At 42.0% G+C, this 72,089-nt stretch overlaps 1 protein-coding gene across 1 annotated transcript; it reads right to left on the reverse strand.

Moving 5' to 3' along the window:
• Positions 1-4,685: 4,685 nt before the first annotated feature.
• ELAPOR2 (endosome-lysosome associated apoptosis and autophagy regulator family member 2) lies at positions 4,686-56,357 on the reverse strand. The gene is made up of 21 exons (XM_010205534.2): positions 56,287-56,357; positions 39,713-39,908; positions 38,949-39,096; positions 36,038-36,124; positions 33,563-33,668; positions 32,797-32,949; positions 31,024-31,112; positions 27,509-27,689; positions 26,640-26,768; positions 25,604-25,694; positions 24,159-24,261; positions 22,387-22,524; positions 21,630-21,893; positions 20,557-20,730; positions 18,926-19,115; positions 14,872-14,968; positions 13,578-13,679; positions 11,057-11,183; positions 9,558-9,736; positions 8,137-8,302; positions 4,686-4,745 (listed from the first exon to the last, which is right to left on the reverse strand). Exons 2-21 carry the CDS (start codon positions 39,874-39,876, stop codon positions 4,686-4,688), a joined length of 2,748 nt encoding a protein of 915 aa, XP_010203836.1. The 5' UTR covers positions 39,877-39,908; positions 56,287-56,357.
• Between the last annotated feature and the right edge of the window lie 15,732 nt (positions 56,358-72,089).

Consider the following 72,089-nt stretch of genomic DNA (forward strand, 5'->3'; position numbering starts at 1 on the left):
GGATTTTGTTTGTCTCTCAGAAGCCATTAACTTCAGCCTACCTTAATTCTCTATATAAATCGAGAGTGCAGAAAGGTCTGTGAAAAAGCAATCGCTTTTTATTTATTGGCTGAGGTGTTTCTGGTTTAGGTCTTGAGTGAAAGTCTGAAAGATCTATTGTGGCAAAACAAAAGACTTCATTTGGTTTTCAAGTGTTTGGTTTGTCCTGAATTAATTGACCATAACTGGTTTCAGTGACAGATAAAGAAATTTCAAAAGGAACTGTCTTTTCAAATTACAAAAAAAGTATCAAAACTTATTTTTAAAATATCATGTTCTATCTGAACAAAACAAATTCCAAAAATCAGCAAAAATCGTCAGAAATTTCCTGGCTCCACCCAGAAATCTCAGCACTGGTTAAAGAGGTTTCCACTGCCATCCTTCACCCAATTAGGACACTTAAAAGTAAGGGAGACCAAAACAAACCCTTAACACCAAAAGCTGTCTGATGTTCATGTCACTGCTACTGATTAATGCTTGCAGTCTGCAAGATGAAAGGCAGAAGCTGTTTATCCAGAGCCAGCTCAAAGCATCCCAGAAACGTAGGCAAAACTGAATTATGTCACTGCAAGGAGAGGCCAAGGCCAGGCTGGGCTGGTTTTGCAATAGGAAGGGAATGGATAGGACACAAAGGCTGGTAGGACACTTGGAGTGCCAGTTTTCTTCTCCCTCTAAGGAAATATCAGGGCCAGAAGGGGCTTCAAGCAAACACACATTCACACAACCTCATTCTGGTTTTCAGGTGCCATTAGAGTACCAGCCATACAGTACATGGGACCTTAGAGTTTTCTTCCTGATGAGGTCCATCCAAAGATTTAATCAAAACACAGTGGCAGTTTATGATAACTCAGTTCTCATGTCTCCCTCATTTCTGGTACATACATTCAGCAAGGACACATCCAATCAGGTGACTGGGGATGTCAACATATGTGACACACATCATAAAATTTAAGATGAGCCTGACCTCCTTTTATTTCTTTTCCTATCTGCCAAAGCAACAATGTTCATAGCATTCAAATGCAGCACGAAAAAACACCCAAGGTTATTCTGTGAAAGAAAGTCTAAGAGAGAACACCACCAAAGATAAGCAGAACTTCCCAAGATTCCTCTTGATGTTTTCATTCCCTGTCACATTACCTATAATAGCTATTTAAGGCCTCCATGAATCATGCTACAGATCAACTAGCAGCATGCCTTGTTTAGGAAGAAATGTCATTGCCATTGACATGCCAGCACTAATTGTAGCTGCTTTTACTCTCACAGTGAAGCATTTACGTTGGTGCCATGGTTTTGGCTGGGATATAGTTAATTTTCTCCACTGCTAGAGGTGAGTCAACAACCACTGGCTCCTAAACGGCAACATCTGCTGCTATCTTGTCTGATTATAGTTAAGTATCGCAGTTTCATGGGTACTATTGACTCTGGCAGGACAGACAAGCCAAAAGCTGTGAACTTCCCTCTTTATCAACTGTGAGTTCCCTTTAGTGATGAAGAGCCTTTTTCAAGAGCATATAGTCAAATCCTTTCTTTGAACAAAGATGATGGCTCTTTGAAGCGACCCAGTAACTTCGCATTATAGCTTTAAGACACTCAATTTTCCCCAAACCTAGACTCTTAATCAATTGTGTTATGTACTACAAACATCAACCAACATAATCAGAGCCAAGACAGAATACAATCTTTGCACATTTCTCCCCTAGCAAGCACTGTCAAAGCTGAGGCAATAACATTCTGCTAATTTGCCAATAATTTATACAGAAACACCACTAAAATGTGCTTAATCCTCTAAAAGATCCAGTTGCTTGACTCCAGATTTCAAAGGAAAGCATGCAAATGCAGCAGTAAAATGCATTCTGTTTAATCAACTGAAGACATAACAGACTGATTCCCATTGTTTTATGGCATCAAATAACAGTTTCCGATGTGATTCTATGTGAGAGAAAAGGGGCAAGTTGCTGTAAGTATGTTTTGGCAAAGTACTAGAGGTCATAGACAGCTGATTTCTTAATGAAGTGTTAAAGGCTTCCAAATTTGCCTCTTATGGGAAAATGGAAAATTTTCCTCTCTACTGTATCTTTAACAGAAAGAAGTGAATAGCCAAAGTCAGCTAAAATATGACAGCTTAATTGTTAGAAAATGTAATTTTGTTATTTTAAGGTAAATAAAGTCTACAGTATTGGTTTGTATCCCACTGTTAGCACTGCATTAGATTTGCTATTAGATTGCCTGGAAGAATTTCTAACAATATCATAACATACCACTTGGAAGCAGAGCTGAGAAGAGTCATATAGTAAAGTCTTCAGAGCTGACAAAAAATTTCCACTCTCTTCTTTATTTGGAAAATAAAAGGCAAAGAGAAGGGAACCAAAGTGGTATTAAGTCAAACAAAATACAGTTCAGAAAAATTAAGACATCTTGACATCACAGAGGTATGGGTTCCAGTGATGAAAGAAGAAATGGTGTTCTTGAGAATGAACTGTAATTATGGCTTGTAAAACTTATGGAAAGAGAAGGGAATAAATTGAAGGAGATATACACAGATGTAGTTTGATGACAATGAAAAGCTCTTGCCATCACTGCAGACCTGCAATGTTTAGGAAAGGCTGCAGTTCCACCAAACATCTCAAGTCCAAAGTTTCAAATATATTTTCACTTTATTTTATGAATGCCCATCAGATATATATCTTTGATGCTACAGCACACAAGTTGAATAAAAATCAACAACATAAAAACCCTCCTCATAAAAGATCCAAGTGAAATCCCAAAACCATAACCATTTACTCCATGAGCATATCATCTTTGACAACCATATATAAATGACATCATGACAACAAATACAATGTACAATAATCAGTGTGCAATGGTACAAAATATACAAAAAGGAACGTGTATTTAATATACATTCAACAATACCCCATAAAAATCTTTGTTGGGAAAGTGAAGTGCCTTTTCAAGAACAACAGAAAATGTACATCACTTCAGTTAAGACGCCTGAAGTATCTCCCATCAAAAGAGTAAAGCCTGTGGAGATATAAAATAACTGAGCCGAATTTTCCCTAAAGAACAAAAATTCTAAACTTAATAAAATGTCTGTCCACATCTACAATATAATAAAATATTTAGAGTGCAGAAAATTCAGTTTAATTTAAATTTTACTTAAAAGTGGGCTCTCTTTTATCAATACATCTAGCTCAGTCATATAAAATAAAAAAAAATGTATATTCCTCACAGTAAAAAGACCATTCCAGTCAATGTGTCTTTTCTGGTTTTGATGCATTCCACAATTCACTTAATTTTGTTATAATGGAAATATGAATCTGTCCAGAAGTTAATAAGAGAATTGTTCCTCATTTTCTCCTGGCTCTATACAAGTCTTGCATAATTTTACACAAACGTTTTGTTGTCTAAGTTTCAGATTCCTTTGAGCTCGTCCTTAATGGGAATTTCAGGAAATTATTACAGTAGATTTTATGAAGATCACACGCTTAGAATGTGGCTGATTTCATGAAACAGTTCACCTAGCCTCCAGTTTTTAAGGCACCATTTTGTGCCCTTCCTCCAAAGCAGGTACGTGCGTTGACAGCAGAAAGCATTTAGATGCTGAGCTGTGCAAGTACATAACCCATGCTCAGCTCTGCTGGATACCTGTCTTTGCTCCTTGTGTGACTCCAGGAATAAAGATGGCTGAGTATTTCTGATTACCTTCCCATCTGACAAAGTTGATCCCTGATTTCCAAAACCAGAGATTTTTGCTTTACCTCCAGAGTGGATATTTTGTTGGTTTGCAACTCAAGGAATGGAGACATATTTAGCAGCCCAAGGGTACTGAAATTGTCAACAATGTCTCTTGAAAGCAGAGACTTCCACAGAGAGAGACAACTGCAACTTGCACTGTAGGTATTACTTTCCTTCTCTTTATAGAGTTTGAGCCTGCTACTGCCTATAAGCTCACAGGCCCAGACCTACAATTCATGTAGGTTAACAGCAGTTAACACATTTGAATTTAGTAGCACCAGGTTTTACTCCCATCCTGATGATCAGAACTTAGGCATCAGAATGGGTTCAACTTGCAGGTGCAACACCATGTCTCATGCATGAGAGTCAATATAGACCACACAGCCCTTCAAAGCTCTAAAATCAAAAGTGTTTTCCAAAGTTTAAAACTCACCTGGAGCTCATTCCAAGTACCATTAAAGATTTTGATTTTAAGAGAGACTCGTAGTTATGCTACTAAAGGACAATACACAACCTTTGTAGGAGGTTTCAGGCCTCTCTGAAAAACATTTCTTCTGCATATGCACAGAAGGTGTGATAGGAAATGAAAGGTACCTATAAATCATATGGCATGCCCAAGTGATGCCCAGCTGAATGCAAAAAATTCATGTTATTTGCAGTATGTGTATCTCTTCCTGAGTTGAATTTCATTCCCAGTATGGAATCCAAGTGTCTGCATTCTTTTTTGGCAAGGTACTCAATCACATGGTAAGGCAATCCAATTTTCTGGTTTGCTTCCTGTCTTTTCTCCTTCTAAATGGCCAAGCATTTCTCACCAAGATCACCAGTACAATGTGTGCCAGAATATGTTTAAAATATGGTCCTGTAAAAATAGAAATTAGGTTTATTTCTTTGAAGGCAGCATTAATTCTTCATATATTCTGGGACCTTGAAGACTTCAGCTGAACAGATTCAAAATTATCTTCTTTCTCCTGAAATGGAAAAGACAGGTTCCCATCAACTGGGATTCTTCAAACTCATTCCAACATTTACTACAGTCACTTTTTCTCTTAGCATCAGCCAGAACAGCCTTTGCCAAAGACTGTTCTTTATTTCTAACATATTCATTAAGTGCATAGTTTGACCCTTTATTATTTAATAATACTACTAATTCTGTAAAAATTTGCAAAATCAATAAAGTAATGCCATATACATCGTTCATGGTACTTTAGAGGGTACAGGGAAAGTTTGCATTACATGCTTATACTATAGGACAGCTACTCAGAGCTGGGGAATTGCAAGGTAATCACATATGTGGTTATTATAATTCATGACTGTGTTTCTACCATAAATAAAACGTTTGGAGCAAAGTCTGTAAATGCAAACACCATTGTCTCATTCCTCCATCCCAACCCCTCCTCTGGGAGACCCACAGGACAAAAAGAGTTTAGAAATCCTCAGTCATCTTAAAAATCAGGGCTGAAGGGTTGAGTTTTCTTTCTGTTTTTATTTGCTGAGTGACAGCCTCGATCATCTTGCCTGCAGGTATCAGTGAGAAGTGTGGACATGCGCGTTACTGCGAGTGTGAACAACTCAACAGTCCATGAGGAAGCAATGAACAAAGGAGTCCTAATAAAGTACTCCCTAGAAAATGTTCATTCTTGCTTTGTGTATCTACCTTTTATACCTGCTGATGTACATAAACAGTTTAGAAACTGTTAAACTAACCTTGTGATCTTTAATGCCATCTCACTCAGATCAGGACAGCCTCGATATGAGAAAGAGCAGGGGAGAAAATTGTCCTAAGCTATCTTACTGCAGAGTATATATTTCTTCTTCTGAAGGACCTGTTATTGTTATGCTGTAGACAACAGATGTAACTAGAACAGCTTGCACTCTGAAGCAGTTTCATAATTCTTTAACTTCTACAGTCTTACTAAAAATCACAATCATTTCCTTCTATATTACGGGCCTAGCCCTGAATTCCTTGGGTACTCAAAACCAGTAACAGCTTCATGAGATGTTTTGCTTCATAGAAATGCCATTGCCTGAAGCTTGAACATATAGTTAGGATACTTCAGAGTTTTCTTTATGCCTCAGATTACATTTCTCCTCTTTTTCTCCCGTTTTCCTCCACTTATTTTTTCTGTATTTCACATGCATATGCATCAGGAGATGAATTTTCTCATCTTTTGCATAAATGAAACCTGATGCCTATAACATTTGTTTTGGAGAAACATATATTAATTCCAGTTATCTGCAGGGATACAGGGCACAGATTTCAGTCAGCTAATGAGGTACTGGAAGCTGAGTTTGCCAGCTATGATTATCTAGCAGAAAAAAAAAAATAAAGAACCAGCTTAGAAAAAGCTGAAAAGACTGTTTAAAAAGAAGAGAAAACACAGGGAGCCTGCTACAATGAATACAGGAACTTTAAAACACTATTTTTGAGTCCAAAAAGGCATTCAAGCAGTTTGAATACTAAGGTACTAAAGATTAATTTAAAGAGAAAAAAACCCCACAAAACTTCTCCCACACTCTCATCTCTATACCTCTAATCAGGAAGGAACCAGTGGTTGGTGCTGCGAATGGAGTCAGCAAAGCTTTTACACATATCAGGAATACAGCAAAACATGATCCTCACCAGCAACACTGGTTATTATGCTCAGCCACAGCCAGATGAGCCATTTTACAGACAAAAAATATCATCAGTATTTCAACGTCAGGTGCTATAGGATTCAAAACAGAATCAACTTCTATTTCTGCAACACCACTGCAAAATCTGATCTGACTTGATTTTATTTACATTTTCAATATTCTCAATATTGAATTAAGAATTAATATTGAATTTCTGTCCTTTTCCACAAGGAGTAATATTGATTTTACTAGATAAACAGCCAGGCTGGGGTCAAGGGGAAGTTCCGCATATTAACTGTGTAATGGTAACTTCTAGGAAGGAGATCTGGGGAGCAGGTAGTATGGAAAGAGGACAGTGGCTCAATATAAAAAAGAAAAGAAAAATAAGGGAAAAGAAAGGAGGCATATGGGTTTTAACTACTTTGCACTCAATCACAGAAAGGATAACAAAAGAACACAAGAAAAAAATCTCAAAATTCAACATTCTGAAATATTATTTGGATAAGAAGTAAGAGAGTGATCTTTTAAGAAATTGTACTATTTGGAAACAAATTTCAGCAAAACTGAAAGGAAAAATGTGATCCACCTTTATCCCAATCACAACAGATGCCCCAGCTGGACAATAAAACCCTTCTCATAGACTTCAAGGAAGGGCCACCAAGATGATCAGGGGACTGAAGCATCTTTCTCATGAGGAAAGGCTGCAGGAACTGGGGCTATTCAGCCTGGAGAAGAGGAGACCGAGGGGGCAATACTTACAAGTACTTAAAAGGTGTTTGTCAAGAGGAGGGAGTGGCACTTTTTTTCTGTAGTGCCCAGTGAAAAGACAAGGACAAATGGACAAAAGCTGGAACACAAAAGGTTCCACTTAAGGAAAAACTTCTTTACTGTAAGGGTGAGGGAGCCCTGGCACAGGGTGCCCAGGGAGGGTGTCCAGGCTCCTTCTCTGGAGGTTTTCAAAACCTGACTGGATGTGTTCCTGTGTGACCTGATCTAGGCAGACCTGCTTGAGCAGTGAGGTTGGATTGGATGATCTTTTAAGTCTCTTGCAATCCCTGCCATTGTATGATTCTATGATTTAGAACAAAGACTAAAGTACTTGAAGACTCTACCATGACAGTCTTCTGTTACTCCTCTCATAAATGTTCAAAGGACACTAAAGACCTTTGTACTATCAATTTTGATTTGCAACAACCTACATCGCATGTGCTGCAGAAAAACAATGGGTTTTCTCTTGCTTCCCACTGTAACAGAGGAGGTTGCTGTACTGGGTAACAGGCTGTGGCTGCTATCTCCTCTTCAGCTGAGTCCTATTATACTCAAAATTGTGGTTCTCAAGTCAGCCATGAGTCCAAGCCCAGGTGAGTTGCGAGCAGCTTGCTGGAGGCTATGTTCCCAATGTTCATTTTCTCTATCTACAATAGCTATGTTTGCCTTATAATGAGGTGTCTAGCATGAACATGGGCAGGGAGGATCTCCCCCACCACACTTTTTAGGTATCACCCATACAATAAAGACTGCTAACTGAAATATCTCTGCAGAAAAGAGAGCATTTACTCGATACCCTGCAACATTTCCTATTATTATCCATGCAGTGGATTTCAGAAGATTGACTATGGACTGGTTGAAGTGTGTGTGGGAGGCTGTACAAAGCATCATGCAAATTGGCATCACAGCCTCATCACATCCAGTAATAAATACAGGTAATAATTATTTTTAGTATTAATAGTAGTAATTACTACTCACCTTTGTTGCCAAAGACTTGAGCTTCCCCAGCAGCGACTGCTTATTTGAATATACTATTTCTTCTTCATTATCTTCTCCTTCCATTATAGCACAGCTGTCAGCAGCTGGCAGCTCACACTCTTTTGAGTTAGCTGTCATCACTAATTTGGAATATTTATACTCCAGCCTGAAGATATAAAGCCAGACAGGTGTAGATATTTTTACAAATGTCTCATATTCAAGGTTTTTTGTAATTTAAATTATCTGCAGTCCTTCCACATAGTTGCTTCTGAGGTATTGATTGGAAATAAGATACTTTTCAATCATTAAAAACATGCAATCAAAACAGTATTAACAATACTGGAGCTCCTGCTCTCCAGAATGGTTCTCTATGCTTATATGAGCCACGTTTTCCCAGCCTGTATCAGAATCTGCATCAAACATCTGTCCAAGGAGGCTATGAGGGAGAGGAGAGATATAACAGTATGTGGAAGGAAACAGTAAGAGTTGACCATGATACTGTAGTCTGTATTTGGTGAAGCTGGATGTGTTATGGGTCAATGAAATCCCATGGAGGTGGAATCATGTCTTGAAAGTTTATGGTATGAGAGAAGGAGGCTGAGGGGAAACATTATCACTCTCTGTAAATATCTGAAAGGAGTTTGCGCTGACGTGGAGGTCAGTCTGTTCTCCCAAGTGATAGGGCAAGAGGAAATGGCCTCAAGTTATGTCAAGGGTGATTTAGATATTAGGAAAAAAAAATGCCAAAGGGGTTTTCAAGCATTGGCACAGGCTGCCCAGGGAAGTGGTTGAGTCATCATCCCTAGAGATGTGGTGATTAGGGGCATGGTTTCATGGTGAACATGGCAGTACTGGATTAACCATTGGACACGATGACCTTAAGGGTCCTTTTGAACCTAAATTACTCTAGGATTCTGTAACTCTAGGATCTGGCAAGCAGAGGATGATGGGGATGAGGAACAGTCAGTATGTTCACTCTGAGAAGCAAGGATGTTTTGTATATGTACCAGACACACCCTGCCAAAATAAACCTATGCAATATACCATTAAGAACCTTATTTTAACCCATCTGGATTGGGTTAAAATTAGACTGAAGAGATATCCTTTTGGTCTTCAGACTCCAAGAAAGCCATGTTTCTTCAGAATCTAAGGTCAAATTCAAACTCTCAGGGGTTAAAAGGATAGTTCCTGTTGGGAAATCATGCTGTAACAAATTACTATGGATTTTCTATACTTTCCTTACTAGTATTTTTGATAGCCACTGTTGGCAGAAGAAACTTCAACTTGATGGATTAATGGATGAATACAACACTATATTTTTCATCATTTTTGTTGTAAGATCAGATCCATGAAATGTCTTTCTGTTCACTACATCAAGCTTTTAGCTTACTTTTATATGGAACACAATTTGCAGTACTTACTTCTGGTTCTTCTTCCAAAAATAGCAGGTCAAGGCTATGAGCAGAACAGCTGTGAAAGCACCGACACCAGCTCCAACTTTTAGCCAAAAATCCACTGTTTCACAAGTGTTGGTCTTTTTCTCTGGCAAGGGAACTCCTTTAATGCAATGCTTTGGCTCATTCCATACATACAAGGTTTCCTTTCAAGCAGAAAACAGAAAACATTAAATCATGAACTGCTTGTAGGAAAAGAGAGAACTATTTAGAATGGAAGAAAACAAGCTCTTTAAAGTAGAAAGGTCAGGCATCTTTTCAATGAAAGCAGGCTAAGCCATGGAATTTTCAGACTCCAGGTGAAGTCATACTGTCTACTCAACTGCCCCCTTGATTGTTCCCAGGTTCAGATATGGTAAAAGGATTTCACAGAATCACAGAATCTTAAGGGTTGGAAGGGACCTCGAAAGCTCATCCAACCCCCATGCCAGAGCAGGACCACCTAGAGTAGGTCACACAGGAACTTGTCCAGTTGGGTTTGAATGTCTCCAGAGAAGGCGACTCCACAACCCATTTGGGTAGCCCCTTCCAGTGCTCTGCCACCCTCACAGTGTTTTTCCTTAGGTTTCTTTGGAACCTCTTATGTTCCAGCTTGTACCTGTTGCCCCTTGTGCTATCATTGGACATCACTGAGAACAACCTGGCTCCATCATCCTGACACCCACCCTTTACCTATTTGTAAACATTAATGTGATTTCATAGAATCATAGAATGGTAGGGGTTGGAAGGGACCTTTAGAGATCATCTAGTTCAACTGCCCTGCAGAAGCAGATCAACCTAGGTCAGGCCACATGGGAACATGTCCAGGAGGGTCTTGAAGACCTTCAAGGAAGGAGACTCCACACCCTCCCTGGGCAGCCTGGGCCAGGGCTCCCTCATTCTCACAGTAAAATATTTTTTTCTTATATTTAAATGGAACTTTCTGTGTTCCAGCTTCATCCCATTTCCTCTTCCTCTTTCCTCTTCACCTGGCACAAAATTGGTTGGACAGTGATTGTGTAAGTGATGTGCCTGCACTGGAGCTGTTGATCAACAGGACAGTTCTGAACCTGTGAAAGGACTTGCTGATATTTGACTAGAGAAGGCAAAGCAAAAAAAATTCAAGCAAGGAAGAATGACTTTCTGAACTGAAATTCTGAATCTTTTCCTGGTTTGTCCCTGATGTTTATGGCTATTAAAGAACTGAAGTCCTTTGGGAACTACGTCCTTCACAAATAACTTGCCTGCCCACATAGCTGGTTAGCACAAACCAGCTATCCTCCAGCAACCACACTGCCATTTGCACAGATATTTCTGTGTCTCAACACAGTACCTCAGCAATAATACCTGCATCCAGCCAGATCAGAGCCTGGACTGAGATTCATGATCTCCACCTGCACTTACATACCGATTTGCAGACCAAATTTCAACTGAGTCCAACTTATATCCAAATAAATCCATCTGACTTGGAGACGTTGGTCCTGTACCTGAAATCCTTTTTTGCAGGCTCCCTCAATCTCATGGTAGTCTTGCTCTGTGCAGAGAGGGCAAGCTTCTGCACTTTCCCATACAAAGTAGAAAGTGCATCCATCGCAGGTGCCTGCAGGGCATAAGCTAGGAGGAGAGCAAAGCTTAATTATCACTTATGAAACACTCTGGGGTTTGCATCCTCACTCCACATTCTGCTGCTGAAGATTGGTAATGGTAAGTCCAATGAGTGGGTGAATATCCATCAAGTCAGTAGATATAAAAATCTATGGGAAGAATTTTTCCCAGTTTGTAAAATGGTTTCTCAAGTGAAAGCAGATATTGGGCTGCCAAAGGTCTAAAATAAAAGTGAGTGCTACTCACACATCTATGAGAGGAGAGGGAGAGGGGAGAAGGGAGGGGAGGAGGGGGGGAAGGGAAGGGAAGGGAAGGGAAGGGAAGGGAAGGGAAGGGAAGGGAAGGGAAGGGAAGGGAAGGGAAGGGAAGGGAAGGGAAGGGAAGGGAAGGGAAGGGAAGGGAAGGGAAGGGAAGGGAAGGGAAGGGAAGGGAAGGGAAGGGAAGGGAAGGGAAGGGAAGGGAAGGGAAGGGAAGGGAAGGGAAGAGCTTTGGAGACCAGCAGAACTGCTCTAGCACTTCATCAGCATGGGCTAGCCCAGCTTACACCACTATCACAGTTCTCCATTGCTGGGTTACTGTTCCACATGAATGCTGCTGTTCTAATGATGTGTGGGTGATTTTGTCCACATGGAATGGACTTGTCCTGTCATGGTTAATTACCAGAAGGATGTTCACAAGGTAATGAAGAGATAACAGCTTCTCTTAGTCTAAAACAGACTAATGACTGTATTTTGTATTGAACACGCAGAAGAAAGCTGTACTGACAATGGCAGGACATTCACATAGCTTTTGTTACTGACAATTACAACAGGTCTAACAGCAGCAGTGGCCAAAAGTTCATGCAAGAAGATGGGTCATATAAATGTGAAATATATCCATACAGAAAATTTGATTTAAAGTGTTTTTTTCCATATTGTCTGGAAATCTGTTATCCTGATCTGAAGGATTAAAAAATCCACATTCCTAAAAGCCCATTCTGGTTTATCTAGATTTTAGTAACTGACAACTGTCACTTTTTCAATGTACATGGCAAGAATATTGACAGACCTTTCTCCTCAACCTCTTTCATCTTATACTGTAACTTCACGTGACACTAAACACCATGTTTGGAGGATCAAGGAGTTACATGGCGTATTATTTGACAGACATCAGATACCTCATTGGTTGAAAATACCTGTCTCATTGCTGAGCTAACCAAAGAGAGCTAAGAAAGAGAGAAGTCAACAAGAGCTCAGATAAGGTACTTCATGTCAGCTATGTGCCATTTCTGCCCATGATCACACTTTTAAAAGTAAGGCAGGTTACTCCTTCCTCATTAGTGATGAGTTACCATAGCTCGCATTGTGTTTAACCTGGAGGATTTTCATACTGCAGCTAATGGCTTGTTGCCCAGCATAATTTGTACTGTGTTAGGTCCCTACAAAACTGGGATAAGCACATCCAAAGCTGTTCAAGCATCAGTCACTCATCCATCACCTCTGAAGCTGCTGTCTCTTTGCCCTCATTTAAGTGAACAAAGTTCACTCATCCCCAGGGGTACAGGGATTCCACACTTCTCATACTGTTAGATTTTGGGAAGAGGACTTAACTTTTTGGAAGGAGGATGAGTGAGAGGTCTATCAGCAGATTTACAGTAATACACAAACAAAGATGGGCCTTGACAGCCAAGGACAAGGGCTATCAGAGTTGACAGGAATTTCTGAAGAATCACAGGCTGTTGCTCAACAATACAGGAATTATTGTACTGTTTTTTTCTCTGCAATTTTTCAATTGCAAACATAAACAGGACTTTAGAAGAAAGATGCTATTTGGAGTCACTTGAATCAGCATGAAGTGAAAAGAAGGTCAGGCAAACGAAACACAACTGGTACTAGGGGTCCAAGATACAAACTGACATCATGAGACACATAAATAAACACATATGGAACTTTAGGCAGAGTCAGAGCTCTTATAATCATTTCAGTAGCAGATTTCATGGCTCCTTAGGACAGGTTGCTCTTTTTCAAAGAAATCACATTGTCCACAGCCACTGCTGTAGATCAAAGAAGAAAATCTCAAAGTCCCAACTAGGCAGTTTTAATCAGAAGGTGAAAGATCAAAATAAGGAATTAAAATAAAGGAGAAGTGGAGACAGGAGAACATCAGTACTTTTTTTTTTTGGCTTTAAGCTTGGAATAACCTGCCTGAGCTCTCACCTTACTCACCACACAGCATAAATACAGAGCAGTTTATATGCTGGGAGGTGATAGACACACACGTCCTTCACCTAGGACAAATGAGTGAGACTTCTTGAGTAGCTGATGAGGGAGACAGCATTCATTATTGCTGTTAAGTATAAAATTACTAATGAGTTTTGAGGAGAAGAGGCTTCTTGGCACTACAAGGATACAAATACTTAAATACCTGGGCACAGAAAGCTCTCCTTGGTCTGGTTTGTTGGGGTTGCATCTCATGGTCACAACAGTTGCACGGCCATTTTCACAGGAGGTTGTCACTGTTGAAGATCTAATGTCAAACAGGAATAGAGGTAATACATTTCCACAACAGCAAGTACATGTTGCTCTTTCACTGGTTTCTGTCCATTCATGCAACTGCCATACTAAAGAAATATCCCTTACCACAACACTTCTGCCTTTGTCCATTCCAACAAAAAAAAAAAAGGAGAAAAATGCAACAGAAGCAGGGTAGGTTTCACCACTTTATTTCAATCTCAAAGTGCTCTGAGATGCCACTCAGGGAACAGCTCTTTTTTCTAGCTAGTTTGGATTTTCCTGAATCAAGGAATAAACCTGCCCACATAATAGATTAGAATGATTAAAAAACAGAATCACAGATGTTGTGGTTGGTATGTTAGTCTGCTGGAGAGTTATGGTGGCTCTCTCCTCAACCAATAATCTGAGGATCACACTGTCTTCAAATAGCACAAGGTAAAAAGGATTCAAAAAATGGACCTTATTCTAACATGAGAGAGATCATAAGCCAAGTTCATAATATGCTCTTAAGTAGAGTCACTGGTGTGGGATTAAGTTTGCAGAAATAGACATATAGTTTAAATATTCACATGTATAAAGTGTTGATATCCATTTGACAAATAAGTGATATCTCTAAAGCAAACACAATATAGAGAGCCAATCAGAACAAACATAGATATGTGCCTTAAAATAGCTCCAAAGACTAGAGAGTCCAAGCTTAGAAATTCATTTCACATGAAGACACTACCATGTATACATCTTAACTGAAGTGATCTTTCATCTAGTTTTTACCCAAAGTATTCTTTTTTCTTATGGAGGAAAGCTAGGAAGAGAAAAAGCACACTAGTAACTGTGCAGGTTGGAACAATTATATTTAACCTCGATTAGTTCATTTTTGTAACTTCAAAGTAAATACAAATGAATGTGAAAGAAAATATGCAATGGGAAGTGGACATATCAAAGCCATGTATGAGAAATTATGGAAAAGAATGTGACACAGTAAATCAAAGCTCTGGTATCACTCTCTACAGACCAAGTGTAACTTAGATTTAAGTAAAGTGTTAGATGATTTCATAGGATGTTCTTCAACATGTCAATCAAGATCAGGTAGACATTGATTGAAGTGATAAAGATAACAGGTGGATTAAAGATCTCCTCTCACAGTTTTAGCTTCTTTAAACAGATGCAGAAATTTTATATACCAATAAAGAGCATTTTTTACCTACTTGTAAAAGAAATGCACATCAGGAATTTTGCTTGGAGAGGGAGGAAACATGTCTGTCTTGATGCTTATATTTTCCAGCATTGTTTCAACAGTAGCTCCTAACAAAAACAGGAATGAGCTAAGAATGGATTTCTAAGGAGCACACACATATTTTTTCAGCTGAAAGGTATGGTTCTCAATAGTATTTAATGACATTACTATACATTTTACACTTTCTTCTGTTCTAACTAAACTTTGCTGAGTTGTATTTTCTTCATACAGTCTGATTTCCTCATATAGACATAACAAAACAAAAAATTAATAAAATGTCACAAGTGTAAATAAGTTTTACTCTTTTGTATGAATTTAAGGACACCATGGGGTATTACAGAATCCTAAAATAATTTAGGATGGGAAAGGACTGCTGAAAACATCTGATCCAATCAGTTGCTCAAAGCACATGCCTGGAATGTTTCACCCTAACACACCATAACCATGTAACACCCTGAGCAACCTGCAGTACTGTGGAAAAAAAGCTGAAAGATGCAATGACAAGATTCAAAAGGATCATGGAGTCATAGTCACACATTTTGGAACAAATGATAGGCTGGTGTGTGGAACAACACAGGTTACACAGGTTGGTATGGATTTTAGAGAAGAGCTGAAAAAGATGATTCAAGTAATCAAAGTTCTTAGAGATCCTTCCAAGCCATGAAACAAACAAAATATTGGTGCTGCACTGCAGTATTTCAGAAAAGGTGGGAGCTGTACAAACGAGACAGGCTGCATCCCTCTATGAAGGTGAAAAATTGCTAGAACAAGAAAAAGTGGTAGCAGACAGTAACTGATGGGAAGATGGGAGAGTCTGAAGAAGTTTTCCACTGCTTCTTGCAACAGTTTGGACAGTCTAACTACTGAATTCTTCAACTTTGACTTGACTGGCGCTATAATTGGGAAGATAATTCACACAGATCGAAAATCCATATCTGGTTATAACCTTTTGGGTAAACATAGCAGATAACAAAGGTGACTGTAGTAGACACTACTATCTGGTGTAGGACAAGTCAGAGCGTGGGACTGTGAAAGTATATGGCTCGATGTGCTCGGTAATGTTGCTCAGAAGAGCTTGTAGGTGAGGGATAGCTACAGAGCATTACATCAAGAGACAGAATAAAATGAGCTGTGCTGCAGTAACCATCAGGACTATGTGCAGAAAGATGCCAGGTTATTGCAGAGCAGCCTCCGTTCTGAGAACATCAGTTGATAAGCATTTCCTTTCCTCAAAGACATCGCATAAAACACATGAAAACTTCGAATTGGATTGCAACACAATGGGCAGGCATGAGTTACTAGACTGGAAGGTGATAGCTCCTAGAGACCTCATTATATTCAATAGAAGCAAAGAGGGAATATCCCTATCCAACATGCAGTACTGTAGAGTAGTAGTAGTTTCTTGAGAAGACTTGGAGCAAAATGTAGATGGGGAAAAAAAAAAGTCTTTCTTCAAAGGATATTAATTATGTGGCTAAAAAGCCACAACAACACTGTCATTTAAATAAAAGGAAAAAATATTTTACTGTGGGGGTGAGGGAGCCCTGGCATAGGCTGCCCGGGGAGGTTGTGGAGTCTCCTTCCTTGGAGGTCTTCGGGACCTGTCTGGACGTGTTCCTGTGCGGCCTGATCTAGGTGACCCTGCTTCTGCAGGGGGGTTGGACTAGATGATCTCTAAAGGTCCCTTCCAACCCCTACCATTCTATGATTCTATGAATGACAATAGCTTTGACTAAGAGTCCACCTTGGATTAGAACAGTGGTAAAAGATTAATTCAAATAAACACACTACACAAACTGAATGGAGAGGGAACAGAGAATCAAATAAAATCAAATGTTACACGTTACAGAAAAGTTATAATGGATGCTAAAGACTTCAAGGAAAAGCCTGTGTTTGGCAGAACTAAAAAAACAATTACGTTTGGAGCTTTTTTTAGAAATATTAGGGGAAAAAGTACATCCGATGGATAAGAAAGGCAAATTTCAACCATTTTAAAATGTAACAATTTTGATAAAGAAAAGACAGCAGAAGAGTGGTATATTTTCTCTGCATTAGGAAAAAATCAGGACTGTCTCCTTGCTTTCCGAGACAATGACTGAACATTTCATTCCTTCAGTGGCAGGAGAGGACATTGGCATCTACTTGGTGTTCTCTGCTTATAAACCAGCAAAGCCACACTTAAGCATGATCTTTAATGGAGCTTTTAATGATAGCAGAATGTCAAAAGACTGGTGGAGAAGGAATATGATGAGTCAAATTACAATGTGGCTTACACACCGAGGCAAGATAACAGGAATGTTAAGTGGAAGTTGAGTTTCAGTTAGTGGATAAATACATGAGTGGCAGCCAACATGAATTTATGGAGATCATCTCTGGTTGAACAAATCTGATTTCATTCCTTGAGTGATGATGAATTTGGTTGCTAAAGACAATTATGTAAATGTATCAAGCATTTCACTAATTACCACATGAGATTCTAATTTAGAAGTTAGCAGTGTCATATCAATTTAGTGCATACTCTGGATTAAAAATTATCTAGCTAACTAATTATAAAATTATCTGGCCATGGGAAATTGTCATCAAATGTGGTATGTCCCCAGGCTTCTCTAGGCATTGATACTGGAGTCCCAAATTGCAAGATTATCACCAGAGATCTGCAAGTAACTACATAATTACACTTGGTAAAGTGTATAGATGAGAAAGATTAAGAGGAATAGGAATACAATACAGAGCAGCTTGGTTCACTTGGTAAACTGGTTCCAGTCAAACAAAACATATTGTGTTTAGCACAGACAAGTACAATAAGGGATGAAGGCCTGTCCTAAGGAAGATTTTCTCTTGGAAACTGTAACTGAAAAAGGTCTAAGAGTGGACATCAGGTCCATGACATCCCACGAGTCTGAAGAAAGAAGGACTTAGAGGTTCCACCCTTACATGTAAATACAAATACAGAAGTGATTTTTATTGCTATTATAGTAAATTAAATACTGGAATATTATTCCATTCTGTTGCCCATGCTTTAAGAAATATTATTCAGATGCTTGAGAGAAATACATGATAGCAAGAGACTTATAAGAACTTGGTCTACTTAGTTTATCAGAAGAGCAGACTGGGAGGCTGTGATAATTCCAGTACACAAAATATTTCTCCAAGGAGGAAAATGTGGGTATGAAATGAAAAATAATAAGCAAGAGATGAAAACTGAAGCCAGGCAAATTCAAACAGGAACAAGTCTGCTTTAAGACAAAATACAGAGACTGTGTTTAACCAGTGGAAAAAAAAAATACCAAGGACTGTGGCAAAGCTTTTCTTTCTGGCAGTCTTAAAAGTCCAGGTTGAATGCTCTTCCAAAGACGTGCTCATGTCAAACACTAGCTTCTGGGCTCAGTGCCAGGGAGAAAGTACAAAAACACTCAGTGCCTGTAATGGATAGGTGACCAGACTAAATGACTTCCCTGTCTACTCTGGCTTCAGACTCTGGGAACTTGTGAGCCAGAGCAATGCAAGACTTAATGATGTGCGTAGCCCCATGCTGCCTTAAGCCTCCTCCTCCCTTGCCTAATTATGTCTCAGTAGCAGTTTCTTCTGAAATTGCCCAAGTATGGACTTGGCATGAGCAGAAACACTTGGACTAATGTGACTGCTACAGCAACTGGTCTTGCTCTGCATGAGGTAGGTACGAAACATGAATGAAAATCAGTGCTTTTTAATTACACTCTTCAATTTTTTGTGCTAAAATTCTATGCACCATGTGGCTCACCAGATCAAACACAGGGAAGGGTGAATAATATGGGCATGGAAGAAAAAGCAAAGAGGCAGCCCTTACTCTTCTCCAGCCATCAGATGAACTGAAACAATAGCAAAAAGCAACAGCTCTGGAATAAAGTGGGATTGAATCTTGGACTGTCCCTTCACTCTTCCCCCAAGGTAATGCAGCACTACTGAACTGTGAAGGATTTACTCCGCAGCACTAAATATATGAGAGTACATCCATGATAATAATAAGCAGAAGACAAACCATGTACCTAAGAATCTGTCAGCAAGGCTGTTGGATTGCAGAGCCAGGGCTGTTCGGAAGCCCTTGCTGTCCGATGGGATGATGGTGGACTGACAGACAAAAGCTCCCACAAAATTGGAAAAATCTTCTGATTCTGCAACCATGTCCTTCAGAGTAACATCTGTGATATTATCAGTGCAAATAGCCATCTTCTTTCCCTGTGGACAATCAGGAAAAAACAAGGGAGCTGTTGGTTGTTCACAGAATGTTGATAAAACATGAAAAAGCTTGGGAAAGGAGAGATTGCAAACTTCCTGACTGTGAACTGGGTAAGTTTCCTTACTGCACCTTAGAAACAAATTGATGCTTCTGTCATTAGAGGGGCAAATTGCAACAACAAACTGTGCCATTGTGCAAGCTCTGATAAAGTGCTGTACAGACCCAGAAACACGATGTCACCTCTGGTATGTGTCTTATCAGAAACCTGTGCTACGAAGAACTCTTCCTTGTTTATCTTGACAGCACAGTGTTTACTTGCAGAGCATAATAAAATGGCTTACAAAGGCAAACCATCCTTCTTTTGCCATTATTTGATATACTGTAGAGTACTTCTTCATTTGGGATTTAATACAAGTAAAATATTTTTAAAGCACAAATAGATGAAATGTCTAAACAGATATATACAGCCTTCAAGGCTGCATTAACATCACATGTCCAGACCAGTGCTACAACCTCAGAGGAATAACAATGAAAGCCAAATCACCAAACTTGGTTGTCCTAACAGCATACCAAGCACTCAACAACCTAACCATATGCTTGGTAGGACTGAAGTACCTACTGGTGTTAGTAGTTTGGGAAAATGAAGACCAGATCCACAGGGGAGTGAGCATATCTGTACCTTAGTGGATCTGGTTCTAATTGGCAGCTCTAATCCAGGTAGTACTTAAACACACATTTAAATCTAAAAATATACAAAACACTGTAAAGAAATGTGACTACTGGTTTGCATCAACTCATACAAACATTTTGGTACATGGGAAGGAGACTTCAGAACTTTACAGGGCTGAACATGAATGTAAAACTACAGGCATTGGCTTCTACAGGACTACACACATCATTGATACTGCTCTGAAACTTCAATTTATGCACATGAGAACACGCCCTGGCACAGTCCAAGCCCCAAACAGAAAAATCTGACTCCACAGCACAGACTGTTTGCACTCAGGGACTAAATACATTTTTTCACCACTTTTGAAGGCTGCAATAGAAGTCAGCAACAGGTACCTTGGCCACTGGCAGAGAACAGGGTGACCAGGGGCTTGGCTGACAGCAACATCTCCAGCCACATCACGAGGGAAATATACAGAAAGAAGCTGTCAGCTGAAAGACTCAAACTCTTCACTTGAGTTCCTTGGTGGCAGCACAAAAAGGTCAGGGTTGTGGCCCAAGTGACTTAAAGGCACTAAGAAAAGGCAGGAATGTGACAAGGTTTTTCTTTTGAGAGTTACTTATGTCTAAAGTAAGACATCTCTGCTTGGGAAAATCACTTGGCTGCTCAAAAGTCCTCTTGCGTTCCTGTCTCAGTGTGATCTCACAGAGCATGAACACGGGCAGCAAATTGGTTAATCCCCCCTAACCCTCAACACAAGCTAAGCTCACCTCATTCCCACAGAGGCTGATGTTAAAGAAGTGGAAGAACTTGGTTCCTCGGGACGTGAAGCTGGGTCCACTTGTCAACGAGCCCACCTGGCTGAGGTTGCTAAAATCATAATTCAGGCTCTGGTTATCCTTGACGTATGATACCAGGCAGTCACTGAAGCAGGCAGAGTGGTCCTTCAGAGAGGAAGAGGTGACCATTAAAGAGCAATTATGGGCCAGGAGTAAACTGTTCATACAGGAGTTAAAGCAGGCAGGTGCAGACAGGATGGCTTGCCTTGTTAAGGATGGAGGGGAACTTTGTCCTATTCCTGGAATTCATCTTTCCATTGGGAGAATTCCTATTCCTGTTCAGTCCCTTACAATCACATATCAAGACTTTAATGTTCACTAAGCCTGGCTTTTCTGTTGTCTGCTCTATTAGCCAAGAAATGCAGAGATTCTTGCTTTGTTTTGTTATGGGTGTTTTTAGAAATGTCCCATCCTAAAGCCCTGTAGATAGACTAGAATATGGCCTCAGCATCTTGCAAAGGAAACACGAGAAACAGCTCAATAAACAGGGATAAGATAAACAGATGAAGGCAGGCAGAGTACAAACAAATTGGAGCATCTCTTCAAGTCCTTGTGCAGCTCCTTGCCAAACGATGCTGCACATGATAAATGTTTATCTAGGCTTAAGGGCAGTTTTATATAAGAGGAACTTGTTACACATTTCTAAAGGCACAAAAACTTCATCCAGCTGAGGAAGTCCCTGAGTTTAACACAGCAGGAATCTGGCACAGTCTTGGGTGGAAGTAATGTATACACTCACCTTGTTCTTACACTGTTGCCAGCACAGTTTCCTGAAATTAACCTTTTTTTGAGCCAGTGGTGTCAATTTTACCTTCTTACTGCATATTTACAAACAGAAATTAAACTAGGGACATCTTAGGAAAAGTGAGATCATTGACTATAATTACATACTCCCATGTTCACATCGCACATACCTGAAGGAAACCACTACAACTGGTCCTTCCAGTGCTTATATCCCAGTAAACCCTGTCTGCCCATCACTCAGAGAGACTCATTTTCTGTACCTTGGTGCTCTTGCTGCCAGGCCCACACGGGATGCAAGCCTCCCTGCCGTAGACCTGATGTATGGACAGGAAGGTGTCAGCTGGACACTCCTTGCACTGGCTGGTCTCCTTCTCAATGTAGTGTCCCGCTGGGCAGGGCACGCAGGATGAGCCAGACTGCTCAGAGCCCAGTGCACAGGCCCGGCAAGAAGAGGCAACTCCATCCACTGCGTTGGTCACCGTGATGGAGTAGATCTTTGCCATGTCATGGATGAACTGTCTGCTCTGGAATGAGAGCCAAGGAAACCACCTTGGTGTCACCATGTCATTGCATTTGGACACAAACCGCAACTCTTGCACCAGTGCACAGATTCAGTGACCAACTTAGGCACACATCTGTCTGTCAGCACAAATGCTTATTTACAGTTGCCTCCCAAAGACTGCTGTATGGTGACAGCTATGGACTGTCATAGCCATTAGACACTGGCACAGGCTGCCCAGGGAGGTGATGGAGTCCTTACCCCTGGAGACATTGCAAAATTGTGTAGATGAGGTGCTGAGGAACATGGTTTAGTGGGGGGCTTGGCAATGTGAAGTTAGTGGTTGGACTGGATGATCTTAAAGGTCTTTTCCAACCCAAACTATTCTGTGATTCTGTAAGTTACAGCCACTCACCCCTTAGAAGAAGCCTGTGAGCTTCAATGGAAGGCAAGAGCCCTGGCAGAGAGTGTTCAGGGAAAGCTGTGCTGTAAAGCCTTGTACATAAAAAAGTACTTACATCTTGGCCCTCGTTTATTCTCTGAAAGGCCCAGGTGAAGGTGAAGGAAGCATTTTTGGAGATGATGTGAGTGTAGGATTGTTTCTCTTTACTTCTTTCCCAGGATTCCACTACATTGGTATTTTTTCGATTAACTTCCTATAAAACAGACATAAATTCTTTTTCAAAAAAGGAAAAGTGTGGCCATACTACACTAACTACACATACTACACTAACTACACATACTACACTAACTACACATACTACACTAACCACCAGTGTTTTATAATACTGACATTAATATATACAAAGGATTTACAATCCCACTTAATATTTAATAAAGGAGAGTAAGCATTTCTTTTGTTTTCCACCACAGGCAATTTTTCAATTGAGAATGAGTGTCTATTCCAAAGGATGTTTTAGTTCATGTAACACTTAAGTTCAAAGTCCTACAGCAGGTTATAAACATTATGAGGACAGATTCAGCACAGTTGTCCTTTTCAGAGTCAAAATTCTGTGTAAAACATGTGAGTATCAGCACAGAGAAAGGTGAAAGCCAAAATTCAAAGCAAAAATGTAACTTCCACCATCTTTAGATACCCAGTTTGTTAGATTCTCTAGTGGAGCAGAACTGAGGCCAATAAAGACAGCATCAAAGTTTACACAAGAAAAACCTGTTCAATCTGTGTTCCTATTTCTTATTCTCCATCCGCTGAAAGTGTTCCAGTGAAAGATGCTTTTACTTTTGTGGGAAAATAATGGCAGTGTGGTGAGGAAGGCTGTAAACACACTCAAGTGACTTGCAGCTGGGGTGCAGAAAAACATATACATCATACTAATAGTTGGTTAGTCTTATGTGCTTGACAACTTGAACATCTGTGTCCAGATAACGTGGGCTTGTGGTAGACTCAGAGGCACCTCAAAGGCAGATGCTTGAGATTCCTGCCCTGCTGTGGGAAAGATCAAAGCACAGGCCAGGGTGAATCCCTGAAATCCAGGCCAAAACAGCAGGTTCCACGATCCTCTAGCAAGGACTGAGCTCCATGGTGCCTGCCTGTGTGTCTCTGTCCAGCTGTTACTTTGGGAATCCCTTAGTTTGTGAGGTAAGAAGAATAAATTTACTCTTTGCACTTTGTTTGTGATTGCTCCTGTGTCCTGTTTGTGTTGATTCCCACACCTTTAAAATGGATTCCTGTAAATTATCACCTGATTTTCACCTAATTCTCTTTAAGAGTAGATTCCTTTAAAGTACCACTAAATACAAAACAGGACCAGCTTTGCTTTGCAGTGGGGACCATCATACAGATTCAGTCATCCTCCTCAGATGATGAACTTCAATAAGCAGATGAATGTAAAAAATGCAGCACTTTGCTTTCACAAGCAAATGTCTATTTGCTGCCCTAGTGATACTCCAGGTCACTGACAAAATCAAGTCTAAACTTCCACATTTTCCATTTCTCATCCCTTGGTCCACAATGTATGTCTCTATTAAACTTCTGGAGGCTAACTCAACAGCACAAGAGAAACTGAGAATTTTATTGAGCTTAATGGGAGAAAAAATTGCCTCTTTGGTGTGCAGTGATTTGTTTTAAAAGAAACACATGATCAGGAATGGTTCACAACTCACATGGTGAAGGAATTTTGCAAGGGCACCACAGATATTAAACTAATATCATACTTAATCTTAGCCATAATAAACCAAGTGCAACTAATCATGTCTGTGCAGAGGTATTAAAGCGACATGAGGAATACCAAGCTCAGTCTTCAGTCATGGAGAGAGAGGTCTCACTTACTGCCATAAAGTACAGCACACAATCTGCTGAACAGATGGTCTCAAAAATAAAAGTAATCCGTCCTAGTTCTGACCCAGTTGCTCCTGTCACCGATGTTGGAGGTCTGTTTAACAGAGGAGGAACAAAACATTTACAAGATGCTCTCCAGACAGGCAGCAGTCAATCCTTCCAATTGCTTTTTGTATAGTGAGGAAATCGACAAAGTCTTGTCACATAAATCCTGCCCTTGCAGAACTGCAGAGGCACGGCTTGCACAGCACCTCTGCACTGGTATCAGACACAGAAGGGTTGTTTTTACCTGTGTGACCGTACAGTTCACTCCTTATAATCAACACCCAAATTAGACCATATTTGTAGGGAATTTTATCACTGAAATGCATTACATGTTTTAAGTGAGTGACATTGATCTAATTGCATCTGCCCACTGCTGGGAGGCACTTTCAGGAGTGTCATGCAAAGCAGAAGTACTCAGAGTGTTCCCCTGCAAAGTACTAAATGTAAACTGGCACATGTCAAGCTTTTCCACAGATGTTTTTCTTTTCTTTTACTTTTAAAGTAAATCAAAGTCAGGGTCTGTTCATTAGTTGCAAGAAGTCACAACACCTCTCATCAATCCATTTAGATAGAGAATTAAGGAGAACTTTTTCACCAAAAGGCTGTTAAGCAGTGGCCCAGGCTGTCCAGGGAGGTGGTGGAGTCCCCATCCCTGGAGATACTGCAAAGTTTTGTAGCTGAGGTGCTGAGGGATGTTGTTTAGTGATGAGTTTGGCAGTGTGAGGTGAGCGGTTGGACCTGATGATCTTAAAAGTCTTTTCCAACCAAAATGATCCTATGATCTGAGGTACAGCAAAGGGAGGGTAAGGTTCATTTGTCCATATCTTACCTGTCTTAAAATTTGGCATGTGCTCTGAGATATTAGTCTAAGCTTACTTTTTTTTTGACAAAGAGACGCAAGCAGCTATTTCATCCTGTCTAAGGGTCCAAGAGAGGTGGGATGTCCTGTCCTGTGGTGCCTGTACCTCTCTTCACTAGCTTCAGAGGAAGAACAGACTGTGCATGCTGTCCAAAACCATAGCACAAAGTAACTTGGGTTTCTGTAAAATAGTTTCAGGGCAGGTATCAGTACCCACTCCATGCCAAGTTTAGCTGGTTACTTTGAGATAATTTAGAAAAATATTGATAGGAATATCTTTTCTCAGTTTCCCAACTTGCTGGCACCTCAGACTGGAGCAAACACTGGTAAAAATCAAGTTCTTACAGAATCATCTGCTGCAATGGGCTGACTGGGGGACACAGGACTAAAATCCAAGTACCCTCTTGTTTCTCATTCATGACATCATTACACTTCAGAAAGCAAAACTCAGTTCATTCCAGGGGTAATGTGAAATAGGTATATGAGACAGAGATAAATGAGGAATAGATGGAAATAAAAGCCCGTTCCTTACTTAAATCCCGGGATGTGCAGGTTCAAGATGAGATAGTCATTATCAGAGCCTCCTGTCCCACTCTGGATGTGATCACCAGCCACCTCCCAGCCTTCAAAAAAACGAAAAAAATATGTTCAAGAAATGGCTGGTTTCTGGGTCATATGGCAAAAAGCAATATCTATGTTACCACACATTTTTAAGCAATTCAGTATTTACTGCATGTGTGATATAAACCATAGAGCAGTACAATAATGTTGTTGAATGAAAAATTTTAGTAATTGTATGAATTGCTTACTTCAAAGGCAAATGTCACCTTGAAATCAGCAGAGCAACTGAAATTACCTGACCTGTGTTGCACAGCTCAAAGGGGATGATCTATCTGATCTCTTCCAGCCTTAAAACAGATGAATCAATGAATCGATATGTTAAATGCTAAGCACATAGTTCAGTGCTTGTCTGCTCAACACACAGAATTTAAAGCTTGAGCTATATCAGCTTGACAGGGTGGAGCAGACTGAGGAAAACCTTTCAAAGAAGGCTGGAGGTGGGAGGAGTGCCGAACGGGACCATTTTCACTGGTGAGCTGTGACTGCTCTCTGCTGCAATCTTAGCACATGTGCAGACAGAAGCTCTGAGTGATAAATGAACAAAGTAACAGTCTTAAGTTTTCCAAAACAATTTTGTTGACCTCAATGTGCAGAGTTATCAAAAAACACAAAAGGAGGTAACTCAAGAGAGTCAAATAGTTGTGGGGTTTTTTTAATGGAAATACTCAGATGCATCAAAGTCTGGGGTGGGATAAGTCCTTGGCTGAGGGGACTTCACACAGGCTGCAGCTCTTGCCCTCTTCTGGCATACATCAGTCTTTCTTCTCTGTGATATTGTGTCATTGCTTTCTACAGGAAATTTCAAACCTGATACAATTAAAGGAAAAGGAGTAAACTGCTGTTATTCACACAGCAAAGAGCATACTCGTTTTGATGGGTGCTCCATTACAACAGTGAACTGGCCAGAAGACAGAAAGGAACATAAAAACAGAGAGAGTTTGGCTCACCATTCATCCCATCACACTTTGAGTTGCCGACATTAAAGCAAGACGTCCTCATGTTGCCTGGCAGAATGTTCCACCACTTGTACTCAAATCCAAGAGCTGGTTCAGTCCCTGCTGGGCAGGCTTTGCACTCTACAGAGAGAGATGACAGGCAAAGGAAATCACACAGCCAAAGCACAGCTCAAACAGTGTTTTAAAGAACACAGATATTTCTTTGTTATTCTCTGGGGCACAAGATGAGAAAAGAAAATTATGTATTTCTTCATAACTAAACAGTCAAAGACTTATCAGGACCAGAAGAGCAGAAACGAGACTAGTGTTTACAAACTGTAGATTGTAACCTCGTGGTAAGTAATCTGCAGCTGATCCCCCAAGCCACACTTCTTTTTTAATGGCTTCAGCTGAAAGTTTGATCATAGTGGTAAACATGAGTTCCCACAGTAGGTGATCATTGGGCCAATACATCTCAGAATCAACAAGCTAGAGTTTAGGCTAGACATGTTGGCAGGGTACCCCTCTGACAGTGCTTAAAATGAGATTTTCACAGGGAAGAACTTGGCATGGACAGGAGAATGAATGAGGAGGAATTACTGGCTGTAAACGTTCTCATCCCTTTCTGAGAATCCCTTAAAATAACCCTCAGGATGTTTATTTCAGCCAAGAAACACATTCAGAACACAGCAGGTCAAATTATCCCTGATAAGAAAGGACTTAAGAGAGAAAACAGATATCCAGCTCCCTCTCTCCAATGTTACTTAAGAAGTATTTTATGCAAAATGAACTCTGGCTCATAAAGACATGTCATTAAACTAAGTCACATGCAAGCAGACAACTACTTTTGGGGACATAGGCAATTTTTTGTGGACTCCTACCATGTGTCCCATCTGAAAATGTGCCTGGTGGGCAAGGAGTACAGGAAGATGAGGCATTGTTGTAAAAGCCAGGATTGCAAGGTGGACAGTCTTTCCTCTCTCCAGAAGAAGGTAGGGTCAATGCATCAGGGAGATCCTCTCTGCAGATCTTGGGTTCAATCCATTTGTACATGATCTGAGTCTGGAAGAACACATTGAGTTTACATTGTATGTTACAAAGCTTTAGGACTAGATACACCCATCAAGCTCCCTCTAGTAAATAAAACCAGGGTATTCACAACGTTTTAGGCCAAAATCAGACCTTGCATAGCCCAGACAATAAAGGAGAGGGTGAAGAAGGGAAATAGAAGTGATTTGGTTCACAGGCAATTCCACAATATCAGACCTTAAAAGTAAAGCAAAAATGTGAAGCTTAAAACAATTACTCCTATTTCTTCCTATTTATCTAGTGAATTTCGCCACAAAAATGTTTCTGAGAATCATTAGATAAATAATTCTAACAGCTGCATAAGCAATCTCTGCATTTTAACCATAGTACCCCAAAATACAACTTCTGTATTATAAAATCCCTTTATTGGGAAGCTATTTGTTAGCAGAGAGAGAACAAACACCACAAGTTTTGCACCTTTTCACCATACTGACCTGTTCTTTGAAAAGTCCTCAATTTCTCTCTAGCTGTTTTCACCTACTGATCAAGTGCCAAATCCACACAGGAGCTCTCCCAGTCCCTCTCCAGCCCCTGCATACTACATAAAGTACACTAACATGAGTCGGCCCTCAGTGTTACCATATACAACAGTATCACCTACCCATCATCACCTCTCATGCCTGGAGGAGACAAATTTACTGTCTTCAGGCTTAGCTGAGATGCATCACAACAAGTTGAGTTTCAAGTTTCATCTGACTTTGGGTCTATACCTGAAAGGGTTTAATACTTCAAGAGGAAAATTAGCTGAGTTTCAGAGCTAAGAAACCCAACTAGCCAAGACTTTAACTTGGCCACAGGTCACCCTCAGGGTACTTCCACCCTTGGGTAGCTGCTGTATAATCAGGATCCTTGAGGTCAGAGGCACAGGTTCAGAGCTTGGCAGGGGAGATTTCACCTTATGAATAATTTGATACATGACTCTGAACACATGCCCCTGCCATCCTGAGCGCTGAGCTGCTTGCACTCCATGTTATCTTTCTGATAACACTGAGCTGTTTGAGAAGCATTAATCATCTTTGAAACTGTTCAAAAAGAAGCTGGAAGAAGCCCCAGTGCAGGCACAGCCCTAACTCCTGGGAGCTGCAATTCAGCTGAGAGTCTCAGCCTTTGTCCCTGCCTGCACTATGTTGTAGCCATGCCTGTGCCAGGTCATGTGCCCTGTTTGACCCAGAACCTGACTGACCCATAGACTTGATGTCAACCAGCTTGACAGTGGTTGTGCCTCCTCCCTATGGACTTGTCTGGCAGCCTTGGTTGAATCTGACTGCTTTGAGTCTGCTTTGCTAAGGTAGTGTGGGACTGCTCCAGCTCTCAGAATGGCATCTGTCCCCTATGGATCACCTAGCCTTTGCTGCTCCTGGATACTTCTGGATTTTCAGAAGTATTGCTCCAGAAATGCTTCAGCAGCATCAGTGTGCACAACATTTAAAGTCTCAGGAGCTGGTGAAGTACTTGTGTGGATGCCCAGAGCCTAGGCACCCTATACCCAGTGAAGTAATTCTACTGTATCTGAGCAGAGAGAAAAGGGTCAGAGTGCTCATAGCCACACAGGTGAGGGTTTCTACAGCCAGGGTTGAAGCAATCAGCCTGGGATTTCTAAAGCAGTAGGTTGGTGAAAAGCCAATATGAGCCAAGTGCCTAAATCTCCTGAGGCCCCTCTGCACATGGGGTGGAGACAGCAGGAGGGAAACAACAATCCAATGTCCAGTGAAAAAAAAATGATTGATTTTAGTAAGCTGTGGATCAATAGACCTTTCAGCTGGTACTTTACAGCCACTGTTCACCTGAAGACAGGCTGTAGAGTCAGGCCTTCACATTGAGCTGCATCATATGGAGAGAGGTTGAGAAGTATAGCAAACCTGGAGCAATTTCCAGAGATGCAGAGCACTCGATGGTGAAAGCAGTCCCAAAAACCCAGCCGGTATCTCTGCATCTATGACACGTGTGGTTGCAACTGGAAGATGAAAGGTGTCTGAGGAAAGACCCACTATTCTGATTACATCCATCAGTGAAGGGAACAGCTATTAAGAGGGCAGGAAAAGGGTCAACAGTAGGAGCCTATGCAATGCCAGAAAGCCTTGAATTGCACAGAGCCATAACAGAGTAATCTGCAGAAGGCTGCAATTAAAGCAGTACCTGAGAGTGTAGCAGTGACCATTGCTGCTAATTCCTCATTACAGGCAGTTAACAGAGTAAGAATCAGCAAGTCAAGACCAGGTTGTAGAAATTGCCAGCTCTGGGACTAAACTCACTGATGCTTCATTGTTAAAACACATGAACTCTCAGCTGCATTTTGGAACTGGCTGACCAGGAGACTCCATAACACTCCCTCCTGTCAGCAAATATTAAGCCAGTAACCTACAAGTGGTATGGATTTGGACTACTTCCCATTTTATCTGAATCTATGAGAGACAGGAAAGGGAAGAAACAAAACAAGTCTGACCACGTGTCCACATCTCTGTGGGCTCCATATTCCAGTAAGCAGGAGTTTCTTCTCCAAATCTCACTAAAATCCCCACCTGACTACTGGTATAAGTAGCAGGAGAGCTCCAAAGCCATGCTGCTCCACCAGCAGATCCCTCTATGAGAGATCCAGTGGATCTAAGATCTCTGGGTGAAACAGTTCACTGAGAGTCCAGGTATTTCAAGGCATCTCCTGAGGCAAGCACGCTATTAGCAGCTAAGATCTGCTACTGCACATGAATATTCCCAGGGTATGTATATACCATTACTTCAACAGATCACCAGCTTTTCTTTGGTGTTAAACTGAGAGACATGATACATATCATAAATATGGAGCCAAACACTCGTCCACGTGAAACACATAGGGTTACATCCTATGCTCCTGTGCCATGGAAGCACCTGAATCATGCCTGGGCATTGCTAAGACAGGGCAAGTTGTCATAAGCAAAAAGTATGCCAGGAAAGATTGCTAACAACTAAACATTAAGGTTTATTCTGAGACAATACTTCACCCTGTGCTCCTGCCCTGGTTTTTATGAGCATGGAGGTAGCGTCAGTGACCAAATCAGACTAATCACGAGTGCAAGGAGCTTAGCACTTCACAACAACAGATCCCTTAAGCAGACACATGACAGGCAGATTCTTATAGATAGATAAATGCTGGAGAGAAGGCAGGTAAAAGAAAAGCCCCAAAGCCTCAGAGAGATTTAATGCTGGAAGCAAAATAGAGGAAGCAACTGGGAGACTCCTAGAAACCTACCTTGCTTTCAAATCAAGGGATCACAGGAAGCTCAATGAGCTTAAAAATAGTATAACGACTTCCACTATCATGACTTCTACTTACTTTTCCTTCTTTATCACATGGGGTATGGATCTGGAAAAAGTCTTTGCTTGTGCATGGAGGACGCTCTATACACGCACTGGATCCTTCATCTAAAAAGAAAAGGTAAGGAACAAAATGTTAAACTATCAAATAGTCCCTGGAAACAACCACATCAAGCTTAAAACCTGGAGATTAAAGTGAGTTGGCAGGAAAATACAAAACAAGAATGAAAAAATTCAAACTCAGTGGAGTCTACAGGAACATTTCCCTGAAATGAAGTGAGGGAATGGGGAAAATACCAGCTGTTCCTGAAGTCACCCAAATCCTCACCCAGCCCCTTCACCTTCACAAAGTAAATTGTGTAGTGGGCCAGTCATGGGAATATGTTCACACTTGATAAGGAACAAAAATAGTCTAATTCATTAGAAATTTTTTTACAGCAGTGGCCCAACTTTTTCTCTGTCCAAATATTCTTGAAAAATTTCCATTCCCATCATGAGCACAGGCACAAGTCCCCAGGCATTTGCTGTAATCTGTGCTAGCAGATGCTACAGTCATGTAATTAATCCTTAAAAACTGTATTATAAAAAAAAAAATAACCTGAAGACATTTTGACCATGAAGAGTGTATCATGCCCAAGTTACTTGATGATCACCAGATTAACACCAGGGGTGTTAATCAACAGCAGCTGAAGATGAGCCAGCAGTGTGCCCAGGTAGCCATGAAGGCCAATGACATCCTGGCCTGTACCAGAAACAGTGTGACCAGCAGGACCAAGGAGGTGATTGTCTCCTTGTACCCAGTTCTGGTGAGGCTGTATCTTGAATACCGTGTCCAGTTCTGGGCCTCTCACTACAAGGAGGACATTGAAGTGCAGGAGCATGTCCAGAGACAGGCAACAAAGCTGGTGAAGGGTCTAGAGAGCAAGTCTTATGAGGAGTAGCTGAGGGAGCTGGGGAGGTTTAGCCTAGAGGAGGCTGAGAGGAGATATGATCACTGTCTACAACTACCTGAAGGGGAGTTGTAGTGAGGTGGAGGTCGATCTCTCCAGTAATAAAAACAAAACACAAGGAAATGGATTTAAGTTGCACCAGGGGAGGTTTAGATTGGACATTAGGAAGAACTTTTTCACCAAGAGAGTTATTAAGTATTGGAATGAGTTGTCCAGGGAGGTGGTGGAGTCACCACCCCTAGAGATATTCAAAAGACACATCGATGAAGTGCTGAGGGACAGGGTTTACTAATGGGCTTGTCAGTGTGAAGTGAGTGGTTGGACTTGATCTTAAAGGTCTTTTGCAACCATAACAATTCTATGATTCTATGATTTAAGCACAACTGGGAATGTGCAATACTTTGGGGATGAGGGTTTGCAACTAGATCACCACATCTTCCAACCACACTGGAGACGGGGACAGGCCAGGAGAGGATTTGGAGATTCCTCAAAACATGACAAGACTGTAGGCAGTGATTCAGCCAGCTCAGGTCATTGCAAACCAATAACACAGATTACCACGAGAGGGCACAGCACAACTGAAGTTGCTGTTGAAGCACAACTTCAGAAGAACTGTTCCCTTCACGTTAGCACAGCTGACTTTAGCCAAGACCAACTGTTGTCCATTATGCAGATATGTGCCTTATGCAGCAGTTTAGAAGTCCATTATTCATTTCCCCTTTCCATATAAAGTGGGGACTAAACTTCATTGCTGAATAACACCATTCTCACATCTTTTCAGAGAAACAGGGTACGACCTCTCAGACTCTCTTGGTCTTGCTTAACCCATTTGATTTATGTACCTGCATAATACATTTCTTCTTTACACTTGGTGCACTCTTTAGCTCCTTTCTCAGAATAAGTATTTCTTGGACACACCTGGCAGCCAGATGAACCTGGTTTGTCACTGAAGGTGCCAGGCTTGCATGCGAAGCATTCAGATGTGTAGGCCACACCTATAAGACAAATTACAGGTAAAGCACTGAAACACAGAGAGCTATGCTCCCTGACTATTGCCCACCTGCTTATGGGGGAAAGTGAGACAGCTGCAGAACACAGCTTAAAAATCATAGACTTTCACCACTCACTTTAGAGACTTTTGCTGACTCAGGATTTAAGTCTTTAATGTTTTCTCCTTAATGCAAGCCTGATCTATTTCAGACCCTTATATCCTACTCCGAGTTTGGTTACGCTTAACATAGGACCAAAAGATCAATTAAATTATTTAAATAATAATTAAACTGACACTGTCATACATATACCCATTTATCACTTATGAGAGGCTAACCAATAGACATGAGCTTTCAATACTACATTGAAGAAAACAGATTCCTTTTCCTCTTCGTCTTTGCTAATCCTGTCTTCTCCAGTAGATGGCATCACTTACCAGCTAAAGTAACTTTTCGGCCTTTCGCAGACTGTGAAGTTGGTTCTACACTTTAGAGGAGGAGACAGGGGACAGGAGGGCTTAAAAAGAAGGGGCATTTTAGTGCTGTAGGCACATCAGTGGAAATGGCCAGCGCTGCGATGAAAGACTGAGATAAGGCCTGAAAGGTACATATCACTTACCTTCAATTGTGATGTTTTTCACTAGAACTGGTTTTACTACTTTGGACCCCATGAGAATGCCTGTTGTTCTCCAGTATAATATATTGCTACCTGATTTCAGAGTCACCTGTAACATCACACATGACAGTTAGTGGATATACTCTCACCAATTGTTTATTTCTTACTTCCATTACCTAAATTTCTTGCATTCTAGGAGCTATCATGGCTTTTCCTAATCTGCTCAGTGAGTCAAGAAGTAATATAGAGACAGCTAGGCAGTTGCTGTAAAGACATCTCTGAGGAGTGCCAAGGTATGCTTTATAAAAAAGCTTCTCAACACCTAGTTTTATGGAAAAACACCAAGAGCTGTTTCTGACCTTGTTGTAAGCAGAGCTGGGAAAAAGCTGTTCCTGCCTTTATCCAGCTACCTCTGGCATTCAGGAGCACTTATCTCTAGCTCTGTATTCAGATACAATCAGTTGGGTTTTAAAACTGCAAGATATGCTTTTTACAAAGAAATAGAATGCAACCCAGAGTCCAGAAATCTGGGCTCACAAGTAAGTTTTGTTTATAGGCTTTAAAAAATATAGCTCAGCCTGCCTCTAACACTTCAGCATCATGATCAGTAAGCCAGGCACCAATCATGCCAGGCACCAATCCTCAGCAGCAGCTCCATGTATCCTGCTCATGTCTGACTCTGAACAACAGATGAGATGCAGAAAATAACCTGGTTTCCAACTGCCTTGACCTACTTGTCTTCACAGCATGGTTCAGTAAATGGTGGCCCCAAGGATGGGATAAAGGGCAGGAAGAAGGCAGGATCACTTCTTTCAGCAGCAGTCTTGGTGCCTGCTGCCCTCAACTCACCTGTGTAACTACAGTATCACTCTACTCATTAATAGCAGTGGGTTTACCAAGACATTGCCTGTCCTACAAAGCTGTACCAAATTTAGTAGCCCACTACAAGAGGTCTACTGCCAACAAGTGATATTGGCCTGAAGGCATTATATTTTCACCCAAGAAGAGGGAAAAAACTTGACTAGCATGAGAGTCCAGGATAACAAAAATTATAGCAGTGCTGTAAGGGCCTGGAAACACCACAGTTTTTGTTCACTCAGGACAGAATCCAAAAATTCAGCAAAGTGGAAACAGTATATTTTATCTCCCACTCCACAAACAGCTACTATTCAGCAGTAGAGGAGAGCTGGGTTACTTCAGGTAATCACCAAGCTGAGACCACATTGAACCAAATATCATGTTGTGTGGTCTAGATATATCCAACATCAGATGAGGTGCAGCAGGACTAGCATGCTGAAAGTCGAACCTGCAGCAACTGGAAAACTGTGCTCAGAGAAGCCATGATGACAGCACTTGCAGCACAGATAAAAGTCTTGAGGAGGGATGGAAGAGTCATTTCACCTAGCTCACTTCAGCCAGGCATCCAAACAACCTTCATAGCAGTGGAGACACAGAAAGAGTTCTTAGTGTTTTTCGATAAAGCTGCGGTCTTGAGAAGCATTTTTGCAAAGCACATCCCAGGTGATGGGCTCAGATGTCACTATTTCCCATGTAGACACTGTCTGCATCTCTCAACTCACCCAAGTCGATGCCCTGGCCTTGAATCTACTGCTAGTCTGTGCCACTCACCCCTCCTCCCTCCCTGTGTGACTCACGTGGGGCTTGCATCTGAGCTAACAGGCACTGCCAACCAGAGCTGGCCTGGGAATATGGTTTCTCCTCCAGAAGGATAAACAGACTATAGAAAACAGAGACCAGGATGCTGTCTATGCCCATAAAAAGCCTTTTTCTTCTGGCTTTATGTCACCGCCTTTGACGGTATAGCTCTGGGAATTAGGGTATGATGGTACGATGGAAGACAGGCATTACCATGAGGTAATGAGTTGGTCTACATGTGGCCTTGCACATCGAGGAAACTCAGCCAGCTGGGTGACAGTCCAGCCCAAAGCCTGCTGCTCCCAACATGGACACACTCCTATCAGTGCTGCAAGAGCCACCCCGGTGCTGCCAGCTGGCTTTCCAACCAGGTAAATCACCACTGAGCAAAAGCTGGGTGCAGTCCAGCTCTTCTGCACATACTTGAGAATAAACTGCCTGCCCTGCCTGCTTCCACATACACACACAGCTCCAGCCTCCCTGCAGAGCAACAGGGAATCATCTTGTGTTCTCATGAGCAAACAACTGTTGTAGAACATTTCAATTACAATCGTGTAGAGTGTGGATTTCCATAAATCTATTTAACCTCATAAAGCACTTGATTTAAGGCCCAGGGAAATCAATATAAAAGTCTTGCATCTATATCATTTGCTTTGGGATCAGCTCCTTAGAGATCTCAATGGCCTTGCCCTCAGTACTAGGAAAGCTGTGCTGCTTCAAATGCATTCACAGGGTCTGGCCCTTGTTTGCTGCCTGCACAAAGGAAATCACAGCATTTATAAGTGGAAAAAAGCTTCATGAAAGTATCTTTTGCACACTTACAGAATGAGAGCCCCATTCCCCATTGTCTGTTAGCTTCACCCATTTGTCTGCTGTGGACTCCATCTCTTTGCACTGGTCATTTTGTATCTGTTAAGAAAAATACAAGACCAATGACCACAATCAGATACATCTCTCTGTCAGCATAATGACTGCTGGCTAGGAATGATAAGATTTAGCTTTGTTCCTCTTGTCTACATATTTAGGACAGCAGCTGCCCTACTTGTGGCAAAAAAAAATCCCTGACTTTCAAAACTGCTAACAGCTTGACAGTTCCTCCATGACCACCTCTGCCACAGATGTAAAAAAAAACCAGCAGGATGAGACCTCAGCCTCATTCTCTTGCTATCTGCTCAGACCCAGGTGCTAAGCATCTTGTCTTAGCTGCCCCCTCCTTCTCCTGAGCCCAGCAAGACCTTTAAAATCCAGGGGCCTTGGGCTTCTAAATCAGAAAGGTGATAAAAGTGGGCAGGCCAAGGTTAGAAGGTAAACTGTTTTCTCTGCAGCCAATATCTGCTAAGTCTTTGGCTCCTTGCCACCTGACCTTACTATAGATGAGAGTAACGTTATCAAGGGAGAGGCAACATGCCATGGAGCCTCTGCTCTGGCAGAAGGGTGAGGCTGATTGTCCCTCATCCAGGTCCAGTGAAGCTCAGCAGCCGTTCCTTGCAGCAGGGTTTGGTGTGTGGCCTCACAGAGTTCCACTTCTTTCTTCTCACTACTGTCTTCTCTGAAGAAAAAGTATCAAGTCCCTTTAAGGCATCAGTTCAATTACTCAATTTTTGTTCCACCAGGGAGAAAGGCTAATTCCACACTTTCAGAAGACCTAGGGTCAAGAATGTTCTTCAAAGTTGTTCCACATCAAGTCTGAAATAAGGCACACAAACTCACATCCTCCAAAGCATCTGTGCACTTAATTCCCACCTAGATCAACAGCACTGAAGAAAAGAGGTGAGAAGCACCACCTAAGTAAAAGGTAGATGACTAATTATCTTGTGTAATCTAAACTACAGCAACTTTATGCCTTGGTTCCCATCTGCAAAAAGGAGGTAAGAACATACAGTCTCTTCTCACAAGGTGTAAAAGGCTTCAATATGTAAAAAGAGTCTGGGAAGAGCAGGCTGCAGAAGCACTGGGTATCTAACAAAAAGCAGCCACCCTTGCTTCCCACATTTGAGAACAGCTCCTCACTTAACCTCAGACCAAGCACTGCAGCCACCTGTGCCTGGACAGCCCAAAAACTTCACCATTTCCCAGCAACCTGCAAGCCCCTGCCACAAAAATGCCACTACCCAGAGCTAAAAGTGTCATTGGTAAATATATTAAAGCACAAAGACATGTGGGAGGAAAAAAAATGGACTTTTCACAGGTGTGCTAAATATAGTTTCCCTGAAATACTGAGGCTGATTAGGAATTATTTACATGGGGATTTCTGTAAAGGACTGCACCACTTGCTGCTTCTCAAAAAAAGGAATGACAAATTCAAGGAGGTGAAGGAGTGGGATACGGATAGAAGTAATAACACAGAAAGCCATTTTCAAAGCCAGTGCTCAGGGAAACAATATATTTGCTCCATTGCAGGAGCAGATCGTTCAGTCATTCAAGCAATTGGAGCTAGGATTTGTAATCCTGGTACATTCATCTGACATCAGAAAGCATATCTGCTGCTTTCTTCCCATGAAGAAGGCAGGCTAGTCCAATATAAAATTTAAATGTCTAAATAATATTGGCTGCACTGTCTGATATCCAAGTGCAATACCAATCTATTGCACTGGCACAGCAGCAAGAGAGGGGCCTCCAGCAGGTTATTTTTGTCTTCCTTTCTCATCTCTACTAAGGATAAGGATACTTTGCACTTCTCTCCAAGCTTCAAGAAACTTTAGCCAACACTAGCTGAGGCTTCACACTCCTAGCAGATGAAAACCAGAGCTGACCAAACAGATACAGAGGCACTAACAGAGGAGACTGAAAATTTCCAGTCATCTCCTGCTCTGAGTTGTCCTCCCATTCCATATTTTGCTGTCTTGAAAGGCAAGCACAATATGCCAAAGAAAACTATGCAGGTGTTGGTGGAACCTCCCAAAGCATCTCAGTGACATGGGGCACCTGCACCACACAGCAGGGCTTGCTGCTGGGAACTCTCCAACTCCTCAGACTCCAACCAGTCCATCTATGTGGGCAGAGCAAGGCTGCCTTTCACATTCTGGTCACTGCTGATCAGATTGTTTTAGTAATTTGGGTACAATGTGGTGCAAGTCCAGCCAGGCTGCTCTCATGTCAGAGCTAATGACCACCAGTCCCTCCGATTCGCAGTGCAGATGTCCTCAGAACCAAGTTCCTAATGAAAGTCATCTGAATTTTTACTTCTAAATCTCTTTGCAGAACTGGTGTTGGGTTTTTGTGGGTTGGTTTGGGGTTTTTTTAGGATATCCCTTTTGTATCTTCTCCTGCTTCTCTTTTAATCTTAAGGGCTATAACCCAAAATACCTAAAACTAAAGCTAAGGTTTCCACATACTAATACCTCAGAGCACTTCAGGTTCTGGATGCTTAATTTGAAAGAAGTTTTTTAAATTCCAAGTCTCCTCAAAGGTACCTCAAGTCAAACACCCCCAAACTGAAGTATCTACCACCAACAGTTATAAAAGGCTGGACTAACAGGGGCAGTCATGACCCGTGATGGAAAAATCACAGTGCATAGTTGGTAGGATCAGTTTAGCCTGAGTTTTGAAGTTGAAATAAATGCTAAAAGGTAACATAAGTGACCAAACAAAGATACTTTTTTGTGCTTGTTCAGCAATAACAAGCTATGAACATATGGGGAAGGTAAAGGGAGGGGAAAGCTGTTTCTAATCGTCTTTATCTGGACTGAATTCTTACAATGTAAAGTTGGATTCACTATATAAAAGACCTTACAAAAAATTCAAAGAAGATGTTGTTGTCAATATACTGGTATTCAAAGAAGACAGAACCAGATTTCTTCAGGTGCACAGCATAGATGAGAGAAACTGTACAATCATCCCTGTTCGACTCTATGTAGTTCCCTCGAGGCGTCCACGAAGAGCTGATGAACACAAACAGAACAAGCCTCAGCTGACATCACAGACACTAAGGAGACTTTTCGTACACTGCTATACAAAAACATGTTGCTTAATAAAGAACCTAGAATCCCACAATAGCTAACTGAAGTGAATTATAAATTTATTACTGGATTTCTATTTCTTTTTCATGCAAGTATCATACTTTTCATTGAAACTATGCATGGGAAAGGATATGGCACTAGAAATTTAGGACTTGGCGTACACAGGAAAGGTTTATTATCCATAGGTTCAATATACTCAGAAACAGCCTTCTGCAACTACCATGGGTCTCTAAATAGCCTGTGAAAGCACCTTTTAACCACATTTACTCTACCATGATGCTGGAGCTTTCCAGCTACAAATAAGAGCAGCTCCAGGCTGGTCTTAGACTCACTGGTTGCTGATGAGCCAGAGGAGACCACGATGACAGCAAAGAGATGGCTACAAATTTCACTTCCCAGCCACTCTTGTTGGCCATTAGTAGGGCTGGTTACCTTCTGGAGAGCTTAGCTAGATCATTAAGCTTTCTTTGTGTTGCTCAGCCATCTCTCTATGGTTTACCCATGGCTGCATAACCCAGATGCAGATAGAACTTCTTACTTGTTGCAGCTGTCAGCTCTATTCTCAGTTGAGCCAACCGCCGTGTCCATGAAAGTCGCCACGTTGGAGAATCCTGCCGGCAGCTCATCCCACTCATCAAACTTGATCCCGCTGCCCAGTGAGTAGGTCCCCTCTGCACATTTGCTGCACACTTGGTTCTTCATCTCCAGGTACTCACCAGAGGCACAGGAGAAAGCTGGGGAGACAATTGTTTTGAATGGAGAAATAAATTCAAATTCATTTCCATTCTTTATTTTTTTTGCCACTTAATTAGTTGAGAATGAACTGTCATGAAAGAGAACCCAACAGGAATGCCCCAGTACCATGAACACAACAGCTGAACTACCAACACTTGCTGAAAAATGGCAATGTTCACCACTGCCTGTCTTTTCACTGACATGGTAGCACTGAAACCAAATCTCAGTTGATGGCTCCTGATTTGCAGCTTGTCTCTGTTGGTAAAATAAGATTTAGAAACAAAATCTCTACCCACAGACTGTGTCCAAAAGCAATTTGTGAAAATGAGGTCTTGTAATATAGTGTTCCTCGCCCTTTCTCACCCATCTGTTACACCTTGACCTCCATTAAAATCACCAGCACCTGAGAGCCTGAGCAGGTTCATATCACTCACCCATATGGTATAAGAAAAGTGCAGAGCAGCACACTGATAGTAATATAACACTAGAAACGTCAGCTGAGAGTTGCAGACCTAATCTAAGGCTCTCTCCAAATATCTCTTCATATGGGCTGCCTACAAAGCCTTGAACATCTTGCATTAGAGACCAGGTAGTCTTGGAAAAGCTCACTGATGGGTCTGTGCTTTGCAAATGAGGATCTTTGATGGCAGTGACATTAGCATGCTGAGAAAATGAACATTGGTTGCCAGAACAGCAAAGGCAGTAGTTAAACATATCTACCTAGAGATGTATGATTTAGAAGGGATGTTCACAAAGTGTCTGCTCGTATCTATACCTGTTAAGGAAAGAATATTCCCATCACACAGATAAAACCTAGACAGCAGCTAAAATCCTGTATGCCCACGGAGCTGTCTGTACATAAAGTCATGTCTGTGTAACACCAGTTTCCATCTGCCAGATCCCACAGTATTCATTTATGTCCTAGATGGGCAGCACTGGCATGCACATAAAGGGTCCACTTTGATGGGAAGATCTCCCAAAGGGTCCATCTTATTTATATCAGCATACTCTGAATTTAAACCAGTGGACTTGAGCCAACAAATCTGGTTTTCTAACCACATTACTTGCTAGTGATGGACCAAAAAGGAAAGTGGGCAAGAGGGACAGGTGCTGGGCTGGAGACACACAAGGAAATACAACTTGTATCCCATCTGACTACCTCTGCAACCTCAGCTCAAGCCATAGGATGTGCATGAAGCTGGGGTCAGAAACACAGCTTTCTTCAGAGACATGGGAAAAAGTAGCAAACACTTCCCCATGTGTCTGGACTGAGACCACACATTGTACAGCTTTTCACCTTTTTTCTTTTGAAACGTGCAGAGAGAAGCCATCAAGAAGAGAAGCAGTAAGTTCTCTCATGACACATTTGAATCCTTTAACAGTTTCAGTCTTTTTTGTTGTTTTTTTTTTTAAGAAAGTTAAATAGCAAGAAATGGAGAATACTGCTTAACTACATGTTCCAGATTGTGAATTTCAAATAAGGAATCAGTAACTGTGAGTGATTTGCTGTCGTAATGAAGACACAGAAGGCAGCAGAGCCCTTTTTTCCATTGCAGTGAGGTTGACTGAAGATTATTGCTTTAACCAAACTAATATATTTTAACTCCTTGCAACCTGATCATTTTAGAGTATAAGTGATCAGGCAGGCTGCCATGCATGACACTGCCATCCATTTCCCACCTTCCAGGAGAGAGATGAGCCTTTTTCTCATTTAGGTGGGAATTACCTTCTTTCCCTTTTCTAAGAATCATATTTCAAAGGCAGAAGCATTTCCCGTCAAAACACATACGTCTGCAAGCAAACTAGCTCTGAGCATGCCAGCTGCTTGCTAGATTCAATTTGAGGCTGAACGTGGCTAATGGCAACATGAACCACTTTCGACATTAGAACAGATGCATTATTTGGTCTCGTTCCAGGTACTGGGGAGCCACTGGAGGGGGAAGGGGAGGAAACACAGCTTGTGATGAGCACAGACATGATCTACTCCCCTAGTATAACACAACTTGCACTTCCAGCAAGGGAGGAAGCCAAAAACTAGGTTAAACCTTCTTTTATCTAAGCAGCACCAATTCAGGAGTCTCCCAGCTGGAGATGGGCAGGTCATGGCTCTGCCCAGAAGTACCCTGCAGAGTAGATGTTCCCAGTGATGGGCCAGGAGGCACCTGCTCAGGGTGAGGACAGGGCACAGACAGAAAACTCATCCCAGGGCACTGGGGCTTTGCCTTGCTTATGTCTTCTCCATCTCACTAAGGTGTAGCTGGGCACAGATCTAGTGCTGACCAGCGACCGCTTGTCCACAAAAATGGTTGACATTATCACAGCATCTCTGGGAGGAAGATGTGACACATGCAAGATGACATCAAGGGAAAGGACGGTGTCACCACGTAGGAGACTGAGGTGCAATGTGCAGGTGCAGGAATCTAAATCATGTATTTTAGGTGTGTGCTCTTAATTCATTCTGTACTAAACCTTCCATTGGCCTCAGACTCCAGAGGGAAAATTAGTCTCCAGGCTAGAGGAAGCCTCTGTGAACATTATCTGCCCCTGATCCTAGAGCCCATTTGTTTAAGCATTTAACTTTCAGAGAAAATATCTCTATTGAATAACTCCTTACATGTCCACTCTGTTTCAGAAAACAGAACTAAAGGCAATTTTGAAAATCTTTACCAGAACTGACATTATCGATCCTGTTTGGACATCCCTAACCCTCTCAACTGCAAGCTTTCCTGTTATACCTTCAGATATCAATATGGGTGCTACACACCAGCTTACACAGATCAACACACATTGTGAAGACTCAGTTTGATCTTCTTTCCTTCTGTGAAAAAACCCTGAAACATATTAAAGGGTTTCATGACACCATAGGCATTTTTAAAACTGGGAAAACATTTTTCAGAGGCTGTTAGAAACCGCTCGACACAGTGTGGTGCTGGATACGCTGGTGCCTTCTGTAGCTCCACTGAAGCTGATGCAATTATTGGTGATTTGCAGCTGTGGTTTTCTTAAAAAAAATACAGAAGAAAAAAAAAATGTTGTGGTTTGTACAGGTGACCACTCTCGGTCACAAAAGATGCTGTAAAGTACTGTTAGATAGACACTTCCACTGGCAGCCACATTCACACGTTTGCAACAAAGCTGACACCTGACTCTCTTTATAAAAAAATAACAAGAGGAGCTACAGTGTTAATACTCACTGAAACCATTGTATAAGTCTTGTCAAACAGACCTCATTTAACTCTTTAAAAGGATTACAATCTGCTTGATAAAGGTGGCTGAGTGGATGTAATAGACTTAGGGTTTCTAATACAGTTAACTTAGTTCCGCATGTCATTCTGATGAAGAAGGTAGTACCACAGAATACCAGAAAGCCAGATCTTAAACGGATTAAGAATGGCTTGAGTAACAGGGTTGTCGGTGGCAAACCATCACTGAGTAGGGAGGAAGGGGGCAGTTCTGCCTGTCCCAGCACTAACTGTGATGGGAGTCCACAGTTCTATCAACAGTCTCCAGACAAATAAAACAGGAATGGCGGGTGAGAGACTGTTGTCAAGCCTAAGCCCACTCGGTCAGTATGTTTTCAGAATCACAGAATGGTACGGGTTGGGAGGAATCTCTAAAGATCATCTAGTTCAAGCCCCCTGCAGGTCTATCTAGATCAGGTCACACTGGAATGCATCCTGACGGGTTTGGAAATCTTCAAAGAAGATTCCACAACCTCCCTGTGCAGTCTATGCAAGGGCTCCCTCATCTCAACAGTAAAGAAGTTTTCCCTTAAGTGGAACTTTCTGTGTTCCAGCTTTTGTTCATGAGGTTCCTCTCTGCCCAACTCTCAAGCTGGTCGAGATCCCACTGAATGGCAGCACAGCCTCTGGGGAATTAGCCAGTCCTCATAGTTTGGTGTCATCAGCGAACTTACTGGGGGTACACTCTGTCCCCTCATCCAGGTCGTTGATGAAGGTGTTGAACAAGACTGGCCCCAGAACCGATCCCTGTGGAACTCCACTGGCCACAGGCCTCCAACTCCATTCTGTGCCATTGATCACCACCCTCTGGGCTCTGTCATTCAGCCAGCTCTCCATCCAACTCACTGTCCACTCATCCAAGCCACATTGTCTGAGCTTTTCAATGAGGATGTTACAGAAGACAGTGTCAAAAGCCTTGCTGAAGTCAAGGTAGATGATATCCATTGCTCTCCCCTCATCTAGCCAGCCAGTTATACTCTCATCGAAGGATATCAGGTTGGTCAAGCAGGATTTCTCCTTGGTGAATCCATATTGAGTCCCCCGGATAACCATCTTTTCCTTCATATGTTCAGTGATAACAGCCAGGATGAGTTGTTCCATCACCTTTCCAGGGATGGAGGTGAGACTGACCAGCCTGTAGTTTCCTGGGTCGTCCTTCGTGCCCTTTTTGAAGACTGGTCTGACACTGGCCTTTCTCCAGTCCTCGGGCACCTGGCCTGTTCTCCATGACTGTTCAAAAATGATGAAGAGAGGCGAAGCAATAACATCAGCCATCACCCTCTTGAGTGCATCCCATCAAGTCCCATAGATATATGTGTGTTCAGCTTGCCCAAAAGGTCTCTAACCTCATCTTCATCCATCAAGAGAAAGTATTCCGTTCTCCAGACTATCCTACTATCCTCCAGGGACTGGGTTTCCCAAGGGGCCAGACTTGGCAGTGAAGACTGAGGCAAAGAAGGGATTCAGTAGTTACAACTTCTCTGCATCCTGTCACTGGGACATCCTTCTTGTTCATCAGCAGTTTCACATTTTCCCTAATCTTCCTTTTGCTGCTGATGTATTTGAAAAAGCCCTTCTTGTTTTCCTTTACTTTCTTTGCCAGGTTTAATTGCAAAAAGGTTTTGGCCTTCCTGGTTTTGTCCCTGCATACTGTGGTGATATTCCTATACTCTTCCCAAGCAATCAAGCCCTTTTTCCACCTCTCATAGATTTCTGCCTCCTCCCTGAGTAGTTCCAGTAGTTCTTTGTTCATCCATGGAGGCCTCTTGCCTCCTGTTCCTGATTTTCTACATTTTCTACAACCAGACCTCCTTTATTTCCCAGCACAAGGTCCAGCAGTACACCTCTCCTTGTTGGCTCCTTGACCACTTGTGACGGGAAGTTGTCATCAACATTCTGTTGATGCTGGACTGTGCACACTTGGCTGAGAGGCTTTGCCAGCAAATACCAGGGTGGTTGAAGTTCCTCACGAGGACCAGGGATTGTTTTTAAGAGCGTCAAAGACAAAGACAACTGCTGAAGACAAGGAGTACTGACCCTGCCTGTAGAAGGCTGAAATGTATCCCAGAGAGCAGTAAGCATGAGGGTTAGAGTGGACCTGCCATTCATCAAGAGCTTCCACTGACAAGACACATAAAAAGGTGCTAATGAGATCTGCAGATGTGTTTAGAGGTCAAGGCAAAGATGTGTAGGATTAAATGTGTGTTACAGGCAAGAAGATCCTTCTAATACTGAACATACTTGTGATTTTAAATCACAACATGAATACAAAACAAAAAGAAATTTAAATGCTTTTAAAATTATTGGTAATGCCTTGCAGGGAGAGATCTGAAATGCTTAGTGTATTTAGTTTATCAAAAGAATCCTGACAGTCAACTTGATTTAATACATAATCATCTCCAGGGGGAGAAAACACAGGATCTCACTGGACTCTCTAATCAAGCAGAGAACTACATAATGAGAACTACTGTCGGGAAGCTGAACTCAGACAAATTCAAACTGGAAATAAGGCACACATTTTTAATAGGAAGAATGATTTATTGCTGGAACAATCTGTCATGGCAGGTGATGGATTCTTTGTCTCGCAAGTGCTTTGTACCATAACTGGACACCATATGGAAGAAAAGCTCACACCAAATACAAATTATCAACCCCAGCATCAGACTAACTGGATGCATTTTAATAGCCTGTGAGGTCAAACTAGCAAATCACATTAAACCCTTTCCTCTTAAACTCTGTGAGTTGAGAGTGATAGTATCTTATTTCTGTCCTGCAACACACCACAGACAGACATGGGACATCCTGAAGCAGGAGCCCTGCTCACTGTGTAACCACTTTCAAGCAGTGTTTGCAATAGATTACTCTGCAGGTCTCATAGCACTTTACAATCACTTTGCAGACACAAAAATGGCTTCCCAGAGGGCAAAACAGACAATAAACAAGCTTGTCTCATTTGCCCTTTGATTGAGATGCTCCTGGGTCACATTCTGCTTTTTAGTACAGCTGTGGTCTTCCCAGTGATTTTGGTAGACTAAGATCAATGCTAGTTGTCACATTTCTCCTCTCGATGCTGTGGGTCAGCATGGGATTACACAGCTGGAGTAAAAGAGTCAGTCCTCACATCTCACATGTATACAACTACTCAACTTCTTCTGAAGTCTGAAACTTTCCTCTGGAGTGTTTTCTGATGTCAAATATCTACCAGACATTGACACACTGTGAGATGGATCCGGATATTTGTGGTTTCACCAGAAGATTAATCAAAGCTGCCTCCATGTCTGCATCCTCCAACACCTAATCTATTAGATATTTAATTGTTTTCCTCCTTTGGGAAGCCTTGGCCACTCAGTCTTGGACCTTCCCTCTGCTACCTTCCCACTCCACACCACTTGGACTCACTACTTCTAACTCTATCACTCTTCCCAGCAGATGTTTTTTTCTCCAGACTTTTCTTATTTATGATATCTAAAGCTATTTCAGCCCTTCTGTTTATTCCATTGCCACTGGGAATGTGCACATTCGTGTGTACCTTTCTGTGTCCCCCTGGCTCTCAATACGTTCCAGTTTAAACTATGACACAGGATTGGGTGATGACAGATTATAACATGGAGCAGATCTACCCAAACCAGTGAAAATATCCAGGAAAAAGAATCTCAAGCACTGTTTTTCCATCTCTCCCTCCTCCATTTCTATGTTGTTCATCCAAAGTCTCACTGTCTGGGATTCAGGGAAGACGCTGCCATCTCCCGCAGGCAAAATCTGGGCTGAATTATCTCAGCCTCCTGTGAGCAGAGGTGAAAACTGTAGATCAGAAAGTAAATATGAACTTGGCAGCATCAGGCAATTGTCCCTCTGAACAGCTGCTCGGTTCAGCAGACACATGCCACAAACCTGGAGGGGAAGATATGGCCAAGGACAAGTACATAAGGCATCTGTTCAGTGATACCCTGGGACATCAGGGTCCACACAATACAAAGCAAGGACCAACCAAATTATAAGATGTGCAGGAAAAAGGAAAGCCAAAGGACGAAAGGAAATCATTGCTTCAGTACTAACGTTTCCTATAATCTCAGCTAGCTTCAGAATGTCTTCTTGTGAATAATTTACACAAAGCTTCTCCAATAGACTGTGAATAATTGATGTTCATTTTTTTCAGTCGTTATATCCCAAACGTGTTACCAGGAACCAGACTGAACCTTAATTTAAGAAAAAGAAATCTGTCAAGGCTGTTTAAGCTTGAAATGTGATCACACTGAAAGATCACTTTTGTGGATCTTGGGGAAGAATACCTTCTGTGGAAGAGACTCTTCCTTTTCTTAAGAGTAAATAACTGGAGGTTTTGTAGCATTTTTTACAGATCATCTCTTTGATAGAAACAGTACCATTTTACCCAAATGGCCTAGCACATAGGATAGTTTTGTTATCACTTTTACTTCATCTGAAACACTGAAAGGTGTGGACTTGGAATGGGAATATGCAATAAATTCATTAAAGTGTGGCATAGAATGGAGGAAGGTAGTTACCACCAAGAGGTTACCAAGCACATTTGCTGTTCCTGGCTCAGCACTAGAGATGTCAGAAAACATGCCTGGAGTTGAGCGAATGGCTTTCTGGACCCCAGTGACTCCATCAGGCATTGTTCACCAACCAAAATGGTTGGAGCAAATGGTTTCTAGTGCCATTTGAGATGTCCTCTGCAAGCACACACACACACAGAGTGCTAGCCTCTCTCATCCCTCTACTAAGCCATAGAAAATCACAAGGTCTTGCCAATTCCTTTCCTGTTGAAAGATAAATCAGTGACTCAGAGGAAGCTGTGTTTAACTTATTTAATTGCATTGTGTACGTAAACAGGGTGAAGAAATTATCAAAAGACACCAAGGCCAACCTTTCTCTTAGTAACCTCAACACACATCAACATGCAGTTCTCATTGATTCTTCTCCAGGAATTAAACTCTGTGGGTTCAGTGGAAACTCTTCTACCTTTTTAACTACTATCTAAAAGAACTTGTGCTTCAAAAAGCAGATAATGGGACTTTTTCTGCAAAGAAAAGTGTTCATGCACAGAGGAAAAAAACTTTAAAAAGTCCTTGTAAAACTGGGGTATCTCTCAGGGTACCAATATGCATCAGCAAAACATCCAGATGGAAATGTCATGGCAAAATGTAGCCTTGACCCCAAGTACAGGTGAAAAACCTAATGCTATCACTAGGACTCGCCTACCTGACTTGAGTTAGGAACATGCATTAGCAGAGATGCTCTAAGAGGAGTAGGAATAAACATCTGCTTGAGTGCTTCACTAAATCACAGGCTTTTAGTAGTGACTCAAATCGTGCCATGCACACCACTGCTGACTAAGCATCTTTGCTACATGACAGCCTTGCATTAATTCCTTAGCTTCACAGAGTTTCTTACTCACAGCAGCCTCTGCTGCCATGTGCTAGTCCCCTCCCCAATGTTCTCTACTGGGAATTCCTTTCCTTTTACTTTCTGAAAAGACATTAAAACTTTCCTAGAGAAAAGAGACTCATGAAAAACTGAGTTGCCCACTCTTGCAGGCCATGCACACAACAATGTCACTATAAAGATCTTGAATTTGAAATCCACCTCTTGCATATCCTGCTATTCATGTCAGAGGTGGCTCTAGAGACAGAGTTATCTTATGTTTTAATCTGACAGATGGCTTTAATTGCGAAGTAATACATGACAAGTGAAGGGCCAAATCTATAGTATATCAAGAAATTATATCAGATTCCTAGGATTTCATGCATACTAAGAATCCACTTTCTTTATACTTAGATTTGAGACAGCAACCTTCCACCTGTGACTCTCGTACATTGACAGGCAGCTCCAAGGGACAGTTCAAAGGAGAGGGAAGAAGGGAAGATGTTAGTCAAAACGAGGAAGGAGATCAACATATATCATTCAAGTGAGCAATCTCAAGGAAGGAGGAATCAAAGGGGAGATCTTCTGAATACATTTTTCTAACATTGTCTTAAAATAGTACTTTCCTACATCTCAGGATACCCAACAGCTTCTGTCATCTTATGTAAGTATATCTATGTGCATATGTCAGATCTAAATGACATGGTTAAACACCAGCAGCCATTAATAGCTTGACCTCATTGTTTCTTCCAAGGTGAATACCCAAAGAAGCAATGACTGAATAACATTGAAAATTAAAGAAAATATTAGTACATGAAGGTTGATGAAAACAAGATAGAGTGCTTTCAAGCCATGAGAAAAAATGAGAATGGATACATGCCTCATCCTCAGAGCCACACTAATGTCAATGGTATTTCTTGTCTTCAGTTGAGACAAAGAAATCCCAATCATTTCAAAGCCCGTTAATGAGACCAGAAAAGAATTCTCTGTGAATGTTCAATGAAACAGGAAAAAAAAAAACCTCTCTGATGATTTGTTAGGACTTAAACATTTGCTTCAAGAGTCCAGCCCTTGAGATTGATTCTGTGAACAGGCCATTAACTCTGGACTGATTTAAACCCTATGAAAAGTAGAACTTTCATGCATTCTTATACAAAGACAATGGCACTATAGTGATAACAATTTATTTTTTAATATATAACAAACTATTTAGAGACAACATGAATAAATGTGGCTCTGTAATAAATAGCACCAGCCTCATGGGAGTATTTGTGTGCACATTCACATCCACGTGTGGAATAGTGCAAACATTAAAGATACTACTAAAATTTATCATTGCTGTTTTCAAGTCTTCACCTGAAAAACTTCAGCGTTCTAAGAAAAATTCCAGAAGAACCAATTGTTTAGCACAAGACCACACGGTTTGCCTGAATATAAATCTAGTTGAGAATGAACAGATGTAAACTTGATATCAGAAGCATACATGGAACATTCATTTATATTATCCATCTACACAGACACGTATGTGCATACATCATATGTTATAAAATGTGCAGATGACCACTGTCTCCAGGAAGTCAGGTGTTACCTACTTCTTACCTGCTTGGGATACTCAGTCTTACTAGAAATCAAAAGGAAGACCAAACTGGAAACCTTTTGTTTAAGTTTTCCATCAAAAAAACAGAATGTTATAACTCCTGCAGATCACTTAAATCGCCTTAAAGTGTTATAAAACCTACAAGCCTTAAAAAGGTCATCTGCCCTAATTGTATCTAATGTGGACTGCAATTATCAGGAAGATCCATATCTCCTCCTCTGGTACCCTAGGAAGTTAGAATAAACTCAACAAACACAGCTCACTAGCAATAAATCAGAACTAATTTTGCTCTCGGGCCCCAGTAAAGTCCATTGCAATTAAGGACAGTCTATTTTCTGAAGTCAGTGGAGCTTTTTACATGGTTACCTTTTGACACATGCTCTCACTCCTCACCTCAAAACTGAAGCACATTTCTGACTTCAGAGAAGTTGCTCCAGCCTTAGTGGCACCAGCTAAAGGTGGAGCTTGCTAATCAGAGCTATTAATAACTCCACAGCACTGTACTTGATCAAATTCTTCCATATTATCAATACTTTTTGTATCTCCTTAAGAAATTTCGCTAATTATAACTGGTATTTGGATGTTGATTATAAATGACCTACCAGAACTTTTTCCCCTTGAACATGGCAAATTCAGCTACTTTTGAAATTGCTCTATTATTCTCACAACAGTTTTCTAATTATGCACATAGCATCACTAAAATTAAGGTATTTCTGAGGTAAGGTGAAACCTATTCTTGTTTATGACGGCAGTGAATAACTGAGATCCTGAGAATAAGAGAGTTAATGTTAAAAGGAATTTGAGGTCAAAATGTGAAACCTTTAAGCTCTTTTTACTCACAAACTGTCCTGAAAGGAGCAAACCAGTGCACCTGGGCACAGCAGGGACACAGTCTGAATCAGATATATTGGTTGTATTTGAGTGAAGAGAGACAAAGATAAGAGGAAGGAAAGGAGACACGGAAGGAAGGGAGGCTCCAAACTCAGACTTTTAATTTGAGTGTAAAACATGCAGCATATGGTCAGGCTGGCAGAAAAGCCTGACTGTAGCCACCAAAACAGATTGCAGCATACCATCAGCAGTAGCATGATGCCAAGTCCTGCTCCCACTACCAGGCCCCAAAAGGTCCCTTTTAGACACTGCATACAGCCCCCACACCAAAGCAAAAAGTTTTCAGAGATACCAGCCATACGGGGGCACAGGTAAGGGCTTAGCCCCAGAAGCAAACTGCTCCTATTGACTGACATCAATATTTTCCATTTAAAAAGCCAAGCAACTGCCCTGATGGCAGTGATCCCTATCAGCTAAATTCCCTTCTTCCTATCAGACTCATGAGGAGATCACAGTGAGATCTGTGGTAATTAAAAATGAACCAGACCAAATTAGTTAAGCACATTCCCAACTGTCAAGAAGTAATGGAGTGATTCAGAGGTCTGGATTCCACTGAGGCAGGTTCTCTGTTCCCCACCCCCTCAGCACAAAGCGCTTTCCCTCCATGTGTGTGCCCTAGCTCCAAAAGATTATGGGGAAGATGCCTGGAGGGGATATTTTCAATGGGAAGCAGACGAGAGCCACACAGAGTAGCTTTAAGTGTAATAAATATTACCTTTTTCTTAGCCAAGATCTTTGCTGCACTCACAATGTGTCTTTTTGCAGGGTCCCTTGCAGCAGTGATGTGGCAACATCAGAAACACGACTCATCTCTGAACAAACACAAAACTGAGAAAGATGGCCGAGCACTCTGGCGTGGCTTGTGCAGAGACAGCTTGGCCTCACGAGGCAAGCATTGAGGTACCACACCATACTGAATGTCAAAATGCAGGCTGACATCCTGATGCAGAGTCTGAAAGTGGCAACAGTTGCAGTCCCTCAGGGAAAGGAGGTCAGAAAAAAAGAGGGGACTGAAATATAGAAAGGGGGTTGTTGTCTCAATACATTGCAAACAAGCTGCTGTACTGCAGAGCTGCTCCTGCATCTTCCCTCCTGTATCTGAAGTCGTTGCATGGCAGGACCTACTAAAGCATCACAAACATCTGTCATGTGAGGTTCCTTCTTTCTTCCCACCTGGATGACAGAGATGTGGAGGACAGGGTAGCAGGGGGGGAAGGAAAGTCATCACGCTGCTCTGTGCTGATGGCAAGAGAAAGGAAAAAAAACGCTTTCCTCTAATAACCAGGTCATAAAGTAATCAAAATATGACAGTCCTTTCTACTCTGAACCCCATGACTATTTCTCAGAGGTCCCTGTCTTCTCTGCAGGTAAATGTTGTTGATTAAGTTTTTGAAGACTCAAAAAAAAGGGCTGAATTCTGACATATTTCAGAGACTATAGTCATTTTAGGGAATGCTGGCAGTTAGTCTCAGTGGGTCACAGTTGGCTGTACTTTTCAGGTCGGTGTGCACTTCAAAATGAGTGCAGAGATACACAACCTAATTTTAAATAGGTTCATTCAAATGAAAAGCAGTAAAACACATCCTGAAAATGAGCACATCTTGAGACACTGACTGAGCTTTGGTGCCACCGTTAAATTGCTCCAGATATGTGAAGCACCTGAGCTAATACATTTTTAGCAATCTCAAGTGTCTTTCCACTCCACTGGAGACCACAGTCTAGACGTATTTATAGAGATGATTGGAGACATTTAACATATTGTTATACCATCTTTCAAATTCCTAGTTCACACACAATTTACAGAGAATGACTGCGGAGCATTTGGAAGCAGGAAAGGTTGGTGTACTGTTCTCAGGATCCAAAACTAATGATAACCTGCAAGTCATTTCTGTTTTCAGGGAGCAGTAAAGATCAATAGCAGATATTCCCAGGTGGAGGCATCTCTGAACAGCAAAAACAACAGGAAACAGTACATCATAAAGTCAGCAGTGGTAGTAAATGTGTTCCCAAAAAAACCCACTCCCTCACCCAGATTCCTCCCCATCCATTGTGTTCTAACTGCCACCAGGGACCACTGAGGGCTCTGCCAACCTCAAGGAGACAAAAAAAGCGCTGAGAGTTCTATAAATGCTGCTATACAACTGCAACCCTATTTCAAGAGCAGAGACATAGTTGGCTCAGATATATTTCAGAGCCAGTAGATACCTATCAAAACTTCTGAAGACAACAGATCTCCAAAGCTAGAATGCTAAGAAGAAGTCAGAAGAGGGTTCTTCCTGTTCTTCCTTCTTTTCTGGGTGGTGGTAGAAGGAGTTGGAGGAGAAGCGACCATGTGGACCACAAGGCCAGCGAGGAAAGAGAGGAAGGAGTATGCTGGAGCAGAGACTCCTGTGCATCCTGTGATGGAATGGCAAGCTGTCCCCCTGCAACCAGCAGAGAGGAGTGGTGAGATTTGTTGGCAGTTTGCAGAGAACCCCACGACAGGGGTAGTGACTATGCCCAGAGGAGGCTGTGAATTCATGGGAGGGTGGCTTTGCAGCAGAAGGTGCCCAGAATGCTGTTTGCCACAGAGAAGTCCCATGCTGGGGGAGTTTGTGAGCAGAAGCTGTAGGGAAGAACTCACACCAGAGAGATTCGTTAAGGACTATATCCTCTGGGAGAGACCTCACAGAGGAGCAGAAGAATATGAGGAGTCATCCTCCTCTTAGAAGAAAGACGTTGCAGAGACCATCTGTGAGAGACTGACCACATCCCCCAATCCCTACCCCTTGTGCCGCTGAGGGGGAAGGAGGTAGAGATATGGGGAGTAGTGACCTGAGCCCAGAGAGAAGGGAGGGGTGAGGGAAAGAGATTTTAAAGTGCTGGTTGCATTTCTCTCATCATCCTGCCCTGGTTTTGCTTTCCATCTGTTCTGTTTATAGTAGATATTACAATTGACTGTTCTTAAGTATAAGACATCCTTGGTCCAGCTTCTGTCTTTCCAGATGAGACAGAAGCCACCAGCTCAAATATGACGAGTCAGTGAGGAGGTGTCTATCTGTCAGCATTTTCAAACCAACTCATCAACAACAACAGGCACCCACCATGTGCAAAATCTAAAGAGCTGGAGGGCACATAATTTTCAAAAGCTGCCTCTCCCAGTATATCCAATTGGCTGAAGAACAGACTGCCAGCCAAACTCTACATTGGTTCAAATATTTTGCAGTAAAATCCATCATGTTAGCAAAGCTGAATGGAAGGGGTGTTCCCTACACATTCCTGCAGTGATTGACTGTCGTTGACGGATTGATGTTTTCAGACTGGTTGTTCTAAAAGCAAAAGGTGAAAGAATAAGAGATGAGAAACTTAAAATAACTTTTTCCATCAGAATATAGCCAGGCATCTTCTGAAGCCAGACAATCTACTATAGATACACAAAAAAAAAACCCAGAAAGAACTATATTAACATCACTGCACTCCCAGGAACCCAGAGAGATGAGATCTAGGTTCAGTAAAAAAAGTCAAATATCCAATTGCTTCTCAAATCAGCTGAACTGTTACAGGACTTAACAGCAACACTACAAAGAGGAGAGGCACCTACTGAGAAGAGTTTTCCAGTGTATTTAACAGAATTCTATATTTTGGTGTATAATATCACAGGCAATCTACTAGACAAAATCTTCCCCTTGTCTAGCAGGAGGCCAGATCTAGAGAAGCCAGATTCATCTATTGTTACAAGAGTTGAATTCTCATTGGAACTGATTTAAGACCAGAAAGACACATGAATAAGAGGAGATGAAGAGGAAAGTGCGCTATTTGTTGAAATCTGTAGCAGAGAGCTGAGGAGAGTGTAATGTTGCTAGACCTTTAACCATTTATCACAAGGTTTAAGAAAAAATAGTGTATATCAGAAAAAAATGAGTTATACCTGTGTACTCCAGAGTACACCAAAAGCGGTTGTGCAGCAGAAGGGATAACACTATCTGCTTCTTTATAGTGCAGATTGCAAAAAGTAACAGGCTTGAAGGGAGATTCAACAGCAGAAAACGCTGTAACAGGAGGGAAAATGAAAAGAATAAAACAGATGCAAATGGGGCAGTTTGTGGGTTTTTCATCACCAGATATCCCTGAAAACAGGCTAGACAAACGTCATCTATGAATGACAGAGTCATTGCTACTATAGCTATTTTGGCTGGGGGGGAAATTATGGGATCACCTGAGGGGCTTCCCAGCTCTGTATTTCTGTAATAGAAAAATACATCCTAAGGACACAAAGATTCCACATTTAAAACCTCAGAAATTAAACCAAAATACCAGGAATGACACAAGCAACTTCTCAAATGATGCTTGCAGGCAGCTAGAAATCTTCCAGTGGTCAACAGTGCTACAGAAAACATTTATGTGCCTCACACTGAAGCATAGGTCATAAAGAAATTAATAATAAACCTTTACAGGAGGAGAGTCAGAAGTGAGTAAATCTCACCTCACTTACAACAGAATGTTCATCCAGTTTGTCAGATACAATCATTTATATCCCCTTGTACAAATTACTGAGAAAAAAAAGCACTGCTAGGAACTTTGAGGAGAGCATTGCTAGAGTAAAGAAGTGTGATGGGTAAGAGAAGCCTGAGAAGCTACAAAACAGAGGGGGAACAGTTCAAGTGTGTTTGCAGAGCGTGATTCACTTATGTCCCCACATGTAAAGAACTCTTTTAACATTAAAAAAACCACGGTGACATGAGAACACTCATGTGTGATGTTAAAAGATGTTAAAGAAGATGTTAAAAAAAAATACATAAATAAATAAAATGCAAAAGCCTCATCATGAAAATAACTCAGGCAAATAAGACATCTACTATTACTTTTGCATCCAGCTTAATAATTAGCTAAATAATGCAAGTAACAAGAAAATGAACAACATGCAAATATAATTTGGCCACTCCTGGTCCCCATTTTCACCTAATACAGCTACAAATGCACTGAAATGCTGCTGAACTTCAGTATGGCAACTCAAGATAATCAACCAAATCTCTTCAAGGGGTGTTGCAATAGACATGCCTTGTCTCTGAATTAGCATACAAGAGCACCTGTAGCAGATATCGAGCTATACAACTAGGCTGCAAAGACAAGCCCTGCTCCACAGCTCCAAAAGAAAAGAAGGACTGGAGGGGAAGGACCAACTCAGGGAGACTCAGGACATCAGTGACAAACCTAAGAAGCCAGAAAAGGGTAAATAGCACAAACATTTAGTAACAGTCTTGAAAATGAAAAGTGCCAACATACTGCATTCTTTCCCTTTCACTGGGTCAGGTAGTCCAGAGCACTCCACCGATGGATTTGGGACAGCCACCCTCCATCTGGAGCCGCTGCTGTCGCACTCTGTGTACTCGAAGTGGTAATCTGTCTGCAAGCAATTACAAAGAGTTTCAGTTTCATCGTAACATTTGCATATTAAGCTCATTAATCAAGGCTGGGATTAGAAAACTCGGTTATAATTAAACCAGAAAGGAAGTAGCTGGCATGGAACACACTGTGCAGCGCTCTCACTGCTTTGATGATCACCGTGTATCATCCCAGAGCAAGTATAAAGCACATCTGATGCTGTGCAACACAAACGCTAAGGCAGAAGGTGGGATGTGCAAAAGCACTTGAGAGACAGGACACAGACTTCAGTACAATTTCTCTCCTGAGCCTCTTAGAGCAGGATTGATCTCAAACTTCTGGCTGTCATGGTAGCTGATCTACCACAGCCAATCAGGGCGGTTTTTTGTCAATGGAGCAAACCATATCCAGAGCATAGGTCATCCCATGTTAGGCTGCATGTCTAAAATGGATGGGATGAATCACCTTCTGCAAGTGCCTTTCCCTCTTCATCTGTTTCAGAGGAAGCTCAGACAAATTAGACAAGATAAACCCAGTATTGGAATACATCTGAAAATGCCATCTAGGGTCAGCTCTGAGGAGTATCTCAAGGCAGAGATACTGGTGTGAAAGGATATCAGCCTCTGGTCTCTGTGACTAAGATAAGCCCTAAGCAGTCTAAGTGAAATGCAATAAAAAACTTCCTAGCGTTACCTAGGAAGGAATATTAGCCATTTATCATTTCAAAAATATTGATTCTGATCCCACAGACAAGCTAAAGGCACATCTAGTTACATTTTTATTTTGTCTTTATAGCTTATTTTCCAAATTCATACTACAGAATTTTACTGTTAAAATAAACCTCAGCAACGTCTCATTTTTTAATCAGCTTGGCATCAAGAGAGAGTTTGAGTGGAGCTGAAAGAGCTGTTGCACAATTTTCTTCATGGGGAACAGACCTATATTAAAGTTACACATACTGCAAGCTCCATAAAATATCTCCACATAAGCAAGGTCACATCCAGCTCCCTTTCCAGTCAATAAATGGAAAATATTGACCACATGCCTACTTTAGACATCTGCTGCACAGGAGATGAGAAGATAACACACATCATAGAAACACTTCTTTCTCTCCACTGGCTATGGAGAGAGACCAGCCTGCGGTCTGGTTTTATAACCAGAATGTACCCAACGCTGCATCACAGGCATGACAGCAGCACACAACTTTGGCTGCACCACAGTCCATCTTTAAATTAATCCACTTGGCTATTTATAGTAGGTGAATATAACTGTATGGAGCTTTGGTTCAGCTATATGATCCCACATCTCAAGCTCATTTAGCAGCCCAGCATAGTCCAGGTCCATCCCTACAATCTGGAAGCACGCCTTGGCTGCAGCACCGACACCTTCAGAGAACACATGATATATGCAGGCACTGGAAATCACTCATTAGTGCTGGTTTACAGGGCTCAGTGCTTCTGATCTGCCTCAGTAATTTGAACTTCGAAATACAGAAGGCTGACAGAGAAGCCTCCTCAGCACCATGGGACACTTAAAACACCTTTGCCTCACACTGAAAAAAATCCATTGCCTTATGTTGGCATTTCTTTTCCTCCTATGTGGCTCCGAAACATATTTCATGGCAAATCCATTACCAGATGTCATCTGTTGTCAGCTATTACTCTGTTTTTGCCTTCAATGTTTTGACCCACTATCATCCAGACATATAGTATCTTTAAATTTGGCAATGGGCCTGTTTTAATTTTAGCTGCAATTCTAACTATTTTATTACTTTTCTGGGCTTGGCCTGAATGTTGTAAAGATGTCTCTCCCACACTTCAGCTGTCATTCCCTATAACATTCCATAGAATCGTAGAATCGTTTCAGTTGGAAGAGACCTTTAAGACCATCGAGTCCAACCACTCACCTCACACTGCCAAACCCATCACTAAACCATGTCCCTCAGCAACTCGTTTATACGTCTTTTAAATGTCTCCACAGACGGTGACTCCACCACATCTCTGGACAGCCTGTGCCACTGTCTAACAATCCTCTCATTGATGAAGTTCTTCATTAATCTCCAATCTCAGTCTCCCGTGGCGCAACTTGAGGCCATTTCCTCTTGTTATATCATTCATTACTGAAGCAAAGAGAATGACTTGCACCACACTACAACCTCCTTTCAGGTAGTTGCAGAGAGTGATCCTATCTTCTCTCAGTCTCCTCTTCTCCAGACTAAACATCCCCACTTCCCTCAGCTGCTTCTCATCAGACTTGTGCTCCAGACCCTTCAACAACTCTGATGTCTGTTTCTAGACATGCTCCAGCACATCACTGTCCCTGTAGTGAGGGGCCCAGAACTGAATATAGCACTTAGGTGAGATCTCATCAGCACTGAGTACAGGGGGACAATCTCTGCCCTGGTCCTGCTGGTCACACTATTTCTGATACAAGCCAGGATACTATTGGCCTTCTCGGCTACCTGGGCACACTGCTGGCTCACGTTCAGCTGCTGTCAACCAAAATCCTCAGGTCCTTTTTCTGCTGTACAGCTTTCCAGCCCCTCTGCCCAAGCATGTAGCATTGCCTGGGGTTGTTGTGGCCCAAGTGCAGGAGCTAGCACTTCGCCATGTTGAAGCTCATTCAATTGGCCTCAGCCCATTGCTCCAGCCTGCCCAGGCCCCTCTGAAGCGTCTTCTTGCCCTCAAGCAGGTCTGCACACCCAACCAGCTTCATGTCATCTGCAAACTTACTGAGGGTGCCCTCAATCCCCTGATCTAGATCATTGATAAAGATGTTAAACAGAACTGGCCTCAACACTGAGCCCTGGGGAACACCACTGGATTTAATTCCATTCCCCACCACCTTCTTGCCACGGTCATCAGTGAGTTTTCCACCCAACACAGAGTGTATCCACTCAAGCTGTAGGCAGCCAGTTTCTCAAGGAGGATGCTGTGGGAGATGGTAACAAAGGCTTTACTAAAGTTCAAGTAACATCCATAGCCCTTCCCTCATCCATGAGGATGAATCCTTATTCATTTCCCATTTTATTGTTCATCATTCTTAGGCTTTGGCAAAACTGGTTTGAATTTCAGACTCAAAGAGTAAGTTACCACAGGAAAATGTCTCTCAAGAAAAAATGAACAATATCTCATATAGGGTTAAGCATTAAAAAAAAATGCAATTTTCTAAATGGAAAACTGATGCTGTTCCAAGAAGCTGCTCCAAATCAATGCGTAGTCCTCGGCATTACATTTCAAATGAAAGATTAATAGTAACCTGAAAAATGCTGCTAAAAATAGGCAAGTGTGTTTGTTTTGCCCTGTTCTGAATTTTGCTTTATTGCTCATGGAGAATTAGAGAAATCACATCTGCACTACCATGCAAAGCTGTTTTAAGAATCAATCTGACGTACGTACACTCTCTTTGAAGGACACTGTGTACAAAAAAGATGCCCTTGTGCATTTACATGACATCAGAGAGATGGTGCACTGGTCACAGCTCTTTCAGGAGGAGGAAAAAAATGACAGAATTTGCCCAGCGTCCTGCATTCAAAAAGCATCAATGCAGGATCAATGGTGTGGGCCTCACATGCACCCTGTGCAGACATGTCCTGTCTCCATGGAGGCATCTGCACCTCCTGCCATACAGCCCTTCTCAAGCTCCCAGCCCACCAGAAGCTGGCTGAGTAACATTTCAGCGAGATACGTTCTTGTCAGTGTGTCCTCCAACTCCACTGGTCGTCTTCTCATACTTGGCTTGACTTTAAGTGGCACAGAATGCTCCTCATTTTCCAGGTCCCCTGATCAAATGCATGTAGTTTTAGATGTCTCCAGTGGAGACTCTTACATCTGAGCTGTCATCTCACAACAGACACAGGCATTTCCAGGGTGCATCTTCAAGTAAACGCCTATTTCAGGGTATTTCTGAAATTCTATAAGAGCCCAACACTCAATTCCATGTCTTTCTTATTTTTCTGCAGCAATCTTTTTTATTCCCTCCTTTCACCTAGATGGCAGATGCCCTCAAGACCTTTTCACTTAACTAGAACTGAAGGGCAGAGAGGGCACAAGCCCTTACAATCAGTTTCCAATGCACTGAACACTTGATCTGGGCAGAAAATAGCAGATGAAGCCCAGGAGCAATACATATTCACCACATCTCTTTTGAAATATAACAGCAAGAGTCTCTTGCAATTTAACAGCTTGGTCTGCTCAAATTGTTTTCCAACCACAGACATCACTGAGCCAAAATAAAAAAAGTTTCTACCCTACCTGCTACAATATTACTAAACAACAACTCTCAAGAGGTCTGTCACTTATTCCTTCCCTGAACCTACACTGCTTATTCCATTGATACTTTTGCTTAACCCGATTAACTGCATACAATGCTATTAAAAGAGATTGGCTGCCAAAAGGGGCATCCATAATCTTTACAGACCCATGTGCTATCTATATTTACATGTGCAACAGGGATTAGCTGTGTATTGAAAAAAAAAAGATCCACACACAAATAATAGCCTCTTCAAGGAAAGAATGCATACAGGAGGAGATAAGCGAGCCCAATGCCACTGAGCACTTTTGTGATCCCCCTAGACTAATCACACTGAAAAGAAGCCAACTTTTTTACTTCCCTGGTACACCAAGACATAATATCCCAGAAGACAGCAGATGTAGAAACACATTAATCTCTCTGCATGGCTGTGTTTCTCCATGTCTGGCCTTTGTAGCATTAGCACGCTCAGGGACTATACTTTCAACACTTGGAGACTACTCCAGTGCTTTCAAGGGCTGCCTATCAGTCACTTCTCCTAATTCAGGCTTTGAAAGATGACATGCAACTTCCCATTCCTTATTAGTTTTGGGCTTCTAGCCCATCCTCCTCTTTTAGTGCACTCATTATTTCTAATTATATCCTCTGGCATCAGTAAATATCCCTGGTTCCCCTCTGCTCCTATCATCCCCAGCCCAGGAGTGAGCAGCAGACCCGTCTGTCAGCAGAGCTCTGTCACATCACTCATTCAGACCTAATGCCCAGCTCTGCACCTCTCCTGAACGTGAACACATTCCTTTTTAATCTCCTTTGAAATTACTTATATCAGTGCTTTTCAGCTGAAAACTTGAGCTGGGCTTTCAATTATTTCCATCCATATTCCTAAATCCCCAAATTCCTAAAGACACTTGTGTACTCTGTCTCATTTTCTTTCCAGACTTCTAATTCATTTGCAGCTTTTTTGGCAGTGAGGAACTCAGCCCTAATTGCATTACTTAGAACTCCACAAGGCAGCTGCATACATTCAGACTTTCGGAAAATCAAGCTATTTGCATCTTGAGCCTAATTCAAGCACCAGGTTTCAACCACCAGAAGCTGAGGTTGAAACACTGCCAAAGCCATCTGCAAATTAAAGATGAACCAAAGAGGTTTACTGCATGAAAGCCAAAATTCAGTGAAAATATATCATCAATATTTGTGAGAAATGAGAATAAATGACATTTTAGGTAAGTTTATATAGAGTATCATTCCCAGGATTCTAACCCAAGTGTGTTAAAAAAAAATATCCTGGGCCAGTGAGGGGAGTGATTTGCAGTGGACAGATCTCTGCAGAATGATGGGGTAAGTTCAGAGAGCCACAAGCAGCTCTGTCAGCAGGAGGAGGATGGAGACAACCCTTATCAATGTTTAGAAACAAACAGCTGATAGAATAGTGTTTGGATGAACATTGTGTCCAGTGGAAATGAGAAAGGTACTGAGCTCTCATAACAACCAGGTCAAAGGGCTTCCTTTGCCCTTGGTCAACACACTGGAGCGTGGGATGATGGTCAGCAGAGAGAGGAGGTGCTTCCAGCACATCTCAGATGTTCAATGCAGGGCACACCAACTGTATTTGTTTCTCCAGGGCTGGAGGAGCTAGCTACTCTAGCTTTTACACATACATTTTCACACAAGCACCTGAGGTTAGGTGAGACAAGTCCATCCCTGGGCACCTCTCCACTCAACTGCGACATCATGAGCTGCCATTTCAATTTTTAATGCATGGATACAGCCTCTGAACACCTTCTAGTCCAAGAGGCACCCACCTCTTAACTGAGCCTCCCAGCAATGTCTGTCATAGAAATAATGTGTGATTACTATGTCAGACTTGTAAAGTAAGAGATAGCAGAGCTATAAGGGCACTTCAGAGGCCATTTAGTCCATCCTCTTGCCCCCAAAACCTAAATCACTGCTGACAGAAGTTTGCCTAACCTCTTAGAAAACCCCCAGTGACAGGTGCTACACATCTTTGCAGGGTAAGGCTCATAGTTACCGACTAGATAAAAAGATGCTAACTAATGTGCACAGACCGTTCATGAGGCAGCTAATGAAGCAGTTACCATCATCAAAGAAGGTGAACACAAGAGCTAGGAGAAAGAAGTGGGAATGATGATGATCTGTTGAAAAGCACAGACCAAAAGGTACCATTTCAGCATATTAGTAAATTCAGAGAGCATGGCTGGGGTATCAAAGGCTGGCACTGTCTCTCTGAGAAACTTCTTATAAATTCTCTATGTAGTTTGTTAAGTACAGTGCATTCCCATGAAACATAACATCACCTGCATGAAACCTCAGGGCTGTGCTCTGATTAGTGTCTTCTCTTGGTCTTCAGCCAGCCTCATTGGCCTCATCGGCTGAAATCAGGGGAGATTTCACCAGCCTCACTGGGCACTGGACAAGGTCAGATACAACCATCTTTCAGCAGAGACGGTGTGCTTTTTCACCCTGACATTTCTTCAGCCTTTGCCAAATCCCTTTCAGCAGCAGCCCAGTAATGACTAGGAGAGTTTTTACTGTCATTATCTTATTTATCCTTTCAGTGACCATTTCCAGTCTGAAAAGGTCAGGTCAGCCAGCAGCCCTTTGACTATGAGAAATTTATTTTCCTTTCAAATGAAACTCCACAAACAAGCTATGTGCAGTCCTACCCCAGCCATCTTTTAAAGTGGCTGGGATTGTTTATTTTTGCAGTCTACAAATAGTCTTCAGTAAAACAAGGTCTCTTTCATCCAAGTCCTCCTCTGTTGCCCAGTTAAGTCAATAAAAGATACCCATTGACTTCAAAGGATAACAGGATGAGCCAAAGTCAACCACCTCATATACTCATCACCCTAATTATTAGATAACAGGTGATGAGCATTGCCATCCTTGCAAGTAAAGCTCTAGAGAAAAGCAAAGGCTTTTCTACCTTTTAAGATCATCTCATTGAATTTGACAGGTAGAGATAACAAATCCAGAATTCTACAGCATGGAGCAAAATGGCCCTTGAAAAGTGTATTTTCAGCCAAACAAACTATACGTGTGGAGGCATCTTAATTAATAAGGGATATTGGGCAGTTTACCAGCCCCAATCCACATTTTTCCCCTTCCCTTATGCCAGCACTAAAGCTTAGAAGAACCTGACCCATCATAAAGTGATATTTTCCACTGTTTTCCACCAGAACAGCTCCCTGATCTGGTGCATTGCATGTTGTGTGAGTACTGCTGTGCACACAGAGGAGAATGTGTTGTTGAAGTGGAAAGATGGAGAAGGGAAGAAAAACAGAGAACAGATGATGCAGCCTTAGACTGGGTTAAACTGATGGTGAAAGTGCACCTTTGTCCTGATGTCTCCTTTTGCAGATTTCACAGCTGTGTTATTCAAGAGTTTGGGTCTCTCTCAGGCACCACAGAACAGTTTAATGAATATGGAAATTCAAGCAGTCTCTAGGGATACACATCTCCACAGCTACTCAATAGAATTTCCAAATGCATTTTCTGGATCAGAGCAACAAAGCCTTACAAATCTTTACCAAAGAGAGACTTTTAATGACAATCAGGCCATAAAAAGAGAGAGCTAAAAAATAAACTTTGTGCTTTAACTGTAGCGTAGTGAAACACTGAATCTCGTTTTAATACTTTCCTCCACATTTTACATAAAGCAACTTGAAGGAAAGCAATCAGTAAGAAATTCAGACATGATGACACATGCTTGCATGGTATCTTAAGTCCTAAAATATGTTTTTCCTAAAGGAGAAAATAGGAGTTAAACCCTCCCATCCTGCTCCACTGCCTTCACATAGATTGACTTGGAGATGTGGGAGTCAGGGCTGTAGACACATCTCAGATAAAGCACATGAGACAGAAGTAGTAAATGACACTGTGTAAAAATGGCAGGAGATCTCAAATCCTTTAGCAAACAGGAGGATTAGGCTCTTTTATGATGCATATGCTGTTTAGGATTGACCAGAAGCATAAGTCCTTATTTTTGGTCAACTGCTGGCTTGCTGTGGAGTCTGAAGGAAGCTTTCACTCACCTGCCCTACAAGCATAATCCCATTTTGCACATCCAGACATGACACACTTCTCTGCAGATTATTTTCAGAGCCAGACCATTTTTCAGCACTTTACTTAACATCAAATTATGTGACAAGTCAGGAGCAGAATCCAGAAACAAAGTCCTTAAACAGATAATAATTCATACTCTACAGGGAAAGGGCAAAACCACAGAACAGATCTAAATTATCTAATATAATTCTATAGCATTTTGCCCACTGTCTGCAGAGCTGCTGAAGAATGAAAGGCTTGGAGCCCTTACTTTCTTTACATTTAAGACTCTCTAATAGGGCAGTTACAGGAGCCTCGAAGAGGACATTTCTGTCAGAATAGAGCTTGTAAAAGCAGCAGGTTAATAGCCCATAGCTGTGTCTCTGACAGGTCATTCCACATATGAGAGCTGCCAAAAATCTACAAGAAAGAAACTATATGCTGTGAGATACTGTGACATGGGAAGCAATGAAAGTTTCCCACTCTGTTTCTCCACCAACACATCCCTGTCACCATAAGATACAAGAAGGGTCCTCTCTAGGCCAAAGGGAAACTCCCTGCAACCATTTGCTTTTGGGAACCACTGCCCAGGACTATGAGAATCAGTGCTGGTTAATACTTTTGGAGTATGTTGGGTTTATAGTAGAATGCCAGTCAAATAAGAGTGATTAAAGGGTCAGGAAAAACATTCCAGCAGAGCTTTCGGGTGGGACCTGCTGATGCAGGACTGGATTGAGGAGTTTCACACTCTCATCAGAAAACTTTTTATAATAACCATCCCTATATCTCCCACAATGTCTCCAACCTTTTTAGCTGAAAGTTAACTGTCTCAAGAGTGACATAACTTTCTCATGTCACAAATAAATTCAAATGTCAGTATGAAACTATCTGGCATGTTTCCAACAGCAAGGGCAGAAGAGAAATGAGAGTGACATGTTCAATACCCAGAGCCCCTGCTGGGAGGAAAATCTGCTAGACATGATCAATTAATTCATTGTAATAAAGAGCACTGTAACTTGCTATCGATCATTTTTGTCCTGTGCTTTGCATCAAGTGGATTTCTAATATATGTGCATGTCAGGGGACTGGAAGGACTATTACTCAGTGAGTCTTTCAATTGGCTTTTTAACTACAAATCATGTGATTATTTTGTTAACAAGTCGGGGACACGTTAAGGATCTGATGACATTTCCTTTATGACTGTTGTCTAGGTTGGACCTCCAAGGTGCATTAAATACAACCAAATAAAAAAGCAGTCACCTTTAACTAGTGTGTGGGCACGTATGCATCTGCATGTGCATTTTCACAAACACCCACAAGGATAATCCTGCCATCATTTAACCCACAGGCTCTGTCTCTCCTTGGCTGATAAAATTTGGTACAGCTCCACTGTCTGCAGCAGAGCTCCACTGATTTACACCCACAGAGACCAAAGCTTCTTGCTTATCTTTGAGCAGAAAGACAAAAGGTTATTAAAGACAAGACATAAGTCTCAGGTGAAATTTGGTGTATCCCACTGCTGCTTCCTGAGACCCCCAGACCATGCAGCCAGAACTGCAACTTTTTGTGTCTGCTTTCAAACCCTTCCAGCAATGACAGCTAATTAGGTGCCACAGAATTAACCTTCATCTTCCACCTGTATGCCAGCGGTAACTAATTTTATTCAGAGAACAAATCAGAAAGCAATTCCAAGCATGCCAGTAAATCCCACCAAGAATCAGCGTGAGGAGACTCTGTAAGGAGCCAGACAGGATGGGATAGACCTTGACAGGACACAGACAACAAGGGTGACAGATGTCTTTCCCTAACTTCGAATGAAAAAAAAAACCCAATGCTGTTGAGAAAGTGCACCTTTAATGATGCAACATCTCACTGCAGCCAGGGCACTGGGCTGCCTTCAGGGTCTTATCGTGGTTCCTTAGGGTCTACGGCATGGGCATGTCAAGGCAATGTCCACAGTGCTCTGAAGGAGAATTGTAGCTAACTTTTGCCTTCCTTGCTTGTGAACACCCACTTAAACCCCATGGCAAAGTCCATGGCTGGATTTCCTCCCAGGATCCAACAAACCTAGTTTCCTTGTCTCTTCTCTGACCAGATGCTTTTATGTTGTGTTGTGTATCACTGAAGTGCTGGTGCTACAGGAGGAATTTTAACATTAAATATAAATACAGGCATTACAACCAAAGCCATCTGTTCCTTTTTGTTGATTACAAATCTATTCTCCTCACCTTGTGCTACTCCAGCCTCCTGCTTTCTCCTGCGCCCTCTGTTTCTGTGGCACCCCAACAAATAAGCACATAAACAAATTCTTCTCCAATTATGTCTACATTGGAATTCAGATCAGCCCAAGAAGGGATTGCCAATAGCAAGGAAACAAGTATCTGAGCTCCTAAGGTCTGTAGAGTTCAACAGAAAATATCCTAATGGACACTGAGAGGGAAACACGTTACGGGGACCATTCAACTGCCCATACATAGCATTTTCAGTTCTTCAGTATATATCTCACCTCAGCTACACAGAGACTGACTTAGGAGTCTGGTAAGATAAAAATCACACTTCAAGTGAAGCACATGTGGCTCTGAATTCAGGCAGTTGCCAGCAGGTCATGCTAACCCGGCCAGAGACAAATGTGGGTTTTTGGAGAGTTCAAAGGGATACAGGTGCCCCAGAAATACAGGAGGGCAGAAATATAACTCAGGACAAAGCAGAAAGGCATCAGACCCACATGGTAAACCAGAAGTAACCAAAGGCACTTCATTTTCCTTTAAGGACTGTGACCTAAAGCTCCAGCTATAACAGCTGCAGTAATACTTCCCCACAAGCTCCACATAATCGCTTTTCCTCCATTCATTATTTCAATTTCCTATTTCTACACAAAAATCTCATGGGAAAAGGTCCCAAAAGATTTGGACAGAGATAGTCTTCAGTAAGCGAAGCACAAAAAGCAATTTACAACCTTTTCCTGGGGTGGTGACAACCCTCTTCCCTCCCTCTTGACATTGGAGACACCATTTTCATAGCCTTATATCCTTGCCAAGACAGACCAGCCTCATCTCTCCAGCAAAGAGAAGGTGTCAGACCCCTTTGTGTCCCTGTCCCCTCAGCCATCCCTCAGAATCTTTACTCACTGCTGCATGGGGTGGCCAAGCTGCTTGGATCTGCCCCAGGCAGTAACAATAGCTCAGGAAAGCTGTTCACTCCCTCAGTTCCTCTTCAGGTAACAGGGAGTAAAGGAGACAAAACCCAGCAAACAAAAGTTCAGCCAGTGGAGGCTCAAAATAGAAACAGGATTATGTTGACTGTCACAATAGAACACAGAAAGAGTTGCACAGGTTTGATTGCATGCAGAGCTGAAAGAGACAGAATATTTACTCCTGGGGCTGCAGAATTTACAGAGACTCCCTCTGAGGGAGGGAGTCAGTATTTTCCCTGTGAAATGAAGCAAATAAGCATTACTAATTCTGAAAAAATAGCAGAAGCAGCTTCTGATCAAACAGCAACTTAAAGAAGTGAAGGCTCGGGCTCTCTGCACTGCTCCATAGTCCCCACCAACAGATAGTCAGGCTTCATGCCTGTGCCATGTAGCTGAGGAAGGAGTTAGTACATGTTTAAGTCAGTCTCCATTAGCAAAGATTTTCTGAGCGTGCTGGAAGGTCAGCATACAAGATCTTGACCAGCTCACAACATACACACTGACATTCACCCAGCTTGCTGTAAATTCATGTCTGCAGAGGTTCATGTTCCCACTCTAACTGGAAAACGTGACATTCTGAGGCAGTGGTGGCACCGATTGAAATGGGTGAAAACAGGGCCTGATGTCAACACCTGCTCTGTAGTACTCTTCTCAGCTTCTAGATCTGAGATTTGAAACAAGAGCCTCCTATGAAAAACCCTACAATTCAGTGTTTAGCTTGTGTCTGCTTCCTTACAAGATGGAATATCAAAGCAGATCATCAGGGTATTTAATCCCATATTTGCAAAAGGTACTTAAGAGCCTTGCTCCTGTCTGGGCACCTATTACTGCAGCAGCTGGGCTCTTGACTAGCTTAGAGTCATACCCCAAGTGCTACGAGGCAGCACAAGAGAAAATTGAATGCAGTTTTCCTGAGGGTCTAAAGACTGAATCAATACCTTCCCTAAGAGCATTGTAAATCTGTAGTGTCAATCCTGCCTGAGAGACTGGTGGAAGCGAGGTGCTTTCAGCATGAAAGAGAACCTTGCAACTGCTCCCACCACAGCAATCCCAACCAGCACCTCAGCAGAGCTCCAAAAAGCAGTGAAACAGGAACGTTTGGCCCCATTTTCGTCATTCCGCAAAGCTTTCCTGATAATCCACCTGTTTTCTTGCCAAGGAAAAAGCTCATTACATAAAATCAGGAACGGGGCTTCTCCAGCCAATTAGACAGACAGTGCTGCTAAACATGCTTTTATTGAGCAAACGGGTTTCCCCCTCTGAAGGCAGGGGTTGTTCAAAGGCACTTGACATGTGGGCTGTTACATCAGGCCACTGGCATCACCCACCTTATGCCAGCCAGCATGATGGAGCCAGCACAAGGTTAACACAGTCTAAATGTATAAATAATAATACCAATAAAAATAATACATTGAAAGGCAAAGTGTGTCTAAAGCAGCTACAAATACTGTTAACTCTGTATTTCTCAGCCTAACGTTGGCACAGGTTTCCTCAGCACCTTCCCACTACTGACCACGGTGCACTTTGCAAACATTAAAGTTTTAAGAAAGACAAGTTTTAAGAGACACAAGTGGAAACTGAGATGTCATATGGGCATGATCTGTTTGTACTTTGCAGTGGAGCAGTTGAATGCACTCTTAAATGGCTCTGAAAATCAGAATTAAACACAACCATAGCACAATTACATTTCCATTTTTTCTCTGCAAACTGTACCTATTTCAATAGTATCGAATCTGCTCCAAGTTAGATGTCTGTAAGTTTGCTGTCTTTATTCAAATGAGTCTAAATGTCTCCGCTCTCCAAGAGAGAGACAGGGTGACCAGAGGATGGTACACGCTATCTCAGAGGAGTCTCTGCCACTTTTAAGGGGAAACCACTCGGGTGTCAACGTCATACCCTATGAAGGCTGGAAGGAGGGAGAATTGTTTGTGGGGTTTTCTCAGTCAAAAAGCAAAGGATATTTTATTCTGAAACATCAACTGAACAGGACATGGCTTTCTTTCCAGCTAAAAGCCAACTTGTCAAAATGCCTTGGAAAACTTTCCTTTGACTGTGGAATACTTCAAATCCCACCACCAAAACCTTTTCTTCTAAGAAAATAAATAAAAACCACCACAAAGCCAACCTAGTGAATATTTTTCTCTCACTTCACTCATTTAAGATGCTGCAGACTGAGAATTTTGTCAGGACTCAGAATGTAACAACAGCACAACCTGTATGGCAGCTTCAGATGAGCCAGGGAGAACGCAGTCTGAGATTTATTGTGTCAGATGGAGACACCATCAGTATGAATTCCTTGTGGCACCTAATACAGAGTTAACTCCAAGCAGCATGAATTAAAGGTCTTCTACAGCAGAGAGACTCCAGGGATGGAGCAGACCTGCCATGTCAGCCAAAGCCATTCCATGCCTTTCTAATCCTGCTACCTTCCGTGTGCCTCTCTCTATGTGATGTCCTATTTACTCACAATTTGTCACGCACCAAGCTGCCTGCCTAATGCCATAAATCAGTGTTTGTAGTGAAACGTCGTAATTAGTCTGCTCATCTCAACTGCAGCAAATCAATATACAACTATGCACTGCGAGGCACAGAGACAGAGAAATAATTATGAACCCTTCACTGCTGCCTGAGTATTTCACACACATATGCTCAGGCACAGAACCGAACGCAGCAAATCTCAATTCCAGCCTTTCTAGCTTCCTGACACCACAGGCAGGACTGGAAAATCCAACATAAGAGATGACAAAGTCATGTAAGCTCCTGGCAGTTTCCTGCAGAGACAAAAAAAAAATGCTTTACAGCCACAAGATTCACACAGACAAGGAATAAAGTGCTAAAGCAAATCCTGCATTAGCAACCCCAACTCATTGCCTCAGCGTAGATCTCTTATGAAGATCTGTGGCCACTTGAAGCTGTTTTGTTTCCCCTTCAGCCTTTACAAAAGTTTTCCAACATCACAATTTAAAGGCTGAGACTTGTTTTAAAAAATACATAAACATGGGTGGGGAGCAAAAGTCACATGCTGTAAGGTTATCTTAAAGGGAATGAGGTTCATAGAATCATAGAATGGTAGGGGTTGGAAGGGACCTTTAGAGATCATCTAGTCCAACTCCCCTGCAGAAGCAGGTTCACCTAGATCAGGTCGCATAGGAACGTGTACAGGCGGGTCTTGAAGACCTCCAAGGAAGGAGACTCCACAACTCCGGCCAATTCTTTCTCTTGCACAGAAACAGGGAATAGTGTCAAGTCATTTTTCATCCCATTACCCCTTGTCCTGTTGCTAGATACAATAGAAAAAAATGGATGTCCCAACCTCCTGATACCCACCCTTTTAGATATTTGTAAATGTTAATAAGATCTCCCCTCAATCTCCTCTTCTCCAGACTAAACAGCCCCAGTTCCCGCAGCCTTTACTAACATGAAAGATGTTCCAGTCCCCTGATCATCTTGGTGGCCCTGCACTGGACTCTCTCCAGCAGTTCCCTGTCCCTCTTGAGCTGAGGAGACCAGAACTGGACGCAGAACTCCACCACAGGCCTCACCACAGCAGAGGGGGAGCAGAACCTCCCTTGACCTGCTGCCCACACTCCTCTTGATGCATCCCAGGATGTCATTGACCTTCTTGCCCATGAGGGCACGTTTCTGGCTCATGTTTAGTCTATTATCAATCCGGACTCTCAGGTCTCTCTCTGCAGAGCTGCTCTTCAGCAGGTCAATCCCCAGCCTGTACTGGTGCATGGGGTTGTTCCTTCCCAGATGCAGGACTCTGCACTTTTCCTTGTTGAACCTCATGAGGTTGCTCTCTGCCCGACTCTCCAGCAGGTTGAGATCCCACTGAATGGCAGCACAGCCTTCTGGGGAATCAGCCAGTCCTCCCAGTTTGGTGTCATCAGCCAACTTGCTGAGGGTGCACTCTGTCCCCTCATCCAGGTTGCTTCCCTATCTGAAAGAGTAATTCCATTTTCTGTGTTGTTCTTTTGTGTGAGAGATGCTTGAGTAAAGCAAAGAGATCCAGCCAAGTTTCATATACCTGGAGGACTGTTGCCTGTGATAGAAAATCCTGAGTGGCAGTGAACCACAGCTGCTCTGTCACGAGCCATTACGATGAAGGATTACCAGCACAGTCCATCTGCCCGAGCTTGGGGGTTTGCTTTGCCTTTTCGGGGCTTTTGTTTTTTTCAACCGTGTGATGCTG

The sequence above is a fragment of the Colius striatus genome, chromosome 1, assembly GCF_028858725.1.
Source record: "Colius striatus isolate bColStr4 chromosome 1, bColStr4.1.hap1, whole genome shotgun sequence".
NCBI lineage: Eukaryota > Metazoa > Chordata > Aves > Coliiformes > Coliidae > Colius > Colius striatus.

Excerpts from the sequence above, each read along its gene's own strand:
- ELAPOR2 (XM_010205534.2), bottom strand. The coding sequence starts at position 39,876 with ATGAAGAACCAAGTGTGCAGCAAATGTGCAGAGGGGACCTACTCACTG. Across the intron at positions 26,769-27,508 it reads ATTTTCAGATGGGACACATG|AGTGCAAAGCCTGCCCAGCA; the intron begins GTAGGAGTCCAC and ends CTCTCTCTGTAG. Across the intron at positions 22,525-24,158 it reads GTGTGCTGTACTTTATGGCA|GAAGTTAATCGAAAAAATAC; the intron begins GTAAGTGAGACC and ends TCTGTTTTATAG.